The following is a 70225-nucleotide window of genomic DNA, read 5'->3' on the forward strand; positions in this document are numbered from 1 at the left end:
CTACAATCTTTTTCTTGATACAAACATATAGACGATAAGAAAATTATATATCCAAAAATAAATAAGTAAAACTCTAGTAAGATCTAAATTTAAGAAAGAACTGGTATCAAACATGGAATAATTAGAAAGAATCATATAATTTTAATCCACATCTTCGTCTCATCATTTATCATCATTAGTTACTATGGCAATATATAGTGACCTAAGTTGTTTCCTTCTGCTTAACACAATCCACAACAATTTGTTTCCTCTTACTTGCAAAATATTCCATAGGAATGTTCAAGACAAAGTGTTTCATGCATCGAGCCAAGTAGTTTGGTGGGTTCACACCAAAAGCGGCACCATACTGGCTCAAACTCAAAACAGGACAGCTTCTGGCCCCAACCTTATAAATTATCAGGGCAATGAGCTATCTTTTTAAGAAGTAAGATAAGTCTGTTCATAGATTTACTGGGGTTAATACTAGTGGCAACTGATCCTATCCTGCATTTTATTGCCACATCAGCAAGTAAAGTCCTAAGTTAATTGCAAAAGTTCACCTGCAGATGTGGCACTGTTAAGTTACATGTCATGAGCACAAAACAAAGATGCTAGTAAAACTGTGAGCAGATATAACTTTTCTTCAGAAAAATGTCAGTTGAATTTGACCCTTCTCTTTTTTTTTTTTTTTTTGCTGCTGAAAACGGGTTTTCATACAATACATGTACGAATACACCTAATAAAGTCAAAAAACACTAACTCACGGAGAGCCAGTAGTAGCTCCCCCTCCCCCACCCAAAAAGTGTACCCTGAATGATGAGCCGCGAAGGCAGCCACCCAATCAGCTGCCTCATTAGCTTCTCGGAATACATGTTTGACCTGTATGGCCATCCCAACCCTACACATCATCCCTATATCCCGAACCAGGGGGTGGTCTGTGCCCTCACCCCTCAGCCCCTCCTGGATCCAACTGATAACTGCGGCCGAGTCGCCCTCCAAGAAAATCGAGCCAGCCCGCAATACCTGCCTCACATATCGAAGACCCGCCCAGGCAGCTCATAGCTCTGCCCCGAGAACCAACGTACCAAACAACTGACAGCCACCTGCTGCCACCACTCTGGAGTGCGGGTCCCATATCACAAAACCCGCACCACCTTGCGCGCCTCCATCCAAAACCGATCCGTCGAAGTTGACCTTGAGGAAACTCGGGGGTGGGGGTTCCCAGGTGAAGAACACCATCTGAGGAGCTGCCGGAGCAGAGAGGGAACCCTAGGTGTCCCGAGCTATCAGAGGTCCATCTAAAGAAGGTCTGATCTCCAATGCCTGTACTCGCGCGAACTCCGCGACAAACCTCGGTGACACTCTGCGCTCACCGAGGGTGCGGGCGTTCCTTGCCAGCCAGATTTGATGTGCTGTGCAGATCGCTCGAATAGCCTCCTGACATGTCCGAGGGCGGGCCAACCACTGCTGCATCATCTGTAAAAACTGAAGCCTCCCACACCAGACCCCCTGCGGGAACCCTGCCCACAGCCATGCCAACCTCGCCCACGTACACAGGAAGAGCACGTGATCAACCGACTTCTCAACACTGCATGTCCCGCACTCCGCTGGGATCCCCCAGCCTCGCCTGCTCAGCACTGCTCTCGTCGGAAGGCGGTCCCACGCCACCTTCTATAGGAAGAGTGCCGCCCTCGGGTGAAGCCCTGACCTCCAGATCCAAGTGCAGTCCTGTCTCGGCTTATACTTCTGCTGGATAACACTGGCGAGGTCTCCCAGTCTGACACTGGACCGGTAAGAGGAACCTCAAACCCTGATATCAGGCCCTCCACAACCTGGCACCGGAAGGGCCCGGATCCTCTCAGCTAGGTATCCTCCGAACAACTGTCGTAGCCTAGCGTCATCCCATGCTGACTCTCCCGGGGCAAGAAGATCGAAGACCCGCAACCCCTCCACTGCCTCAACATCGATCATGGTCGGCCAACACCTCTGTGGGATGGTATCCACCCATGGGTCCGCAGTCACATAAATACTCCGTCCATCGCCAATCAGCCACCTGGTGTTTGCCAACACCGTCGGCAAGTACCTCCCAATCTCACGCCACATGAAAGAGACTCGCCACCCACTCCATGCCACCTCTGAGCCCTCGTGGCCATATCTGGCAGCCATCACCTGACTCCACAGCCCGTGTGGCTCTAGCAGGAATCGAGCTGCATGCCGAGCAATGAAAACCTCGTGCCGCTCCAGTAGGGACTGCACCCCGAGACCGCCCTCATTGGTAGGCCGACAGACATGCTCCCAGGCCACCAAATGCACCCTGCGGCCTCCGCCGTGTGACCCCCATAGGAAACATCGCAGCAGTCGTTCGACCCTCAGCAGGGTCGTCTTCGGAACCACGGTGTTGGCCATGAGGTATACTGGCATGGACCCCAACACCGATCTGATCAAGGTCAGTCTCCCCATCATAGACAGGGAAGCCACTCTCCATCCCTCCAACCTGCTCTCTACCTGCTGCACCAAGCTAGAGCACTCTGCCACCCGTAGTCTGCGGCCTGTGATGGAAACACCTAGGCAGGTCAATGACCCCTCCTGCTCAGGTATCTGCAGAATCCCTCGAATCTCCTATCTGACCCTGCTCTCCATGCTCGGGCTGAAGTGAACAGCTGACTTTTGGAAGTTAACTCTCTGACCTGACGCCACGCAGTAATCCGTTACCACCCTGTGAAGGACCCGTGCATCAGAAACCCGCGCCCTGGCCAAAAGAAGACAATCGTCAGCGAAAAGCTAATGGGAAAGAGGACTAGCCCCTGGGGCGGGGACATAGGCCTCCAGCTCCCTGCGGGCACACACCCTCTGCAAATCATGAGACAAAATGTCAGCACAAAGAATAAATAAATAAGGTGATAGAGGACATCCCTGACGCAGCCCTATGGTGGCCTCGAAGAAAGGTGAAGGTGTGCCATTGACCAAGATAGAAAACTTTGGCCCCCTGACACACCCCAGGACCCAACCGATCTACCGTCTGTAGAACCCGTACGTCTCGAGTGCCTGCTGAAGAAATCTCCATCTGATCCTGTTGTAAGCTCTCTCCATATCCAGCTTAATAGCCATCAAGCTACGTCGCTTCGATGCTCGCTGCAGATCCCACATCATCTCCTAGGCCAGCAGAACATTATGAAAAATATTTCTGCCAGCTATAAATGCCCCCTGCTCCTGACTGATGATGCCAGCCAGGAGAGGCTTCATCCTTCTGACCATTATTCTGGCCACAACCTTATACAAGGTTGTGCACAAACTAATGGGTCTGAAGTGACAGGGCTCCACCGCCTCCTGACGCTTCGGAATGAGCGTGATAAAGGTAGCCTTCCAATCTTCCGGCATCACCGCCTGAGAGAAGAAACACTGAGTAGCCTCTACCACCGCTATTCGAATGATACCCTAGTACTGTCGAAAAAAGAACGAGGGGAACCCGTCCGGTCCCGAGGCCTTGTCTGGAGCCAAGGCCCAGACTGCCTCCTGTACCTTCTGAGCCGACACCGGTCGGATCAGGGCTGTGTTCTCATCATCCTTGATTCTTGCATCCACGCTCGGGGGTTGGTCTCTGTCGCCGGAATCCTCATCCTTCGTCCATCTGGCGTGGAAGAAATTCAGCAGGATCTGACGAATAGCAGGCTCACCTTCCACCCGATGTCCAGACCTATCTCGCAGCGAGTGGATCGTGCTCCGCTGCCTTCGGATAATCGTAGTCCGGTAGAAGAAACTAGTATTGCGGTCACCCTCACGTACCCACTGAACTCAAGATTTCTGTCGCCAGAAGATCTCGTGCTGCCGCAGTAGTGAGTGGTGAGTCTCTAGAAGCCCCCGAAGGTCATCCATGTCATCCACCGAGAGCACACCTTCTAGATCTTCTTTCCTCTGCAACTCAGTGATCGCAGTCTCTACCCCCTCGACTCTCCGAAAGATATCGCCCACAACCTCACGGTTCCATCGCCGGAGACGCCTCTTGGCCAACTCTAGTTTGCGCGACACCCGGTGCATAGCATCTCCACGCACCGGGATATGCCATGCCTCACGGACAATGTCCCAGGACTGGGGGTACGATAGCCAAACCTTCTCAAAGCGGAAGGGGCTGTAATGACTAGGTCCCAATGATGTGGAAATCAGCAGGAGGCAGTGGTCCGAGGCGATCCGAGGTAAGTGACTAACCCTGCAGGTAGGAAAACGGAGGATCCAGTCCGGGGATGCAAAGGCCTTATCTAGACACTCCCAAACCCTAGCACTGCCGAGCTGATTATTGCACCAAATAAACTGAGGTCTAGAGAACCCTAAGTTCACCAGGCCAGTACGCGACACAAAATCGCGAAACTCTCTCCTGTCCACTCTATCCATGAAGGCTGCCCCTCCCCTCTTGTCACCCAAACTCAAGATGCAATTGAAGTCACCAAATACAATTGTCGGGACACCCTGGGTGGTGAGACTGGTGATCTCTTGCCAAAGGACTCTCATGCTCGCATACACCCCACACAAAACCCACGGAGCAGCATTAGGTGCCGATACAACCATAACTACCTGTTGGGGGCAGTTATGGAAGACATCAAAGGTCGCCACCCGTCGCCTCCACAGGAGCAGGATACCTCCTTACAGCCCCCGGGAGTCGACTGCGTATGTCTCCCAGTCCCTCCCCAGGCACCGTCTCAAACGTACAAGCCCCTCACCAGATAGTCGGGTCTCACTAAGGAAGCAGATCTCCGGACAGTGAACTTGCACTAACCGTTTGAAAGAAGACATAAAGGACGGCTTGGCCGCCCCCCTACAATTTCAGGCTAGGAACCTCATGGATCACAGTCCACGTAGTCGGCCTCTGACCCATCCTCCCCCTAGGACGTGGGGCCCGCCTCAAGCGCGCTACCTGGGCCCTCCCGCAGCTCATCAGATACGACCTGCATGACTGCCGCCCTGATACGCTGCACAGCAGACGTGTGGTCCGTGCCCCCTCCTGGCATCAGCGGCGCGGCCTGACTCCCTGCCGGAAGCGGCACGAGGTGGTCCCTGGCCCCACTCCCACTGGAGGCAGCCTCCCCCTGCTCACCCGCGGCCGGAGGCAGAGAGCCAAACCGGAAAACTCCATCAGGGTCAGTGCCCACCCGCACGTCCCATGGCTGCACCTCACTCGTCACGCCCAAAGTGAGACGGGCATGATCATCGTGTACGCAGGGTACTAGCTCCAAATCAGCTCCCCGATGAGGAGGGCTGAACCGAAATGGCCCAGCTGGTTCTTCGCTCGGCCCTGCAACGCCAGTACAGCAAAACTCCCCAGGCCCAAATCAGACTAGGCCTGTGGGCCTGCTGAAACTTGGCCCAAGAAGACAACCGCAGGCTGGGCCTGAAGGCCCATAGCCTGCAGTTCCTCATCTATCCACGCGGCCCGTCGGTCGCGCGCATCCTCGCACGGGCCCAGCGAAGCCTGGGCTCGCGTGACCCCAGCGCCGGGCGCGATCTCAGCGCCCGGCGCGTCCGCAGGTCTCGACGCACCGATGGCGCGTGGCACGACAATGGCGCAGGGCGCGCCGACGGCTTGAGCCGCACCCCGGGCCGCCCCCACCGGCCCGCGACCTCGGCGCCCGGCCTTGTGGGCCCGGTTGCGCTGGGCCGACCCAGTCAAGATCCCTCGGCCCACAGGCGCGAGGGCCAGCTGGGCCCCCTGCCCGGGATCCCCAAGTGGGCCAAGGCCCGCCGGCGGCCTGGGCCGCTTCTGGGTTTGGGCTCGGGCCGCGGCCGCCTGGCTAGGCTCAGGATCAGCCCGCACCGGGGCCTTGCTGAGTCGCCGACTCGGCCCCGGGTCCCCTAACTTGGCCAGGAGGTCATCGGTCGAGTCCACCTGGAGGGGGCCGAAGGGAGGCTCCCGGTGCCCGTCCCCCTCAATGGCCAGTGGTGACCGGCGGCGTGCCACCTTCGTTGGCTTCTGCCAGCCGTCGGTGTCCGCCAGGGACACCGGCGTAGTTGGGCGAGGCGCCGGAGACGGCGGCCGAGTCGAAGACGACCCGGGCCTCGAGTGCGGCTAGGTCATCTCCCCCGGCCGCGGTGGCCGATTCTCCCGTGGGAGTCGCCGCCATGTCGCCACCATCCAGTGACCGTAGATCGGTCCCTGTACGTCGTCCCCGACGCCTGGAGACGGTTAAGCCGGCCCGCCCCCCGGGTTCACCTCCACTGAAGCCGAAGCCGAAGCCGAACCCCCCTCGGCGCTAGTGGTTGCCGGAAAGCGGCAAGCCGCTGCCTGGTGACCCATCTGCCCACACCGGGAGCACAAAGTCGGGGCATTTTCGAAGACGAAGGGCTGCCATCTCACCTTCGTCTTCCCCTGGATCAACACGCCCGGTAACAAGGGCTTGGTGGTGTCGACCGCCACCTTCACCCGGGCGAACCCCATCGCCTGCCGCTGCTTTGTGACGCCGTCCACAGCGACCGGCTGGCCCGCCTGAGCGGCGATGTGGAGGGTGGTCGACGTTGACCAATATTCCGGCGGCAGACGAGGCAGGCGGAGCCACCCATTGCCGTCTGCACGGCCTCCTCCCCGGGTTCGAAATCGGGAACCCATGGGGTCATGGCTAGGAGTTGCCCGGCCACCACCCACGGGCCCTCACTCAGTGCCCGGTCCTGGTCCTCCGTCGATCGGAACCTCAGGGCAAGGTAGCCGTCCGCGAGCGGGACGGCCACCACCTCCTTCATCTTAGACTGAGCGGCGACATCTTTCGCCACCCACTCAGCTGGGACACGGTGGCTGAAGCTACGGACCACCGCCGCCTGCCCTTCCCACTCGAGCCGAGCCGCCTCAATCGGCTCCTCCGGAAGAACCAACACCTCTGGGAAGCAGCGGCTCAGCCGCTCCACCTCCGCAGCCGTGGGCCATTGAGTCACCCATGGCCCCGGCCTCGTCCAGGCGCCAGAACCCTTACCGTTGCCTCTCACCGCTCCCTCTGTTGCCGTCCCTGCCGGTTGCTTCCCCTTCTAGTCCATCGGGCGCCCTGCAAGGTAGAAGACAGTGAATAGGGGGGTAGCCCTGGAGGACGCCGAGCTGTTTGCTTGAATCCCGTCGCTCATCCCGCCATCCGGATGGACGGTCGGCCTCCCGCGACATCGGAATACCACTTCGACTAGACCGGTGTTGATACCGCCGATCAGTTCTCCAGCAGGAAACTAGCCGTTAGGAGTTTCCCCAGAGTTCACTAATTACTTCTCTTCTCGGTAATTTGACCCTTCTCTTCCTTTTGGGAACATCATGGACTTGGTAATTTTTTCATGATGAGCATTTACAAATTTTCACTGTTTCTAATATTAAAAAAATGCCAGTACTCACGTACTATGTCACCACCCAGTTCACCGGTCCTTTGTGGAAGTCGATGCCGGAAATCCATTAACACCATGTGCCCTTGTGATATGTAGCAGGAATTCCAATATAATCCTTTCCATGCCAATTTACCAGCGTGAAAATGATCAAACGAGTGTGCTAGTTCTTTACTTTAGCTTCTTCAAAAAAAATTCTTTACTTTTGTGGGTTCAATAGCCGAACCTTATTATCGTTCTCAAACAGATAGACGTATTGTGTACAAAAAAAAACAGATGGACGTATTTTCTATAGTCATGTCAAATCGATAAGATAATGACCTGCAAACAATATTAGGTTGAGTCAAAATTTGAGAGCAGAGAACTGTGAAGGTCCATAACACAGAAATTCTCTCTCAAAAATCTCTAGATGTAGAAGATTTTGATATTTAGCTCTTGCTTAGACTGCCACTTAACATCTCCGCCAATTTTTTTTTGATTGAGACATTTCGATCGGCCATATAGATTGGCCATTTTGTTCTTGGCCTTGGATTCAATGGACTTTTTCTATTCGTATCTGTGTGTAAAATATATTATTGTGAGTAGAAGTAGGTGCATCTATGTGTAAAAACAAGTCTAATCGTATCCATGAGATTAAATGGACAATGATAACTGTGTAAGGGAAATGGTCAGACAAAAGATCATATAGTTGCAATCAAGTGCCCAACAAGGGAGCTATTTATGAACAGTGTGTTCTTGATGCTCAATTAAGCTCTATTCAGAGAAGAGAGGGTGCTCATGAGCAGCAGGGTGGGAGGTCTCCCAAAATTGCAGACTGGGGGGGGGGGGGGGGGGGGGGATCAATCCAGAGGGTTGTAATTAGGCTAGGTAAGAGAATTGAGCCAGGGAGGGGATTGTGTTATTGACCAAGATAGCTGACCCTAATTGAATTTGTTGCACTTCAAGATGAAAATTCACAAGTATAGTGCATGTAAACTATTGAAAGATGGCTTTTCAATTTTATGTTTCTTCCTTAGTTATTTATTGCAATTTTATCATTTTATTAAATATTAAATTATGATAGAGTGGATTATGCCTGCTGACCTGGTCATTGATCCTAATTGAATTCGTTACATTTCGAGACAATAAAAGTGATTCTATTTCTTACTATTCTATGTGAATTGGTAGATAAAATACCACTTGTTAATCAGAAAAATAAAAATCTATATATACTGTGCATGCGAACTATTGAATTCTGGAGCTTCATTTTTTGTGGTTCATCACAAATTAAAATTCACTTAAATCATTTTCATCATCTCCATTCTCCATCCTTCATGCTTAATTCCGTTTCTCTTCCTCTTATTGCTAGCGTTTCCAACTGTTGCCTTTTGTTAGAGTTACCATCAATCTCATATCGTTGGCCCATTGAAGTTTATATAAATGTACATATTGACTAAGTAAATTCACTTTATTAAGATTACATGATTAGAAAAATTGAATCTGTTAAATTATTATGGAGCGTCTAATTTTAGCGATGAGGACACTAACCTTAATTGAATATGTTACCCATCAAGATGATGAAGTTATTATATTTTACATTCATAAATACAAATTAATAGCCGGCTAACGCTTGATAAATAAAAATCAAAATAAATAGTGTATACAAACCACTGATATTTCAAATTTACAAGTCATCTTTAATTAACATTTGTTTAAATTTATTAGCATTTTATCTTTATTATTATGGGCCAGAATGCATATTTACTGAGCTTGACCCTATCTAAATCCATTACACTTCAAAATAATAAAGCACTTCTATTTCTTGTTGTCTATGCAGATTTGTAACCGGCTATAATTTATTAATTAGTAAATAAAAATCAACTCTTGTCACTCATGCAGACCTTTGAAAGCTAGCACTTCACTTTTTAAGGCTTGATATTTATTAAAATTCACTTAATTCATTTTCATTATCTTCATTCCTCATCCTTTCATCCTTCTATATTCAACTCCCTCAGTTGCTAGGGTTCCCAACTTAGTTTCCGGTTTTTGTTGAGAGGAAACTAAGATTGTCTTTTAATTGAATGTTACCTTTCAAGATGATAAGGTTGTGGCATTTCACATTCATTGAAACAAACTAATAGTAGGTTGATTCTTGCTAAATGAAAATAGGCATGCATTGTGCATCTAGACTACTAAAATCTGGGATTTCAATTCCACAAATCATCTTTTATTAAAAATTATTCAAATTTATTACCATTTTATTTTAGACTAAATTATTATCGAACAAATCATGTATTTTGAATGACGTTGACCCTAATCGAATCCATTATACTTTGAAACAATAAAAGCAGGCCTATTTCTTATATTTTATATGGATTTGTAACGTATTTCTTCTTCTTTATGCGGATTTGTAATCGGCTAAAATTTATTCACCAGTAAATGAAAAGCAACACACATCATTTCATGTAGACCTCTGTGCTTCACTTTGTAAGATTTGCATGTATTAAAATTGACTTAATTTGTTTTCATTATCTTTACTCCTCATCCTCTCGCCCTTCCATGTTTAATTCTCTCTCTTGCTGGGGTTCCTATCTTAGTTTTCTCTTTTGTCGAGTGTCACTATCTTCATCTTCTTCTAATTGAATCTGCTATCTTTCAAGATAATAAAGTGATGGTATTTCATATCCATCAAAACAAATTAATAGTTGGCTAATACTTGCTGAATACAATTCGGCGTGCATATCATATGCAGACCACTAAGGCCTAGCATTTCAACTTTGCAATTCTGTTGTAATTGAAATTTGTTTTAAATCTATTATCATTTTATTTTAGATGCATAATGACTGAGATTGATCCTACTGAATCTATTATACTTCAGAACAATAAAAGCAGTTTTATTTCTTATTTTCTATGCAGATTCGTAATCAACCATAATTTGTTAATTAATAAATAAAAATCAACATGCATCAATCATGCTAACCTCTAAAATTTTGCACTTTATTTTTTTTAAGATTTGATATTTATTAAAATTTACTTAATCCTTTTTTATTCTCTTCACTCCTCCTCCTCTCACCCTTTCATGTACAATTCCTTCCCTTGGTTTACTTCGCCATCTACTTCATCTTTTCATCGGACCCACCTCCACCTCGATAGACCCCACGTCCAACCCCGCTCCCCACCGTTGCTGTTCAACCGTTTCCCTCCCGCTTTCGGCAAGTAAAACGCTAGCCCTCGTGTTCTGTTCTTTCCACCGTCTCTCCCTTTTAGTCCCACTCGTCGTGACCTCTCTCTCTCTCTCTCGGCTTCCATCTTTCTTCGCGAAATCCCTAATAAGAGAATTTTTAGGGTTTCGTTGCGCCCGATCCGGCCCGGCGTATGAGGAGGGGCTTCCATCCCGATCACCGCCCGGGGCGACCGCCATTCCGGCCGAGAGTTCGCTTTTTCGAAAGAACGGCTGGCCTTCAGTCCCCAACCCCACTGGAGGCGCTGGCAAGAGCCGCCGGAGCCTCGGCCCGGGTTCGTCGTCCTTCTCCGACGCTCCCCTCCCACCGAGAAAGGCCTCTCCTTGTCCTACATCCGCGACTTCATTGTCTCCTGTCCTTTCTCGCCGAGGAAGTCCTCGGTCTACTCCAAAGGCTCCCGCGTCGGAGAGCTCCACTTGCGGTGCTGGGCCGACGCTCTCGAGGCCACCGTCTACCTCTGGGGCCGCCGCCTGGAAGGCTCCCACCTCTTGACCCCAGCATCGAGTCCTCCACCGGACTCCTTCTTTCTCAAAGGGCCGAAGAGAAGAGCCGCCTCAGGGTCCTCTTCGCCGGCCACATCAGGGGCCTTCTCGAGTGCGAGGCGATGCGGCAGTACGAGGGGGAAGATCGAGCAGTTGGAGAATGAGATCAAGAAGGTGTCGAAGATGCTCATGAAGCCGAAACGGCTGGCCACCTTTGGGGAGCTGCAGGACAGGAGGAGGAGTCTGGAGGTGGATAAAGAACAGTTGGAGAGCAGGTTGAAGGCGTTCAGGGATGCGATGGAGGATCTTCTCAATTGCCTCCGCAAGCAGCAGCAGCAGGAGGTCTGTGAGGAGGAGGACGAGGAGGGGGAAGTTAAGATTTTTAATCTTCTGGGCGAGTTGGATTGGAGCACGATCCACAATGTGATGAAAAGGGAATGCCGGCGACTTAAGGACGGGTTGCCCATCTATGGTTGCAGAAGGAAAATTCTTAGTCACATATTTTCCAATCAGGTATTAGCTTTTGTCAATAGAGTAAGTGGAGATATATATCTTCGTTATGCTTGTTTGTTTCACTTAATAAATTGCTCTCTCCCACTCGTTCTGTGCACGGAAGGGTGATCTCTGATGGTTCTTTGCAATATTGTACTGTTTCTCTTCCCACCACTTGATGGTTGTATCAGAGTGAAATTTGTAAGGAACTACCTATGCAAGTTATGGTAGCTATGGTGATCTTGATAGAATGTTGACATTAGGTTGAGAGTCCTGGTATAAAACATTGTCAATTTAAGTGGGTTTCTTTTGATCCATGTAGCAGTCCCATATAGAATGGATAAGGCCTGTTGGTTAAGGTGTATAAACAAGATCCTAAAATAGGAGGTAATTTGGGTTGTTTTTTGATTATCTTTGCATATGCTTTATATCTATGTAGTATGCTATTTTCAGTGGATTCTGTTGAATTAATTAGCTAAGCATTGAGAAAATATTTTTGTTTGCTAAGCATGCTCATTTTATTAAGCTCACATGATTATTTGAAAATCATCATTTTGAATGGTCAGTTTCGTGGGACTTGGTAAGACAGAGATCCTGATATGTGTCTTCAGAATGTTGCAAAGATTCTGATATGTGTATTAATGATATTGTTTTTATCTGAATTTAATATGGGATGCAGTGTTGGTGCTTGGTATGTCCCAGGGCACATGTCTTATGTCGAAAACACATTCTAAATGAAATTTATTGTTCTTTAGCGATAATCAGTTCCAAGGCTTATGATGAAAACCTAATGTCAAGTATTAAATAAACATGTTTACACAAACTTTAGGTTGCATTTTGCAACACTTGTGCATGCATGGTTTGTGATGTAGCCTTGGAGAAAGGGTCATACTTTGGTATGAGGAGAGAGAAAGAAGAAAAAAATTAGGAGACATAAACACAGATCAAAGGAAAGAGACGGATGATTGGGAGGTGAAACCACTATCAATTCTTTTTTTCTTCAAAAATCAATTATCATATTACAAGTTTGAATTTCCCTCTCGCTTCTCAGAGAAGGATAAATAAATGACCAAAATACAATCCTAATATATGCAAAACCTTTCTAATCCAACCTATTAAATCAGAAATTGTGACAATAATTAACATAGGACTCCAAATGAACCAAGATGCTGATTTTCTGATCAAAAAGGGTTTCCTAAGCAGACATATGAACTCCCAAATTTGAGGAGTTCTCAAGAACTAAGATTCTTTCTAAGAGATATTTTGATATGCTTAGTAACTTTATTATATGGTTAGTAATAATATTTGTTTAGCTTCTTTTCTCTTAACTGATATGGATGTATTTTTTGTACTCAAACAAATCATTTTGATTACATACTGAACAAAATACATGCATGTAGGTGTTAATAGATAAATTGGCTGCAAAATAATTCTTGTAGCATCTAGATTAGAGAACCGTGCCAGACACCCTGTATGAATTTCAACCTCATCATGGAAGACAAATTTGATATCATATTTAAGCTTGAAGTTATATGGCATTTGATTTTCATATTGGATTTGATCGGATCATATGCCTATCTACCTAGTTTTTCTATTTAGTAACTAAAAATGTTGTTCTCGTGACAAAGTATTGCTTGATTTAGTTTGTATCTGCAACTGATCTGGGGCATTCAGGTTGTCTCTCATGGCAGAAGATACAGTGTGAACATGTGTCTCGCAGTCATTAATTATCTTGTCCTGCTTGTGTCTACTTTGTTATTAGGAAACAACTGAATACTTGAAAGCTTCCAGTGAAAGAAGGGCATGTGTGCATTTCCTTTTAACTAAATAATTTGACTCATTGTCCTTTTATTTTCAAATATCTGTTTCCTTCTGCATATCTTGTTCCTGTTCCTATTGTGAAAATAATGGCAATATTTTCCATTTTTGCTTTCTACTGCTCTAACCATGCTTAGTACTCTATGGTGCTGAATGATGAGTACTGCGTATGATTCATTTCTCACTCAGAGTGTCTGAATTTGTTCCTGCTAAGTTAATTATTATTTCTGATAGCCATATTAATTTAAATATTGAAGTCAAAGAGCCTAGTCTTTGAAAAACTTTAAAGGGTAATATCTTGGTATCAATATGTCACATTACATCTCTTTGGAATAACAGATACTAATTGTTTATTTAACATCAATGATAGGGACTATTTTCTTTAAGATATGATTTAGTCCAGCAAGGTCCGAGTTTGAAAACAAAGTTGACTGCTAGAATGTTGAACAAAATCAGAATTCTTAGTATGCAAGTGAGAAACTTTGGAAAAGAAGGGACTCATAGAAGGTGTGTGGAAAATGAAGAGAGCAAAGTTTGGAAAGGTTTACACAATTGTTTGCTGGTACTCAAGAATCATGCGGAAATGTACATAAATTGCTGAATAGGCTTTCTTTGTGGTACAGAAACTACTAAAATTTAGTTAACCTAAAAGACGACTTTGTTTTGTTTTTAGTACCTGAAATAATTGTTTTCCTTATTTTCATGGGATGTGCAGGTGCTAATCTATGAAAAAAATTTGTAGTTACATGCCTTAGTTAACAGATTAAATTTGAATTTTCAATAGATTAGTATTGAAATTGCAAGCAACATCCAAGATGATGATGGCGCAGATGGCAAAATGCATCAATTAAGCGGCTAGATGTGAAATTTCAAGGAGAAATTTGATGGTGAAATATGTAAGTCGAAAGACACATCAAGGAGAAAAAAAATTGCTTCAACTCTTTGCAGGGAACTTGAATTGCATATATTCTGAGAGAAAAAAAAAGGAGTTTAAAAAGGGAGGCAAGCAAACTGATGAGGCAATCATGCGACTTCAGTGGTTAAATTCTGTATATGTCATTTCCAATGCAAGTAAATCTTCTCCATAGGAAAGGGAGAAATTTTGTGAGAAATTTTATCTTTCAACTGGGGAATCGTAAGTCGTTTAGTTTTATACTCTTGTTGTAGTTACTTTCTTATGTGGTACCATGTGGTAGGACTGCAGACCTTTTAATTCATCATAGACAATATCGTTAAGAAATTGCATTATATTTGATATCTGTTAAGTTCTCTCGGTGCAGAACATGACTAAGGCTCCATTTGGTAGAGCTTTTGGAGGGCCAGAAAGCTCTAAAAACACTTTTAAATGGAATAGAAGTGTTTGGTAAAAAAATTAAGATGTAGTTTTAGCTTTACCAGAAAGCTAAAATAGCTTTTTGGAATGAAGCTTCTCCAGAAAAGCACTTTTAGGCTCCGTGAGGAAGTTGTTTTGAGTTATAATTTTTTTTGGACCAAAATACCCATGATAAAATATAATACTTACAGAAAATAATAATATTAATATATAATGATAATAATTATAATATTTTATACTTTTATTATTGTATTATACTATAAATATAATATTATATTATTATATCATCATACATTAATATATTATATTATATAATATCAAATTATGTTATATTATTATGCTATAATATACAATATTATATTACTATATTATAATAATAGTATATTACATTACTGTAATATTATACTATATTATATATTTATGTATTAATATATATTATATTTTATTATGCTCTAATGTATAATACTATGCAATATTCTTTATGGTTATTTTGTCATACCAAAAATACTTTCTGAGTTCGTTTACTAAATACATATTAAAATCTTACAGCACTTTAGAAATATAGTTAATAAACAATTAATAGCTTTTTTATAAAAATTCTACTTAAAAAAGATCTACTCCGCCAAAGGAGGCCTAATTCTCATGTGGTATCATACCGTGCAGGTGTATTTTATAGTCCGGAAAAGAACAATAATGGTTCTTATCGAGCGAAGATATCTGCCAAAGCCACAAGAACTGTTGCAGACTTGCGGAGGGCTGTGGAGCAGTTGATGAAAGGCAAGACCGTAAGCCATCCAAGCCTCACTCCAGCAGTGCTTCAGCTACTCCTGTCCCGGGATTGCGGGAAACTCTTGAAAGCTATGGAGCAGAAGTCTGGAACCTGCATTCTGTATGACAGGCAGAATCTAAATGTCAAAGTGTTTGGACCCCCGAAGGAGGTTGCTGCAGCTGAGGAGAATTTGGTGCAATCACTGCTATCTCCCCATGAGGACAAGAAACTTGAGATCTATCTCCGGGGTCGCAACCTCCCACCGGGCTTGATGAAAGAAGTGGTTCAGAGATTTGGAACAGATCTTCAGGGGCTGAAGGAAATGGTGCCTGGGGTAAAGCTGACTCTCGACACCCGATGCCATATCATCAATGTTCGAGGAAACAAGGAGCCGAAGCAAAAGATGGAAGAGGTGATATCTGAGGTGGCACTATCTGGGATGGCCGAGCCGCCGTCAGAAACCTCATGCCCAATTTGCCTGTGCGAGCTGCAGGAGCCTTACAGGCTCGAAGCCTGCGGGCATGATTTCTGTCGGAGATGCTTGGTTGATCAATGCGAGTCCACCATCAGGTCCAGAGATGGCTTCCCTCTCCTGTCGACTGACAAGATGGAAGAGTCCTCTCATATCTTGCGAGAGATACAAGGAGTACAAGGAGGACACATTAGTGGAGCGGGTCAGGGGGAGGGAGGACATAAAGGAATGCCGGCGTGCCGTCACACGGTTGAGAAGATCGATGGTTGCAATCACGTTGAGTGCAAGTGTGGGACGCACATTTGTTGGGTTTGCTTGGAGTCTTTCGGAAGCAGTGATGAGTGTTATACGCACCGTAGGTCTGCGCACCAGTCATACTGATTTAATGAATAAATATAGTTGACAGAAATATTTCTGAGTATGTAAAATATGACTGGGCATGGTATGGAAAGAAATACTTCATCTTGCCAAAGCCATCATCGGCCCTTCCGATCTCATACTATTAGCAATCTTCCCTCTCTTCATGCATATGAGTAATCTTGACTTGATAAATGATCCTGAGATGAAATTGATCTGCTCTGTTTTTTGAGTTTGTACATGGTTAAGTCCTTTGTAATGAGAGATCTACTGATTTTTGCAAATCAATGGACACACCAATGGAGATATCAAAACATGCAGCGGCTGAGCACAAACCCCATACTGGCAATGCCCAAGCACAAGGCCAAAGCCAAAAACCATGAGTCGGCAGGCTCTGCATCATCCTCATCCATCACTTCCTCCTTCAGGTTCATCGAGCTCCTCTTCTTTAGCATTGAGACCTCGATCTCGAGCAGCTTCACCCACTGCCGGTGGGCATACAGTCTCGACGACTCCTCCAAGATCAGCACGGCCAACTCTTTGTTTTGTTTGTTCGCAAGTAAGGCCGCCTTCTCGGCTTCCCGTGCTCGTGTCTGTGAGAGCTGCAGGGCTCTTAGCACGCTTGAGTTCTCGCTGCCTCCATGCTTCGATCCCAGTTCATTGTCCATTTGATCATCCTTGCTGCCAAATCAGAGAAAATAAGCCTTTCAGTCGACAAAAGAAAAACCAACTTATGTTCACGGTGTGGAGCTTACATTGGTGCTGGAGTTGGGGCTGCTTGTTTTTGTACTGGGATGGCAGGGCTGATGCCTCCAATCCCCCTCTTGGCATCATATCCCTTAACTGAGAAGACCTTGAGGGGAGGTGGAAGGTCACAATTCTGGAGGAGGCCACCAGTTGAGGTCTCCCTTTCACAATGCTCCAACTGCCAATCCAAATACCATTTTGAGCTGCGGGGCTGTGAGCTTATTTTCACTTGAGATCTCCGGCCAGGAGAAGGCGGTGGAGTTGTTAAATCCATAAATGGATTTAATAAGGAGTAGAGGAATGAAATGCTCTTCCCTTTTGGCAGGGAAGAGGAAGGGAAGAAGGGGGTAATAGAATGGTGTGGAGAGGGAATTTGGTGAAGAAGGGCGGAGAAAGCGTGACGCAAGGAAGGTGTTTTTCCGAGGGGCCTGTGCCTAGATTTATACAGGAATCATGTAAAGTATGTTGTGTCGTTTGCACCGCTCTATTGTCATGCAGTCGAAGACAAACCCCTTTTCGCAAGTTCGCCCACCAGTTCACGTTTAGAGCGAGGGCCCATAGACCGATCTTGATGTTAAGTGCGCGTCGCTTGTTTTGGGGCTTCCGGATACGACCATTGGAATCATTACCCCTGTTTTAGTGCCCATTGTTTAGGTTTATTTTCGAAGAAGTTATATCCTACACCATACACATCATGCAGCAGTACACTATGCCGATCACCGCATCTCATTCCTATAGGCTCTATTTATCATGCGCTTGTCTCAGTGATTGGCCTAGAGCACTGATGAGCATGAAGCACTGCTATATAGTGTATATTTGTTCATGGTACATCGGTGGCTCATATACGACGGAAGTGAATGCAGCCAATAAAATTTAAAAACAAAATATTACATAAAGGCATTGGCACAGTCTCGTGGTTTATTCAGATGAAATATCCAGAGTGGTAAACCGCGAAGGAAGCAACCCAAGCTGCAGCATCGTTCACTTTCCGATATACATGCATGGCCTGGTGGGAGTCACACTCCCCCAGAACTCTGCGAATGTTGTGGAGCAGTGACCGATCCTCGACTGAGCAACTCCAACCCCGGATCCACTCAATTACTGTGGTCAAATCCTCCTCGAGGAGAAAGCAAATAGCGCCTGGTATCCGCCGCGTGTAAGAGACACTACTCACCCAGACAGTTCTAAGCTCGGCGCACACTACTGACGAGTCAAAAATCTGTCGCCCCCGCCGTCGTTAGTCTATCATCATGTCCCTAATGGCGAATTCCACATCTCTGTTGTTTCCATCCTCAGCTACGCTACCATTGAAGTTCACTTTGAGGAAGCCAAGGGGTGGGGGCACTCAGGAGACGAACATAGTCCTGGACGCTGCAAGAGCAGAATAGGGGCTCTAAATGTCCCCGTCCAATCCAGTAAGTGAAGCCTCGATAATGCCGATGATCTCCGCCATATGCTGTAGTCCTTGGGCCGCCACCACCCTCGAGTAAGAGATGTCGCTTTCGAAGACTCGGGCATTTTTCTCCAGCTGCATAGTGCATATGGTGTAAATATAACCTCTCATATTTGCTTCCCAATAGAAAAGAATCTTTTCTTCATACTTTAAATATACCATAATACTAGGCAAATAAGCCTTAGCTAGTTGGAGTATCTCTCTATTCATAAAATATCTAGGTTGTTGGCATGCCGACTGTGCTTTTTAGAAAAAGAAACAGCAGTGTTACTTTTCAAAAATAAATACTACTAATTCGAATCTTGATTTGCTCTTTTAACCTTCCACCATTAATAATTTCATCAGAGTTCTGTTGGTACAATCACTCACGGTTCAAGTTAGGTTGACCCAACCGTTAAAAGAAAGCAGGAAACTTTTGCTCAGAGTGTTGCACCAGATATGCCTCCCTTAAATTAAAAAAAAAAAAAAGAGGAAGAGAGAGAGAGAATCTTACCAGCTTTGCAAACTGAATTCTCTACCTATTTCTTAAGCATTCTCTTTGTTAGATTTTTTCAAAATAATAAAAGACATAACGTTTTGTTTTAAATCAAAAGTAGCCAACTGCAGTGGTCGGTTGGTTGGTGGGTTTTGAAACCGGAGTCTCCTTCCCAAACGGCTTTTGAAACGGATTTTTTTTATAAAAAGAAGTGTCCATCCGCCATATTGGAGAAGGACAGTGTCCGTCGGGATATACCCGACGGAGAGACGTGTCGGGATATATGGGAATGGATTGTGTTTTATGCAGCAGTACAGACGAGTCCTAGTGTGTGGCCACGTGGAATTCCTGAGGACAGGCCTTCATCTGGCACTCATTGGCACATCAAGATTAGTTCATGGGATGACTGTAATGCAAACTGTGTGCTCAGATATCTCAGCGTATCAGTGAACGGTCGATGGTTTGATTACTGTGTGCAGCCACACACCAAAGACCTGTCTGAACTCTCTAACTTTGCTAATGGAACCGATAACCGTATGAGAACTTCCCTAGCCTACGACGGCAGGGCAGTTCCTGGCTTTATGCAAATGAAGCCTGGTTATGTGTCCATCGATCAATCATTATATTACCAAACAAAGGAAAAGGAAATTCAATCACTTGTAATGGCACTATTTTAGGCCAGAATTATTGGTAATTTCTTCTAAAGATGATTCATCAATTGTTTGGCAGGTCAAGATACCCAGAATCATTGGTGGGGTTCAATGTTACATCCACGAGATTTTTTTTTTTAACGAAGTGCTTGTGCTTTCACTCAATCAAGAAGTTCCGAATCATTTTCCAGGTGCTCGAAGAGGATCAACTGAATTAAAATCAATTGCCACATGTGGCGAAGTACGTCATTGTCTCATTCACGAAAGAAAGGGGTAGCCCGAACTGTCAGCAGGAAGAAGTGTCATCTCGGTTCAAAGGAAAAAAAGCTTTGTTCTCTCCGTTCGTCTTCTTTGTTCTGTCCCGGCAAACAAGGGTAGGTAATCTCATTCTAAGAAATATGCCCTATACCAAGTCACAGCAAGTTGTGACATTGGATACCTAGTATGATAGAATGGATGCTTTGTTTTCGCATCCAACTTTAGCCTTGTAGATTTAAAAAGGAAGAAGTAGAATAAGAGAAAAAGACACAGACCCTAGAGAGCAGAAGGTGAAAGAATCAATAAGACTCCTTTTATGGTGATCACAAGTATTGGTCATGCTTTTTGCAAGCCTTGGCCGAGTATTGGGTCAATCTGGTCAAGTCAGCTATCTACTTCAGTCCAAAGATCAAGCCATAGAAGGCTTCCATTAAGAAAATTCTAAGAGCGGGTGAGCACGAGGGCTTGGGAGTTCTTATCACTGGACGTCACCTTCGCAGCAGGGATTGCTTCTCTATCGAGCTGAGTATCAGACACAGGCTTCAAGACTGGCAGATGGATGCTCTCTCATGATGGATAGAGTCACTTTGGTGTGGTCAGTACTTAGTTCGATACCGTATACTTGCTATTGAATACCATCATATCGTTGGCTCTATTGAGGACTCTGGAGTAGTTGTTCAGGAACTTCATATAGGGTAGGCGGGAGGGTAGAGGTGGCATTCACATGGTGGCACGGGAGGTGGTTTGTTAGCCGATCAGATCTGGCAGGTTGGGCATGCACTCTATGGCGGCGAAGCGGGAGATTCTTGCGGCAAGACATACAGCCAAGTATATCCTAGAGCCTAATAGCTTGTGGTGTACCCTTTTAAGGGCCAAGTATGGGGCTTACGCTATGGTGGCTGACTTACAAGCCAGGCGTCATTGCTCTTTTATTTGGAGGAAGATCTGCGCCCACGCCCCGACAGTGCTCCCTGCGATCAGATGGGCTATTGGTGATGGTCAAACCATTGATGTATTGAAGGACAACGCCCGTTCTGTCGGCTGCTGATGATGGCTGATTCTGTGAGGCTGGTTGAGTGCAGAGTCAGCGATTTGATCACCTCTATGGAGGGTAGGGAGGGTAGGTGGAATTAGGTACTGATTCGGAAAGCATTCAGGGAGCAGCTTGATGAGAGGATCCTGGTATTACCTATTCCTACTAGGAAGGTGACAGACAGACTAGTCTGAGCTTCGATAGAGAGGTCGAAGGTATGTGCCTGCGACTTGCATGTTTTGATCAGAGGGGAGATGACCCGGCAGATCAACATAGGCTGGATCTAGAGGATACGTGTCCACCCTCGAGTGGCCTTGTTCATCTGAAAAGTGCCATGAGACTGTCTACCAATCAAGAGTGTGCTGGCCAGAAGAGGTGTTCGAACTACTCCGATATGCAAGGTTTGCCCTAACACGAAGGAGTCCATCAGCCATAATTTTCTCAAATGCCCTCAGGCAATACAGATTTGGAGAAGGACTTCGTTTCCTTTGCCTCGGTCCACAGTGTCAGTATAGGTCCTTCTTCGCCACCTGAAGGACTCTCTGCGCAGATCGAGCACCACCGAGTAGGGTATTACTTGCGCCTATTTGGCTTATCACATCTGGTTTGACAAAAATGCCCGTCTCTTTGAAGACAGGATGGCACCCTTGAGGACTGCTGTGGATAGAGCTCCTCTTCATGTTGCTGAGATTACCATGGCGACCTTATCTGGGATGGTTAGGAACACCTAGAACCCCCACTCTGCTGTTGCAATACCTAGGTTTGCCCTTGTCTCTTAGGAGTCCCCACTCTCCAACCATCTCAAGATGAACTTCGACGGTATTGTATTCGTAGGTGGAGATAAACGAGGCGTGGGCTTTATGATCAGAGGTCATGACTCCAGGCTGATTGCAGCTGGAGGGCGACACACCTTTGATATGACAGCCATAGAGGCGGAGCCCAGGGCAGCATGAGAGGGTATCACCTAAGCGATGCGTGTTCTAAGTGCTGATAGCATTTGCCTTGAAGGAGATTTAGCTACGGTGATTAAGTGGATACGGGATGAGGATCGATGTAAAGATGGACACTTGTTGCTCAGTGACATCCATAGAGTGGTGAAAGATTGTGGCTCCTTTTAAGCCATTCATGTATACCGGAAGGCGAACATACTCGCGGATTGAGTCGCCTCCTTTGCTGTTCAGCATTTGGGTGAGCTTCTTTGGGCGTGTTATGTAGCTGTCCCTCTATCTCTACGCTATCTCCTTTTTCTTGACACTGTTGGCTGCACTCACACGGGAGCTGTAAGCAGTCATTATGCCAAAAAAAAAATGAAAATAAGTTCAAAATATTAGATCACTGAACAACGTAGAGAGTGGTCCCTATTATTAGAAGATCATTATACTGTGTTTGCTGTGTAGACATGGAGATCAGTTAATCACTAACCTTATTAGTGCAACTCTTTTGAGGGAAAAAAGTACTAAACTAATGCTAACGCATTAAAGTACATGAAGAGACACGGCGGAGCGGATGAAAAAAATATTCTTTAGAGCAGTTAGTGTTGCAGACTTGATCAAAGGGCTCCCTTATGATAAATTTCGTGCTTAAGCTGGAAATTGATTGATAGTTATGTTTGCTTTATAAATGGTTGTTGAACGCCTTCCAACCGTAACAACCGAGCCCAGTGATTTCAACATCTTCAGTTTCGTTGCTTCTTATAATCTTTTAAGCTAATATGCATCGTGCTCCATCTATTGTGGTGTTAAACTATAGGTTTTGGACCCACCAGATATTATGAATTATCAATACTAAGAACGCTTTTTTTGCAAATAAATAAATAAATAAATAAAATCATTGTAAAGAATTATTTTGGGGTTGGCTATGTTCTTTTTTTATACCTTGCATTGGATTCTTCATATTTTTTTTTTCCAATTAGTCATTGCTAGTAGTTTTCAATTCCATCCTTGTATTCTTTTTATGGACCCGACCCGACCCGATCCGATTTTCAACTAGGTTGGGTCCGGGTCAAAAATTAGGATCCGACTAAGAAACCGGATCGGATCGAGATCACTCAGAACCCGACCCCACCCGACCCGACCTTATCCATTTGCAGCCTTAGGAATCGGGAAGGAAGAGGACACCCAGCTGGGGTCTTCTTCCCCGTTTCCTCCATGGGCCGAGCACAGGTCGGGCTGGGCCTGGCCTCTTCGAGCCGGCCCACGAGTCCCAATTTTTTTGTTTTTTGGGTTGTTACAATTTCCTTCACAAATAAAACTTTATTACATTAGTACGAGTAGTTCTCGAAATAAAAATGCAATTAATAGCTAATCTTATCCAAATTCTGGTGGTATGTTAACCAAATATCAACAGATAGCTCCTTTTTCTCTGTCCAAATATTTCTGCAACGAACTTATTTCTCCCCCATATTTATCTCTCTCGCTCTAACAACCATAGCTTATCTAACTTAATTCTATTTTAATTTTTAATTTTGATTTTAGTTTATTTAATATTATTAAATATTATTAAATATTTTACTACTAAATGGGTATTGATCGTGCTTGTGTGCTAGTCTCAACTAGATCTGTTCATGGGCCGAATGGCTCGCCTGGGTCACTCAAGCCTAAACCATTTTGAATAGGTTTGGACTTGAATTTTAAGCCCCGTGGGATGAGCCAGACTTGGGTTTAAGTCAGCCTGGCCCAAGTTTACCCAGAACTCGATCTTGCATAATATGAAATATATATATTATATTTGTATGTTCTAGCCTACCTATAGGCCCAGTCGTCGACATGCAAAGATTTCTTACCTCCTTCCTCGTCTTCTTCACCCATGGACGCCCTCTCCACCCCCATTGCCTCCTCCATCTCGGCACCTTCCTATCATCCTCCAACCCTAGAGACCTCTCCAATCTTTTAAAGCCCCACTCCTGCCTAACCTCTCCACCGAGCCCAAACCACCCTGTCAAGCCCTCTCCTGCGTCCATCGTTCTGTCGCCATCGGCTACACCGCCGTCCGCAAAGGAGGCTCCTTCATGCGGTTGTCGATAAGGAGAAAGAAGAAGGGGGAGGCGGTGATGTTGGAGGTGGAAGGCGGCAAGTTTTATAAGCATGCGGTGGTGTTGGTGAGGATGCTGGTGAGGAAAGGGAAGTAGGGGATTGTTGGGGAGGTTGACTGAGGCGGAGAGGATCTACAATAAGCTAAGCGAGATGCGGGTGGTGGTGGTATCATCGAAAAGGAGGATGGAGAAGGTTGAGCTGCGGGGAATCAGCAGATGGGTGGCGAGAGTGAGCAGAGCGGCCCAAGTGCATGAGGATTCGATGATTATCGACACCAAGTTGTGCAAGGGTTCGAAGGCTCATCGTCTTTCTCCATGGTGCTTTTGTCGATGATTAGATCGGATCCGATTTGGGGAGGAGTGGGGGCACTTAGACCATCAGGAATCTCGAGTAAGCACCAGGCTCGGGCATGTGAAGTCGGGCTGAAGGCTAGGGTGGGTAAGCCCAAGTCTGACTAATTATAGTTATACCTTGGGCCGAGCCCAGCTCGGTCCACCTTTTGGGCTCGGTCCACCTTTTGAACAGGCTCACTTAATTTTCCAATTTTTTAGTTTCCAAAATAATTCTTTACTAAATTTCTTCTTTAGAAATTTAAACCGAACTAAATTTCTATAAAATAAATTCTTAACGATGGCCTTCGGCAGTCCCCAAGAAACCCTTCTTAGCTAGGGCATTTCTGGGAGTGCATTTGACTGTGAACGTTTACGAAAAGCTGGCCCGCTTCCATTCCCCGCCCGGGGTTGTATCTTTTGTGTTCGCAGGAGTCCGCCGTTGGATCGGCCAATGCACAGATCTCAAACCGATCCATACTGCATGATTCAACCATCAGCACAGCTCTCAAAGCAATCAGTTGATGATCTAACGGTGCATTTGCGCGTAGAAAGGAGAATCCTTCTTTGGCACGAAGCCATGTATGTTGAAAGTTTTTTTTTTTTTTTTGCTTTGGCGGGCTTCTCATGCTATATACAAATACATATGGTTAAATCAAAAAACAAAAGATCACGAAGTGCCTTAGGCAGCTTCTTTTTACTAGTCTACAAGGTGCTTTCAGAATAACGAGCTACATAAACGACTATCTAATCTACAGTATTGTTGGTCTCTCTAAAAACATATTTAGTTTGGAAGGTCCCACCATCTCTCACCATCATTCAAATATCTCACCTCGGGCTCCCTGACCCAATTGATCACTGTGGCCTTCCCATATGCGCGAGGTTATCTATTTTCTGAAAATGCCAAAAGAGCTGCTTGGAATCCCTTCCTTCCTCGATCTCCCCGATCTTCCCCTAAAAACCCCCGACGCATCCCAAATAGGGTCGAATTATGCCTCCCCTGTCTCTGTAGTTCTTCTCCAAATCCGTCGAGTGGATCGGGAAGCAGGGCAGGCTTTAAAATCCTCAACTATGTCCATTGTTGGGGAGAAATTTATTTGATTTTTTTTCTTCTATTCTTGGATCCAGTGATCGAGTTTCTTTGGCAACTTCCTTTGCTGCAGAGGCTCCCAGTCTCGCCAAAAGATCGCATGGGTCGTTCAAGTGAAGCATCAGGTGAGATTCTCGGTTTCTTTAGAGCTAGAGAATTTCTTCTTTCACGTTATTTGGTCGTGTAGCCTATTCAATTCTTTAAAGAGATTTCTTAATTTGGATTTTTGTTTGGATCTGTGAATGGTCTGAGCGATTCTTCAGTGTCATGGTTAAAGGAATAGAGCTGGAATAGACCGGGATTCGAAATAATGATAGTCTGATGGGTTGTGAACTACTGGAGTTGAATGATGTTTTTTTGTTCTTTTTTTGTCATTTTGGGTCAAAAGATGAGTTTTTTGTGTCTAAGATTTCAGATAAAGATTCTTGCACTAGAATTTGTAGAACTCTGCTTTGGGTTACTTTTTCTATAATTTGTGGGTTTATCTGTGACATATGATGGTCTACATGAGAACCTAAGCACTCGATGAGTAGTTAAAATCATAGGATGTATTATTAAACTCTATTTATATCATGGTACTCATTTTACCTTACAGCCAAACAATTCCAGAATCCAAAAGTAATTCTGAAACTATGAATTTGTTTTTGTTTATCATTTTGTTACTCAAAATACTTTTGGATTTGTCACCCAAACACACAGCAAATCACTTCTACAGTTTCAGAATTACTTTTGGACCTTGACAACCAAATGGTTTTAGAGCAAAAACTGCTTTGCCCAAAATCAGCTTTTAATTTTATAGTCCTATGTTCTCCAAAGCTCGAATTCATAGTGATCTGTTCATCATAGACTTAAAGTTATATTGGATTAAATTCCATAATGTCCCCTCATTAGATTTCTTCTCAGAGGTTTAAATCATAGTGAAATCTATTTAAAAAGATCTTAACATTGCTGGACTTTGAGTTTGAGAAAACTCACCTTGAGCTGGGATTTTTGTGATTATGCATGTAACAACTTAATAAGAGCTCCGTGTTCTTTGAAATTCAAATTTGACTTAGATCCAAACTCATGAATCAAGGTTCGTCAAAACCTAGACTTGTATACATCAAGCCGATTGCTAACATTACGAAACATAAAACTATATCCATTTTGCACAACTATGTATGAGGATCCAATGGAGATGGAGATGGATGCACCGAAGTATCATATCATCAATAGTTTGAGAGTACCCTAGTTGCTTGCAGTTCCAGAAGTATCCCTTGTCCTCACTTTGGTGGTCAAAACTAAAAACACCCCTAAAACCTGAAAAAAGATTTTATCGTATGATTAATCTACTGATTATCTACCCACAAATCCGCCCACTTTCTTTTTCTCTGAATTCCTTCCTCCTAAATGAACTCTTCTAAGGCACTCCAATACTTATCATTATCTTTGTTACTTTTTTTTGATGACAGATTTTTCTCCTTTTAGTGTTTATGGAAGCATATGGATTGAAACTATCTCATCAAGTTCTCTATGTCCTATGAGCTTTTGACTTCTTTTTATACAGATCAATATTATCATAGTTGTAGCCTTTGGTGTTGCTCCTTGGGGCAATTGGATTTAACCGGGTTTGTATCTTTAGACTTGTCGAGAATCTTCCCCAAGTGATTAATTTTTACAAGTAGTAAATAATTTGTAGTTGTAGGGAATATATATATATATATATATATATATATATATATATATATATAGAGAGAGAGAGAGAGAGAGAGAGAGAGAGAGAGAGAGATAGAGATAGAGATAGAGAGAGAGAGAGAGTGATGGGGACATCAGAGCCGTTCGTCCAGACGATCGTGCCATCAGAGTCACTCACTCGCATTTGCACCAGGGATTGACATTATTTTGGCTGGGAAATGATCTTGAGCGACCGGTTTGATTCAGGCCCAGATTGGATCCATTTGAGTCTGATTCATTTTTATTTTCTGCATTTTACTTTTGTTTGATCGAGTCAATTTGGTCATTTGCTTTTATTCAAGTCAATTTGGTCAGTTGTTTTGTTATTAGACAAGTCAATTGGCTTAGCTGTTAAGTTATGTAATTGGGTCGAGTGATTGGATCGATTTTGGTATGTAATCAATTAATTGACTTAGTCAATTGATTGAGTTGATGTAAGGGTCCAAGCTTGGTATATAGTCAATTGATTGACCTGATGTAGGGCCTATATAAAGACCATCCCTTTCATGAATTAGGGCATTGAAGAATTGAATAAAATTAGCCTCTCTTTCTCCTCCTTCCTTCTCCTCTTCTTCTTCTTCCTCCTCTTTTCGTCTTCCTCTTCCTTCCCTATTCTCCCTACAATGGTCCTCCATTAGAGAGAGGGGGAGAGTTGGACTTGGCTACATGAGTAGATCTCCACCTAGATCTTGTCAGGTCTACATTAGACAAGAAGAGTCCCACATCGATAATCTGAGCCGTTGGATATGATCTACTATCTCTAAACTACTTACACCCCCAAAATCATGTAATTTAGACACTTTGAACCTATGCATCAAGTTTTCAAAGAAACATATATAATTTCATGTTATATTTAGATTGTCTTATTTTTTGACTAATTGTTGCATAGGCTAAGGATCTTCAAATCATATGATTTTTGGTATATAAGCAGTTTAGAAGTGGTAGATCATATTCGATGGCTCAGATTATCGATGTGGGACTACTATTGTCCAATCCAGACCTGACTAGATCTGAATGAAGACTATAGAGTGTAGCCAAGTCTAGCTCTCTCTATATACTGTATATAGGTCATGCAAGAAACATAATATCATAAGTGAACTATGTTATTAGCATGTTCTGATATCCATGGATCCTTTTTTACTAACAATTGTTAGCTCAATTGTTTAGCACCTCACCCCTAAGAGCTTACCCTTTAGCAGATTCCAGTCCAAGGTTCAAATCATGGGTGTTGTTTTAAAGAAAAAGGAAAGACATCCATGGATACTTCAATATTGTTGAATATGAAAAGGTGAAGTAGAAAATGTCTTGGAGGAAGCCATATTATTTTTTTATTGAATCATCTCTCTTTACTACAACCTATATTATGCCCCTATCGTAGGGGCTAAGCAATCTCTACCACTACCATGAATCCTTTTTTCCTTAATTAAGTAGAAAATCCAACAAAGGCACCAGCAGAAATCTCCACTTCCAATTCCACCTGACACCAATGAATCAGTGGAAAATAGAGTTATTAAACTTTGAGACCGTTCTGGACTCACTAACTTTCCAGGTTTGGTTTTACTAGCTAGATTTATGATTCACGACAAGATAGGCTGTACATTGTAGGGTGAATTTATGGTCTGCAGTGTCCTTCAACTGTATAAGTTTTCATGACTTCCTAGTACTTGAGCATTGAGTAGCTGGTGAATATATAAAGGGTCCCTTTGCTACATAAATATTTTTTCCAGATGTGATGCAGATCATGTTTCACATTAAACAATATTATTATTTTTCCTCTTTTCATCATATTTTTGATTTGATTAATTTCTCAATTAATTACTATGGCTTGTTTTAATCCATGAATGAATCTTATGTTACTCATGAAGGTTTGTTATCATCAATGTACGTTCTAAGCCTCTGTGCAGGTTTAAGTGTTTTTAGTCCTCCTAATTTTCTTCCTTCCAATTCTCTTTTGGATGTACGCTTTATCTTTGTTATGAAACTTTAGTAAAAGATAAAAGTCTTTCGTCATTCTCCTAAGATTAACGTTATACGCCATCTACATAGAGAATTCAGCTGATCTAGTGACTGATGTTTCAATTCCTCGATAAGCAAAACCAGTTTTGCTGATTATAGTTTTCATTTATGTCCATTGTTTGAAAATATTTTTGCTGTTTCATCGATGGTTTGCCATACTAAAACCTCTTTAGTATTTCTATCTTTTAGCTTCTTCAATTCTTTGATCATATTCTCAATAATGATGAGCACCAATCTCAAAAATGCACAGGAAGAGAGTCATTAGGCTTCTATCTTGTGCTGTTTGGTTTAATCAAGATGGTCTACTTAGGTTTAATGCTCTTTTCTTCTAAGTAATTTTTTTTTGAATGAAATATTAATGCTCTTGTTATGTCCATTTTCTTCACCTGTTCATGTAAGTTCTATGCCGTAATCTTCAATGAAAATTTTCTTCTCTATTTTCTTAGAAAATCCTACAATTTTCTTGCCATGAATACCATATATAACCTTTGACCACTAGTCTGAACAGGGTAGTTTTGCAATCTTTGCTTATTTTTTTCAGTAATGAAATCATTTTTTGTTTCTATGATTTTTTTTGCAATGCATATGGTGCTGCATTTGGGTTAAAGTAAGATTCAATTCAAGCTTAAAAAAAATAAGGAATAGTCATGAGCACTGTGCCTACAATAACTTATCCATATTGCGATCCATGAGCAACAAGATTATTTTGGACTTTGTCCCATGGGCAAAGAAAGCATTCCATATTGCAGTCTAACTTCCATGCTGATTTCAAGTTCATCAGCTCTTCCTTCAAATTCTCTCAAGTGCCATGCCTTCGTGTTCTCATGTTCTCATCTATCACATGATTATGAGAAGATTCGTCATCACAACAGATTAAACTCTAAACCATCATGCACTCTACTGCTAGTTGCAAGCTGTATGCTCTACAATGGTTTCATTTATTTTCTCAAAAGTTATAAAATGGTCTCATTCCTTGAGTCCTCGAAAGGATTCACTATTAAATTCACTGTGTGGACACATCTGTCTCAAGGTAATATCTTAAATTGCTAAGCTAATATCTTAAATTGTTTCAACCTAACCTCTCCCAAGGTGCTCAAAGGAGAAGTTTAATGTCGTAAGCAATAGTTTCTTAAATTTTCTTTATTTCTGTGTGATTTAGCTGTGTTGTGATCAGATGATATGTAGTGAAAATAGCACCCGAAGAAGAAGAAGAAATTCTTCTTCTTCTCCTTCTCCTTCTTCTTCTTCTTCTTCCCTCTCTTCCTTTTTAGTGCATCATGCTCCCAGGAAATAGATGCAGTTGGAAGGTTAATATCCTATGGGTCACTAATTGGATGACTTTTTATTATGCAGGTCTTGCTCTATCAACTTTTTGTTCTTCAAGAAATAGTGTCTTCGAAATTCAGTAAGAGTTCAGAGCTTGCTAGAGGTTTGCACTTTCAACTCACCTTTGAAACCTCGAAAAGGTAAGAGAACTAATCTAAGCATGGCTGGAGAGAATAGCAGAATTAAAATGAGGCTTCCTCGTGACATCCTGTTCAGCATCCTTAGAAGACTGCCCCTAAAATCTGTGCTTCGGTTTTGCTGTGTATCAAAGTATTGGTTCAATGTGATAATGGACCCAGATTTCAGGAACCTCCACTTCTTCCAATCACCAACCGAGCCCACAGCACTAATCTTGTCGCAACGTAAGTTGTTGAGGGAGAATGTAATCAGCATGAATCTCCTCAACCTAAAGGATCATAAAGTCCATGTAAGTGACAATGCCATTAGTCATATGGTTGGCTCCCATTCATTCAACCTAGTAGGGACATGCAATGGCTTGCTCTGTTTCACTTCCTTCGATCAAGGGGAGTCTATATGTGTCGGCAATCCTATCACCAGGGAACTTGTCACTCTACCAAAACCATCTAGAACTGCATCTCCTGAACCATGCACACTGGTATATGGGTTTGGGTTTGATTGTTTGACAAAAAAATATAAGGTTGTTCGCATTTTCCATCCGACACTTTCCATTCCAGAAAGTTTCAGATTCGGGAATTTGGAAACTCGCATGACAGCCGAGGTGTACACCTTGGGTGCAACTGGTTCTTGGAAAGCAGTGCAAGGCTTCGATCGTCCTCCCTTTGGCCAGCCAGTATTTGCTAATGGAGCTGTACATTGGGTGGTTCATCCTCGCTTTGCGCTAGGACGTGAGAATGACAAAATCATATCTTTTGATATCAGCAAAGATGAATTTACGGCCACACGACACCCCAAATTTGTGTCAACATTCAGCATCGCTGAGCTGAGAGGATGTCTATCTGTGGTAGCAGATATCATGTCGATTCTTATAAAGGTATGGATGCTAAAGGACCATGTAACAAATCATTGGGAACAGGAGTACATATTCCCTATAAATAATCCCAGTTCTCTTGATCGGAGATTTCCTAGGCTGATATCCATTTATGAACAAAATGAAGTGCTGCTAATTTGGCTTCAGGATGGTCTTTACTCATATGAGCGTAGGACTTTGCGTCGGAAGATGTTGAAGATATCAGGGTTCCCTACATGGTTGGATTGGGAGGTTTGCAGTGGTTTTAGGGGAAGCTTGGTGCCTCCTGGGGCTTATTGTGATAATGGAGGTGGCGAGAATGATGCAGCTTATTTTGTCAGCAACATGGAACTTTACTCGAGGCCTGTTAGTGCTCTAGTTTGTGAGCAGGAGAATGTTGGTAGGTCTCAAGCCCTTGTTACATGTTTTACTAAGAATCGCATGTTGGTGGATTAAGTTAGCTCTACTTCTTCATAATTTATACTGCAAAACCTTGTTAAGTGCTGGGAAAACAAGTTCCCCCGTGGGCTTCCTTTTTCAGTGATAACATCCTCTACATGTTTGAAATATCTCCTCTTGAGGATATACATGTTCAAAATATTAAATCGTGCATATATATTTGCCACCGTTTTGCTAGAAAAGAAGTATTGAATCTTGCAGGTTACCATACCTTGATATATTAATTTCAAGTCAGTTTTAGATTAATCATTTTCTCTGGCAAACTTTTTCATCATATGGTGTTCACATCAACAATGGGTTTATGATTGATGCTGGCCAGTTTCAGATTGCATGTATGCATGTGTATTTCTCGCTAATGACTGAATTTCAGAAGGTGGGCACTTGAAGCTCTGGTACTAAAGCTGTCCACAAGTTTGAGCTCTAATTTTCTACTAGAATACAACTTTGAATTCCACTTCTTATGGAGGGACGGTGCGTGGAAGCATGTACGTGTGAGTACGGAATGGTGTGTTACGCCTCGAGATCATGTAATTTATTTAGATCTATTTGATAAATTACTTGTACAATTGCACATACGAATACACGTAGAGTCCAAATATTGACTATCACATAGTTTAAATCTTAAAAACAAGATTTATAATAAAATAATTTTTCTATTTTTAAGTAGTCTGAGTTCATTTCGAGCAACTAATTTAATCTAGATCAAACCATTATACTTTACCATATATTAGATGTCAGCACATCAGTGCAAAAGTTAATTTCATCTGGCAGCCCTTTTATCTTTCGAGCGAGGGAGGGAGATCCATCCATATCCTAATTATGCAAGTACTAATTATTCTCATAATATAGTTACTATGAGAGCTTCATAGTGTATGATTTTCTTGTTATAAATACTTATTTTCGTTTACCCGATTGGCCTTTTTGGTTTATGGGGTGACTAGCAAGAATTATATTTGCTTATGATTCCATCCTGGAGGAAGGGATGTTACCATTGCGTTTCTTAAAAGAAATTATTGCATTTGCTTTTTACAAGGCAACTCGCATAACAGTTAGTATGGAATTACAACGAAATTGTTATCAAAATTTGCTTTCCCTTATTGAGGGTTATACCAAGATTTCCAAAATTAGGACGGTAAATCTAATTGTCATTTCAAAAAAACACAAATACAAAAAGTATAATAAAAAGCCCTACAATAATACATTGAAGTGGCAAAACATTGATGAGGTATTCAAAGAAGCAATACTTCTAAGTGGGTGATGACTCTAAAACCATTAAAGTTTCTTTGGACTTTCGACATGGGTTTCTCATATGAGGATTCAGAACAATCCACAACTACTGAAAACCATCCTTTCCTTCTTATCTTTTGCATTTTTATCTCTGCAAATTCTAAACTTGAGCTCCGTGGACTCGGACTCTCTTATAGCTGAAAGGTAAAGATAACCATCCATTACTTTACATGGTCGCCCCTATTGAACAGAGATGTTCATTTTCTCATGTATGTTTAATAAGTCACTAATCAAATAATGATATTCTGTCATGTGCATGTTAGGCTTGTGTTTGGGGGTTTTATACCCTACTCAAACCCACATAAATTACTTGATTCATTTTTTTTTTTTGCTAAGGAAATTACTTGTTTCATTGCATGCATAAATATATATACAAACATGCATGCAAACAAACAAACAAACATACATACATACATACATAGATATATATACTCAAAAATAATATATATACACATACGCACACATGCATACTTACATATGTACATATTATAATATTAATTTTATTTATATAATTTTTTCATTGAAAAATAAAAGTTAATTGCATGTTAGAATATGTTTGTGTATTTGTACTTGTCATTATGTTATCTTTTCAAATTTTAGTCCACCATTGTTATATATAATTAACCATCAAATGCTCGTTGTTTGTGATTTAAATTTTGGAGCATATATTGAATTTCTTAAAAACTTTTAAAGCATGGATAATTTTGCTTGATAACGTTGTGGGATATAATATTTGATACACGATGAGCACCTGGACCCGGACCGAGATCTGATCGGATCCTTCAACGGAACAAAAGCCAGGGGCTAAATCTAAGCAGGGACCGCGCTGGATTTAGTAAATCCCGGACCTGACGAGACCCAAGCCATGCCATCCCTATGTATGGCCCGTGTCTCCGGGATCTCTCGCTTTGTCTGGAGCTCATCCCCTTCGCAACTCTTTCCCTCCTTCCTCCGGGTTTATGCCGATGTCGTCTTCACTTGTTCGACTCCGGTTATGGGAGCTCCGCCAACCCCCACCCCTCCGCCGGATTCTTCCGCGGCGGCATCGCCAACTCGGGGCTCGAAGATTGTGAGTTTTGGGTTTGAAGAGGAATCGATCAGCGACATGCGCCGTAGTTTCAAACTTTCTATTTATGCGCACCTTATGAACGAGGATCCGGCGGAGATTGAGATGGATGGACGGAGAGTTGTACTCCACCTGGGATACCATGTCATCAAGAGTTCGAGACAATCTCAACTACTTACTTTCAGATCCTAAAACTGGAAAGGTATGTAGAAGGAAAAACTCCTAAAACACGATTTCGTCATACGATTACGACGCAGAAGCCCAGTCTCTTTCTTTCTCTCCGAATTCCTCCATCTAGTGGAAAAATTAATTCTAAAGGTGCTTCAATACTTTATTCATCGGTTTCTTCGTTACATTTTCTTAAATAGATTTCTCTGTTTAGTGTTCTTTGGAGCATTAGGATTGGGCTTTGTATTTACATGTAGATTAATGCTATCATAGTTGTAGATTTTGGTGTTGCTTCCAGGGTTAGTTGGATTTAACTGCGTTCTCTTTGACTCGTAAGAATCTTCATCAAATAGATGAGAAAAAAAAAATCGTGGTTGTGGAGAATATTGAGTTATGATTTCTCCTCCTGATGTTGCCACTAAAAGAGGAAAGAAATTACTTTAAATGAATTAAATTACTAGCATGACCCAACATCCATGGATCCATCCGTATTATTGAAATTGAAAAAGTGAAGTAGAAAAAGTCTCGCAGGAAGCCATGGTACTTCTATTCAGTCATCTCTATGTTGCATCCTATATTATGTCCTTAACATAGGGGCTAAGCAATCTATACCATGAATCTCATTTTCTCATAAGAAGCACGAAATCCAACAATGGCACCTACAGAAATCTCGACTTCTGATTCCATGTGACATTGATGAGCCAGAAATATATGTACCACAAGCTCCAACTTTACAGACAGGACTTCTAATAAAATGGAAAAGATGAAAGCTTTTTAACCTTGGTATTGTTCATGGACATGTTAACTTTCCAAGTTTAGTTTACAAGTTATATGATCCGTAAACAGGATAGGTTACCTTGTAGCATGAATTTGTGGTCTTTGTTGTTCTTTAACAGTATAAGTTTTCAAGAGCTTCTAGTACTTTAGTATTGGGTAGTCAGTGAATGTACGAAGGCTTCCTTTACTACATAGAATCTTGTTAGATGTGATGCAGATCACACTTCCCATCAAAGTATATTATTTTTTTCCCTTCTCATCATAGCTTTGATTGGATTCAATTCTTTAATTATTGTGACTTGTTTTGATCCATGAGTGAATCTTATGATATCCTAGAAGGTCTTTTAGCATTTTCAAATTTTTTAGTTATATGCTCAGTAATGATGAGCACTGTTCTCTTTGCATAGGAAGAGAGTCATTACACTTCTTTATGCTCTGTTTTGGGTAATCAAGATCCTCTACTTATGTGTAGTGCTCTTTAAGCCCCTCTTTTGGTTGCTTTTTTAGACTCCAACTGTGAGGAGCCGTACGGGCGTGTGTTTAGTCCCATGTTGGTTATTCGCTGAAAAGATCTTGAATACTTATACAGGACTAAAGAACTCAAAAAATACCTTTCGGCTAGTCTTTTTAGGTAAAGTCCTAGGTTGTTATAAATAACATCAGAGCAGACTTGGCCCATAGCCCATGTAAATTAGAGGACACTGTAGCATGGGCTCATTGAGGCAACCATGGGCCGATCTGGTGCTTGTGTTTAGATTTGGATGGATTTGGACTCTTAGCATGACGAGGACATCAGGGCTTAAACGAAGAGAGTATGTGAGGACTCGTACAGGCGTATATTTAGTTCCACATTAATTATTCGCCGGAAAGATGTTAGGTACTTTTATAGGATTAAGAAATCCAAAAATACCTTCCGACTAGTTTTTTTGGGTGAGGTCCTCGGTTGTTACACCAACATGGGGCTCATGGTCATGCTATTATGTTCTTGTTTGAGCTTATAATCTAATGTTTGTTCAATAGGGTTGCAGTTGGTTTGGCCTTTGGTTAGGACATCTTGAGGGGTTTTCTTAGTCAACTGGCTATTCCTGTTGACAGTATTGAGCAAGGATGGCGGAATCGGTAACGGGCATCGTACCGGTTGTCCGGCTAGACGAGTCAGTATGGACCCGTGCCATGTTGTGCCGGGCCTGTGCCAACACCGTAGAAGAGACGGGCGAGAGGAAGAACAAGAGAGGAAAAGAGAAAGAGAACGGGGGCCTCTCTTCTTTTCTCTCCCTCTCCCTCCCTTCTCTGCTTTCTCTCTCTCTCTCTCTCTCTCTCTCTCTCTTTTCCTTTTTTTTCTTCTCCTCCTCCCTCTTCGGCGATGGTGAGAGGCATCTCGGTTTCAATGGCGGAACCATCCTGATCTGCCGTCGATACGGCTCGGGACACCCGGAACCAGACGGTTCCATAGACCTTGGCTATTGAGAGTTTTTTTCTCGCCTTCTCCCTCTAGTCCCTCCCCCACTCTTATTGCTTCTATGTTCTTTCTACCATTTCACTAATCCAATGAAATCTGTGGTGGGTTTACCACCTTTTTGCTTGGAGAAAAACCTCTTCACTGGTTCATAAAAGTCTTCTTGCTGTAATCTTCAATAAAAATTTTCTTCTCTATTTTCTTAGAAAATCTTCTAATATTTTTCACGAATACCACACATGGCCTTTGACTACTATCTCAGCATGGAAAAAGCTTGGCAATCTTTGTTAAATAATATCAGCGATATCATTAGGTATGGTAAAGCTACCATTCAAGCTTTAAGAACAAGAGGAATGATCATAACCATTGTGGTTTTAGTAACTTACCTATATTGCCGTCCATGGGCAACATGGTTTTCTGGACCTTGTCCTTGGGTGAATGTGACTATTCCTATCTCAATGGAACATCCAAGTTGATTTTTAGGAATTACCTGATGACCTTTCAATCACCTCTTCTCGACATTCTCTCAAGTGTCATGGCTTCATATTCTCAGCTGTGAAATTATTATTGGAAGATTAGTCATCACCAAAGATGAGACTCTAGACTATCATACACACACTTTACCCACAGTTATAAGCTGTATGTTGTACATTGATCATTTATTTCTCACAAAAATAAAATGATTTCATTTATGGTGTCCTCGAGGTCCCATAATTTAAGGGAGATCTGTCTCCTATAGCATATGACCATATAGCTTTCCAACCCTATGGATGGGGTTTAATTACTGTTACATTCACTACATGCATGTGTCTGTCAGACTGGAAATCTTTATTGTTGAATTTAATATCTCAAATTGTCTCCTCCCTTTTTGCTCTTCTTCTGTTTTTCTTCTTTCTTCTTTTAGGTTTTTCTTCACTTTTGTATTCTCATTTCATTCCCCCACTATTTGCTAAAACCTAACCTTTCTAAAGTTGCATAAAGAAGTTTAATGCCAAAATCAGGAAGTAGATAAGATTTTCTTTATCTGTGCAATATTGTTGTGCTCTGGTCAGATGACATCTAGTTGAATCATGAATAAGGCACTTTCATCAAACTATATACAAAGGGTGACCCCACCCACACCCCCTCCAAAGTAAATGAATGAATAAATAGAGAACTAGATAAAGAAAAAAGTAGAATGAAGTGATGTAGGAAGCATGGATACTTTAAAATCACATTTCATATTGAATACTGATACTCCTGAGAAACTTTTGGGGTATTTATGTTAAGTATTCTATTTTCAGAATTGTAAAGCATTTCGGATACTACTTGGATACGCTCAAATTACTTCCATGACGGTAAGAACGAATGGGAGGGTTTTTCTTTCTTTCTTTCTTTCTTTCTTTCTTCTTTAATGAATATTAACCTTTTAATGATGAATAATTAATTTTAGAGTTTGTTATGTAGATATTGAAGTATAGAGTAGGGGTTGCGGTTTGTGAATTTGAATGATGACTATATAATTAGTTTTTAGAGGTTGATCTAATATATAAATTGTGGACTATGCTATTTTGATGGTCTATTATTCTTGCTCTTTTAGACACACATATGCACATATCTATGTATATGTATATGTGCACGTATTTATTCGAAAATTGCTTACAAATTTATTGTTGTTTCGTATCCTATGTTTTCGAGTTTTGTTGTATCAGCCTACCTATATCATGTGGTATCCATATTTCACATCGTTGTTCATGCTTCCTAGGAAGTGATTTTGCAGCTAACCTCAAGTTCTTTAATCATCTATTCATCATCATCTTCTTCTTCTTCCCTCCCTTCCTTTTAAACTCTTCATGCTTTTTGATTCATAAGAAACAGATGCAGATTGGAAGGTTAACATCCTGTTGATCACTAATTGGATAGCCTATTATTTTGCAGCTAGTGCTCTATCAACTTTTTGTCCTGCGAGAAATAGCCCTCTTCAAAATTCAATTAGAGTTACAAAGCTCTCCAGATGTGAACACCTGCAATTCACCTTTGAAAACCCTAAGGGTAAGAAAGCGAGTCTAAGCATGGCTAGAGAGAAGCGCAGAATTACAGTGAGATTGCAAATTGAATATGCCCCCCGTGACATCCTGTTCAGCATCCTTTCAACATTGCCCCTGAAATCTGTACTTCGGTTTTGCTGTGTATCGAAGTACTGGTTCTATGTGATAACAGATCCAGATTTCAGGAGACTCCAATTCTTACAGTCAGCAACTGACCCAACAATATTAATCCCGTTGCACCATAAGCCGATGGAGAATGTAATCAGCTTGAGTCCCCTCAACATAAAGCAACACAGAGTCCATGTGACAGTGCCATTAGTCATATGGTTATTTCCGGTTCATGTAAGCTAGTAGGGACATGCAATGGCTTGCTCTGTTTCACTTCCTCTGACCAAGAGGAGTCTATATACGTATGCAATCCTATCACCAGAGAACTTATCGCTCTACCAAAACCGACTAGAATTGCACCTCCTGAATCGAGCATGTTGATATACGGGTTTGGGTTTGATTATTTGACAAAGAAATATAAGGTTGTTTGGGTATTCTATCCAACAAATTCCAGATTCAGGAATTCCAGATTTTGTGTGACAGCCGAGGTGTACACCCTGGCTGCAACCAGTTCTTGGAAAGCAGTCCAGGGTTTCAATCACCCTCCCTACGGCCATCCAGTATTCGCTAATGGATCTGTACATTGGCTGGTTCATCCTTTGCTTTCACATAAGTATGAGAGAATTATATCATTTGAAATAGGCAAGGATGAGTTTAATGTTACACCACACCCCAAATATTCTTCAAATATCAGCATAGGTGAGCTGGGTGGCTGTTTATCTGTAGTACCAGATATTGAGTACAACCATGTAAAGGTGTGGATGCTGAAGGATGACTCTTGAGAACCGCTGGGAAAAGGAGTACATCTTCCCTGTATATAGGCCCTATCCCAGTACGAGATTTATAAGGCTGATATCCATCTATGAGCTCAATGGGGTGCTGTTTGTTTGGCTTCAGGATGGTTTTAACTCATATGATTGTACGACAAAGTGTCAAAATACACTGAACATATCAGGGTTTTCCTACATGGTTGGATTGGGAGGTTTGCAGTAGTTACAGGGGAAGTTTGGTGCCTCTGGGGGCTTATTGTGACAACAAAGATGGTGAGAAGGATGCTGCTTATTTTGTTAGCGACAAAAAATTTACTCCAGACCAGTGTGCTCTGGTTTGTGAGCAGGAGGTTGTTGTTAGGTTTAATGACCTACCGTTTCACAAAGAATAGCATGTTGTTGGTTTAAGTTAGCTCTTCTTCTTCTTCTTCTTCTTCGTGTTATGTGACTGCAAGACCTGGTTATTGGTTTCTGAAAGTACATCATTGAATGCTCGAGAAATTAGTTCCCCTATGTGCTTTCTTTTTTAGTTATAACATTCTCCATATGTTTCAAATATTCAATCATGCATAGTTTACCATATTTGGTATATTGTTTAAGTTATTCTTAGACTCGACAATTTTTTTTTTTTGATAAACTTTTCATCATATGATCTCTCCATTATTTGCTTTATCTTTGATGCTGTCGAGTTTTTTACATTACATAAATTTAAAGTTTTAGCTATTGACTCATTTTGAGGAGGCGATCAGCTGATGCTCTGGTCCTAGAGCTGTAAACAGTTATTATTTTGAGAAAGAACAATTCAACTTATTATTATCTAACAGGGTACGACCTCGATAAAATTAGTGATTCAAAAGACATTTGCGACAAAGCTGGAGATCAATCTAAGGTGGTGGACAAATAATATGAGAATATCGACAAATTATGAGGATTCTTGCTGTTGTTGTTCCAGAGTTCGTCATTAACTTATTTGCAAGGAAGTACTAGGGTTGTGAAGCAACAGATCCTGGCAATTATCATAAGAGAGTTGGAAGTAAAATATGAGGGAACATTAAGCTTATTCTTATATCACATTTCAACAGTTTGGTCGGAAACCAACTACTGAAGAATATGTCCAATGGTAACAAATCCTGCCAACGTTTTAATCAACAAAGCTCCATCCTCTGTCAGTTTTCTTATAGTTGAATGCTATAATAAATCTTGTCAATCATATTACTAGGTGCAAAATGCACACCAAAAAAAAAGTATTTGTTTCTTCAAGAATAATGGATTGTAAATGGGCTTCTAATTGTAGTATTCTTCATCGTATTGTATTTGTTTCTAAATAAAAGAAAGAAGGTTTTGCTGGTGCCTTTAAACCAAGGACATAGAAGGCATTCTCCATTGTACTGTATTCTATATAATATATGTATTGCATTCTCCATTGGATTTTATTCATTCATGCAAATCCATGACTAGGGCAAGAATTAACAAGTGCAAGATAGGTCAGATCGCTATATACATCAGAAATTGCAGAATCCAATAAACAATCCAATAACAAGTAACAAATCTTGCAGTCAGGTAGTTTTCATGCTCATCCATCTCTACTTCAGGCGGTACTTGGAGATATACAGGTATGCTTATAAAAGTAATGCTTATTGATATTTACTTTCCATGGCTTTCTCTATCAGCAAGCTTTTCTGTCTCCGTAATGGGCTCCAGTAGCATTTCTACCTCGTGCTTCAGTTCATCCACCTGCATGATGCCATAAATTTAAGCATTTATCCTCATCACTTTGTCCAAACTAACCATGCGAAAGACCACTTTTTAATCTTTCTCATGGTGTTTACTAACTTTTATGAATTCATATACAGGACATTTTTTTTGAGGGAAATTACGGGCAAATCTTGATTAAATTTCTTTCAAACACTGCATCAAGTAAGAAGAATAACTTGGTAATTTTGCACCCCATCACAATATCGATTATCAAAAGCCTATGTGCCATGACATAATTTGGAAATATGGAATGATGAAATATCCACAGATTGGAGGACAAGAGAAGCAGAAACGGATGAGTATCAACTTTTCTTTTTTTTCTTTTTTGAAGGGAGATGGAGTATCGACTTAGAGGTCGCTTTAACTAATAAACTAGTTGCGGTTTGTTACTTCTCCATTACTACAACTAGTTGCTTGAGCTTGCACCTCAAGCAAATTTACCAAGGGCAGAAGATGCTTTAGCAGAAAAACCTCCATCCTGGTTTATTTAAGTTATGAAGGCTTGAAAGAACGCTGAGAAGTCTCAATTTAATTAGCTGCGAAAGCAACTAATCTTTGAGCAAAAGCAGATTCATCTCATATGTTGTCCATTTTAATTAAATATTGTTTCTCCTCCTCAACTAAATGATCTCCATTAGGTACTTAACAAAATGCCTCGTCTTAGTAGAGCAGTGGAAGGGAAGGATTAATTAGAGGCTCATAGGAGAATAAACCTTGTGGATGATGTCCTTTGCAAGATGAGCCTCCTCTGCTGCCTCTTTCGCCGCATGCTCGACTTGAAGAGCTGCATTTTTAAGCTTTCCATCGTAAGGTAATCGATCTGCTACTTCTGATGATACCTTTTCAGTGACTGTTGCCACCTTTTCCACAATCTCCGCTGCATTTTCTACTACATCTGCTACCATCTCCACCTCCCCTGATAGAGAACCAGATCCTCATGTGAGCTATATGATTGCTCTGTGACACATAAACAAACTGAAATCAATTGGATTTTATACGATCACCTTCTAATCTTAATAGAGTCATCCATTTGTTCTGCCAAAAGGGTAGTATCAGAGCTAGTAGAGACCCCAAAGCCCATCTTGCCCTGCAACAACAAGAGAGCTACCTCAGGCTTAGCAGAAGAACTTAGCAGCACTGAGAATAATTAATGTATACGAGAAGTTGGAGTTTAGTTGATTATTGCCAAGAGAAAGGTGATCGAGGTGCAGTTGAGGCCCGAAATGTTTTCTGAGCAACGTTCTCGATGCTAATCTCCCTGCACGGCAACAAAGAACGAAAGGAAAAAAGATCGGTAGCATTCAAAATTTTGGACTGGTAAAAATCTCAGGTCAAGTGATTGACCTTGAACTAGATTGGTGCCATCCACTCAACTGAATCGAGTTGGGCCGGACTCAGTTTTGTTCAATTGGGAGTATATTTGGTTTCGTGATGCAGTCCAATGATTGGACCCATAGATGTTCATCATGCAGATCTAAATATGAAACTGATAATGGCATTATTGCTTTGTTATATGTAGGGGATCAGCAATCAGCATGAGCTGAACCATTTGTTGAATAATTCAATATTAGAGAAATTATTTCTGGACCTCAAACATACTCTAATTCCACATTGATGCATAGTTATCGACTTGCGATCATAAGAATTGTAGGAAAAAAAAGGACAATGCCCAAGCTCACTTGGAATTTAGGAGAGTTGAATCAGAAAAAATATAATAAATAGCAGTAGTAAAATACTTATGATGAGAATTTTACGTCTTAGACTTGGGTCTGGCATGTTGATCTCCGGAGCAATTGCGCCTTTGATCCACTATACCCATCCGTCGAAGGCGAGACAAGTGCGTAGGATCATGCGAGTAAGATCTATGGTGATGAAGAAGATGAGCATTATGGCGGCAGTAGGAAGCCAAAGACCTAACTAGGAACATCTTTGGTGAGATGATTTGTCAATGATCCCTATGTATGAAGATTTGCAATCTTCAGAGATTCTTAAATGGGTCATTCACAAGAAGAGAGTAGTTGTTCTTTAAAATGTTTTAATGGGACTTGGTTCATTAGAGATGTCTTCACTATGTTTTGCGTGCTTGGAGACGCAAAAAAGTTAGAATGTCCCTACCACGCTACTCTTGGGGCGTTTGGCGTGATGGCAAGAGTGAGGTGGTGAGTTAAGCTAAGTCACTGGAAGGGAAAGGAGTACGGGTTGGTTATTTTAGAGCCTTGCAAGGAATAAGACTTGTGATGGATGAGACATGCTCTCCGGGGGCGGTTTTCATGCTTGGAGCCTTGGACGCTGACATTCAATTACACCCAAACCCGGACTTTCTCACTTGCAGGTCGGACCAACATGGATTTGTATAATTGTATTGAACGGGGTGTGAGAATTATGTGCCGTGTCCACCTAGGAGATTGAACGCAGGCCACAAATGGACACCTTCAATGAGGAGCGGAACCCTCATGGATTCTTCTAATTAGGGTAAAACCCTCGACATATATAAGATAAGATATATAAAAACGTAAGTAATGCTGAAGATCTGCTGCTGCAGGGAAACATCCTCAAGTAGACCTTTTAACCATATATAGTTTTTGTTTTTGACCACACGCTAGAACTATAAGAGTCAAACCTTGTCTAAAAGGATTTGGATCACAACATGGATACCATTGCGCGTTTCCTCCTAACAAGAACCGTTTCTTCAATGAGCAAGAATGTTGTTCAAAGCACTATTAGTGATTTTTTTTTGGTTTGCTTAGACGGGTGAGTTAGACTATATGAGTACAGATACACCCAATAAAATTAGAAAACAATACATCACGAAATGCCCTAGACAACTCAACTTTCCGAGTCCACAATATCCCGCCAGAGTGATTGGCCATGTGCGTGGCCACCTAGTCTGCAGCGCCATTGGCTTCCCTAAAAATGTGCTTGTCCTGTAACGCTACCCCATCCCGGACCATCGACCAGATATCCCAAAGTAGGGGGACTATCCGTATTTTTCCCTTGACCCAAAGAAAAGGAAAATTTTTTTTCCTTTATTAGTTGTGTAATTTTTTCTTTCTTATAGATTTCGTCACACCCAAATTCTTAGCTTTCATTTTTGTTTTTTAGAGGTTAAGTTTAATGTCCAAAACTTGATTATCTACCTTTTCACAACTAATAAACGGGACTATCCATATTTTTCAGAAAATATCACTTAGGGTTGGAAATGGGCTTGAGCTGACCTGAGATCTGTTGGGTCATGTCAGCTTCATGTGGGGCTTTGAGCATGGACAAAATGTTTGGGCTCGGATTATAGTGCCCCTCCCGAGCAAAACTTAAAGCCCAACTTAGAGTCGTGCTTGGCCAAGCTTGCCCATAAACCTAGCCCTAATCTACTATACTTTTCACCTGCCCCCCAACCCCTCCGCACTGTCATATTGTCTCTCGATCCTACTCTGACGCTCTCGATATCTAAGCCTGACTTTTTTTTTTGGTACAACGACGCCTCACACCCAACGGATATGAATGCAGCCAACAAAGTAAGAAAACAAAAGACTACAAAGTGGCTCTGGCGCAGACACGTAGGTCCACCCAGATAAAACCCCCCGAGTGATGACCAGAAAAGGAGGCAACCCAGTCAGTACACAGTTTGCCTCCCGATAAACATATGTGGCCAGGTAGGAGCCACACTCCCCCAGCAGCGGCGAATGTGTGAAGTAAAGGCCTCTCCTTAGCCGCGCACCCCCGTCCCTAGACCCACTCGATCATTGTAGTCGAGTCGTCCTCCAGGAGGATGCAATCCGCGCCCATCACCCGTCTCGCATAGGTGATGCCCTTCTATGCTGCTCAGAGCTCGCCGCTATGCTTGATTTTTGCTATGCCCTCTCTAAGGTTGAAAACGAGCTCGAGCACTGATGGTTTTGGGTCGAGTTCTAGGACTTGGTGCCTGAGAGAAGGATCTGGTTGAGTTCAAGTTCACGTGAGAGCCCAAATAAGAAATAGGGCCGACACGACCCCGGCCCGAAGCTTACCTAATGGCCTGACTTGGCCGGCCCACCTCCTCATCTCCTAACCCTTCCACTCTGTGCACATTCTCTTCCTCTCTGCCTCTCTCTCTCTCTCTCTTTCATAAAACTCCCTCTCTCTCTCTCTCTTTCTCTTGCTCGATCTCCTCTCTCTTCCCTCTTTCCCTCGCAGCACCCCCTCCTCTCTCTCTCTCCAAGTGCCCACTCCTCTCTCCTCTCCCTCTCTCTGGATCTTTCTTCTTCTCCTCTCCCACTCCCACTCCCTCTCTCCATCTCTCTTGATCTTTGTATCTCCCTCTCTCGGATCTTCATCTTTCTCTTCTCTCTCCTCTCTTTATCTCTCTCTCTCTCTCTCTCTCTCTCTCCCCCCCCCCCCCCTCCCCTCCCCTCTCTACTTGTCTCTTGTTTAGTCGTTATGCACGACGGGCAGAGGGCGTAGCAACGAGCGTCGAGCGATGGCAACTTTTATTTAATAAACGAGGTTAGAGTTGGCACAGGCGTAGCCAAACCTTTCGGCTAAATCGAGCTCATTTGAGCTTGTAGTCACGTTCGTGGCGGGCTTGGATTGAGTTCATGCTGGGGCCTGGTAAAAAATTTTCGGGCCCATTCTAGCCCAAAAACCAAATATGTTTATGGCTCATTTGGGCTTTCGACAAGAGACTGGCCAAGGCCCGAAATTTTCGGTCTAAAGCTTGGCCAAGCCTTCCTTATTTTTTTTCGGCGGTGCGGGAACAAAGTTTGGAGCCAAACAAAAGCTAGGGCAAAAGCAGCGGCGATCACCATGCGATTAATAGCTGAAAGAAACTCATTTATTTTGATTGTCCGCCTCTGAGTTGTAGTAGCCTTTTTGGCTAAATAATCTGCCAGTTGATTAGCCTTTCTAAAAAATGTGGTTGCAAGAGAAGCTCTAAAGATAACTGCTTTGATGTTCCGAACAGTTGGCTGCAATGAGATAGTCTCCCCATTAATCCAAGCAAAAGCTGTAGGAGAATCACATTCCAAAACAATCCTTTCTGTTTGAAAATGTTGAATAGCTGCTTTCAATCCGAGCCATGCTGCCATTATCTCCGCAACAGGAATAGAACTAGCTTGAAGTTGGCAAGAACCAGCTAGAAGAATTCTTCCTAAATTGTCATGATTAACAAATCCTGCACCCGCACGGTTTTGATTGAAAGAACTAGCAAAGTTAATTTTAATGAAACTTGATTATGGAGGTTGCCAATGAACAAGGATTTGTTAACAAGATTCCGCAAAGTTAATTCTGGTTCCTTCCAACTTTCTATTACCCATAGAGCTGTACCATGGACTACCCCTTCGGTATGCAGTAGTAAGAATCTCCATAGGCCCGCTATCCTGGTCTCGAAACAAGAACTCATTCCTACTCTTTCACACAATCTACAAGAGATAGGCTAAATAAGACTGCCACCATTAATTCTCTTCAAAGTCCGCTTTGGATAGAATGAAGCGAAGAACTTGGTCAACAGAGAAAGCGAGGTCTTCCAAGCTACTAAAAGGTCATTCAAACACGTATAATTTTAGTGCATTGGTTGGAAGAAGATGTGAGCTTCGGGCCATGTTCATGTTCATGTTCGGGCGTGGATTGGGTGATGCCAAAGAGAGATTCAGACCCAAGCCCAGTCCATTGTCGGCAATTTTTCAGGGCCAAGTCTGGGCAGCGGAATAACTTTTATCATATGACGTGTGACATATGAAAAAATGCTGAGAACTTATAATCAATTAATATTAAAGAGAGATTTCAATAGGCATGAAATTATGGAAGAAAAATATTTTACATGCACCAGCGAGTATACCCAGCACAGACCTATTGTGGGTTTTTGATGGACCATGGAGAGCAAAATAAATATTAGAACTCCAAATAAATATCCAGGGCTGCAAACAACTTGAGCTGCTCATGAGGAGCTTGAGGTTGGCTCTACTCTAGCCCAAGCCTGCACTTAGCTAATAAGCGAGTTTAGCTTGAATAGTTTGAAGAGCTAAACAAGCCGAGTGCACCATCTAAGTGCATACAAAGCCGAGCTCAAGCAATCTAAGTGCATACGAAGCCGAGCTCAAGCAGCCTAATACCCTGGCTTGCTGGGAAATGTCTCACTATGGGAGCGAGCTCTGGCTTGTCTCAACCCTAAAGTTTTTGCTTTTTCCCTTAAAAAAGTTCCTTTTTTCTTTTTTTTTTCCCCTCTTGTTGCCATGTCAACCCTTCGGTTACTTCTCATCTAATCGAAGTTGAAGATAAAAACCAGATGCAGCCAGCCAGTTTCTTCAGCAGATTGGAATTTGTTCAATGATTGCGAACATTTTATTCAACACGGAAAAATTTACCAGGTCCAAACATAGCTAAGATTGACTGACTAAGCCGTAGATTTGGTGCCAAACTTTGGTGGGACAACATGGCCAGTTAATCGAGTCCACAAGTTCGGCAAGATATCAGGATATCTGAAAAGTGATGACCCCGGGCATGCCTCAAATCGACATAGTTCTAACGCAAGGCCATCCTTAGGAGCAGATTTTCTTCTTTTTTTTTAATATTAGGAGAGGCTAGCCCCTATTTATCTGTCCTTATCTCCATCCCATCTCTTGAGAGTGACTCCAGCTAAAATTAGCTCCACAACAAGCAAGAGGTGGTGCCGAACCAAAAGTACCAATTTCATGACTGCACTGTGGGCGCATGTTTTAGTTTTAGTTAAGAGGGGGCATGTGTTAAGTTGAAAGAAATTGCTTTCCAAGCATTATCTAATATCATTTCATAAGTTAGAATATGCAAGTACTTTGTTTTGAGCCAGGCCTTGTATGAGGGAAAACTCCTCTCTAGTTATTTATGTTTGAATCTTGAATATGTATAGACTTTTTACTATCTATAATGAAAGAAATTAGCAAGGGATATTTTATGCTTGCACTCTTTATTTTTGGAGTCACTTTATATTTTAAAATACTTAAGCATCTGCCAAAATATAATAGAAGATTAGTGACAAGAGAAGATTAGTGCATCTTGCCAAATATAATAGCTAATTATAGAACCACCAACTTAGCAAATGTGAGCTGGATGTACTTTTCATGTGTGCTTATCAACACCGAAATATTTTTTTAGAACACTTTTTAATGAACAAGAGCACATATGTCTCCTTTTGATCCTTTTAAAAACAAATGGAATAGTGTGGGTGGTAACCTTAATTAAGAGACAAAAAATAATCCAATTATTGACTACTCATGTTCCAAGATTTTTATTGCCTTTTCGTATTACATCTGTCCCTTTGTTGCTTAGAGAAAACCAATCAAGTGATGAAGAACCGAACTTTGGGTAGCTGAAGGCATCGACAGCTAGGGTTCAGAGAATTGATTGGAGAGACCGTTGTTAGAAGAGAATGCAATATTAAAAAAACATAAACTCTATTTTGAAGCCGTAGTTGATTGCTAACCAGAGGATAGTGACAGCCAATATCAAAATCTAGATGCTAATTGGTAAAATATGCATTGTTTCAGACTATAAGTCAACTAATAATATCAAGGTATATTGAAAATTGGAAAACACAAAAAAAAAAGAAAAAAAAAATAAGACATTAAATTTAATCTCACCCTCGACCTCCACTTATTCCATTTCTTAAAAACATAATTCAAGTCAACATATAGACATTCTTTTTCTTGGGAAAAAAAAACAAATATATATAGAATGAACAAAGTTCTTATTCTACTAGGTGTTCTTCTCTCCATGCTTATCTTGATCCACTTGCTCATCTCCCATCTTTAGCTTCTCTGTCCATTCATCTACCTGCTCTTCCAAATTGTCGGATCAAACATAAGAATTTTAAAAAGAAAATTTGAGAGATGTTAGAGGTTCCTCATAAGAAATAATTTCAATATATTACATAAGTAAGAGATTGATCACCACCTTATCAACGAACTGATCTATCACTTCAACTTTCTTTAGAACTTCTTCAGATGCATTCTCCAAACCTTCTGCTGCCTTTCTCATCATTCCATCCTCCGGGAGCTCCTCGGCCACATGTGAAGCTATCTTCTCAGTTACCTCTGCCACGTTTTCAATGATCTCCACTGCATTATCCACCTTCGTCACCACATCTGTTAACAATAGCCCGGCAACCCAATAAATTCATACATACATTAAGGCAACAATTAAATTGAAAATAAAGGATGCAAAATTGAAATCAAGCCATTGAAATGACTGACATGTAAATAGGGGTATAAGTGAGCTAAGCTTGATCGAGCTTGGGCTCGGTCAAACTTGGTTTGAAATTAATTTCAAGCTTGAACTTCAAAATCAATCTTGATTTCTTTACCATTATTTCGAGCTCAATTGGAGCTTAATGTCAAGCCAAGTCAAAGACGAGTCTGAACAATCAGCTTAATAATCCTAACTTGGTCAGAAATCAAACCAAGCATGAATCAAGCTCAATTCAAGCTTAAATTAACAATTAACTGATTAAGGAACAGAAAGATATACTAATTAATTATTCAAAGGATAATTCATTATCCGTATATATAAATATGTTTGAGTCTTATAGAGCCAAGTTTGATCAAGCTGGGTGGATTTTTGGCTCAGCTTGAAATTAATTTTAAGCTTGCTTTGTTTAGCTTCAAATCGAGCATGATTCCAGCTTTTCTCAAACTGCGCTCAACCTGCACCGCTCATGCAACACCCCTACATATACTTTCAACAACTTTTGTGGCTCCGCTGTACAACCAAAATCCACAAGAAGTGATCCAATGTTTTTGACAGGGTGAGATACAATTTCACTGAAAACTGATGAAAGCTTCAGAGGAGCATATGTAGCTTTTGAACATAATTCCTGATAATTTATATTTTCTTTTCTCAGATTACCATCAATTCTTTGTATTTTCTGCCAACTGGGGAGAGCTAGCCACATTACAGATCCCACAGTCCACTTTAGCCTGCACAAGCGATAACCAATTCTCAGGAACCCATTTTTTCGAAGGATAAATCAGGAAACATAAATATTATTCCATACTCATTACAAGAGATGGAAGGAAAAGAAAAGCAAGGAAGAAAGAAATATGTACGCTAGCGCTAGGAAACGGGAAATTCCCAATCCAACAGAAATTACCAACTAGGGGCAGTAGGTAAGGGCGGAGACGAAGCAGGTGCTTGACTTGGAGGTTGGCTGCTTGTTTCCCTGCACCAAATAATTCCACCATAAGCCATAATCTTTTGACTTGGAAGTATTTTTTGAGCTACAGACCCAGTCCATAATTAAGCAATCATATTAAACAATTAATGATGAGATTCTTTTATTATTTTAAAAAAAGAAAAACAACATATAAATTGTGGCAAAAGTTTGGAATGCATAGATGCGAGTGCAGAGGGAAGAACCTGTTCTCGTCGGCTTTCTTGCATGGATCTCCACCCGTGAGACCCGGAGACTGCATCGATAGCTTCACCCGCTGCTTTCTGCGGCTTGATCTGCGAATCCATAGGAGAGAAGACTTGGAGACATAGCAGAATGATTTGCATGGAACAACCGTACAGAGATTCGAAAATCCTGAGGAGTTCAAGGATGGTGCCATTGCCATGGTCGCCAAGCTTCTGGCAGTCCTCTCTCTCTCTCTCTCGCTCTCTCTCTCTCTCTCTCTCAGAATCGCACGTAAAAATGCCACTCGACTTGTTTGTCTTAAATGCTACTCAGCTTGTTTGTCTTTTTTTTTCCGTAACTTCCACTTGTTTGTCTTTGCACGACGTGGCTGTAAACTTCGCCAATCACAGCCGTTCGTATTTTAGGACCTTATCCATCCGGCACTCATTGAGGTGCATCGCTGCAGGAACAAGCATGTGGTTGGTGTGGCTTGCGCGGCCACGTGATGCATGCCATGAAAAATATAATTTGGCCATCAGTGGAGCTAGGTCAACCCTATTATCCTTTGTGCCGGAGTTTCTCTCCATGTGACTCTTACGTACTGCCCGACTCCGCGTTAGCCAATCATGCTTGAGATGAAAGCACACATGATTCATAAATATATTTGATTAAGAGAGCTAAACCACGCTTTGATTTCCTTTCTAACAATTTTTTTTGCCTTGCGCGTGCGCACATGATTCATACATACGTACACATATGAAGTTTTTTTTTTTTTTACGTACATACCCTCCTAAATATTAGAATTTACGTAAATACCTTACCAAAATTGATATTTGCATGCCTACCCTCATCAAATACTTATTTTATATGTATATCCGTACCATCTAACTCCCTTAAAAAGTTAGCGGTTTAAAATTTAAATGACGAAAATAACATGAATGGGTAAACATGCAAAAAAAAATATTTATAAGGGTATACATGAAAATAATAATTTTGGAGGGTATTCATGCAATTTCATATATTTAGGAGGGTATACACGCAAAAAAATTCTTAAATTTTTGCATAAATACCCTCCAAATTGATATTTACTTGCCTGCCCTCACAAAACACTATTTTTGTATGAATACTTTTGACATAACAATTCAGCTAACGTAATTAGCCAAAATTATATTTATTTAAATTAAAAATTAATTAAAATTATGAAAGTATTTTTAATTTCTAAAGTTGGTAACAGGTTAACAGATCTCACTAAAAACTAAAATAGGTTGAAATAAGAAAAAATAAAATTAGATTTTGTTTCATATAAACCCTCATAAATATGTGAAATTGCATGAATATCATCATAAAGTATTATTTGCATATACCCTTGTCAAATATTTCTTTTTGCACATCTACCTGTTAAGGATATTTTGGTCAATTTTAATTTTAAACCGCTAATTTCTTAATAGCGTTAGATGGGATAGGCATATATGCAAGAAAAAGGAAAAATAGAGAATATACATGCAAAACAAGTATTTTATAAGGGCATACTTGCAAATATTAATTTTGGAAAGATATTTATGCAAATTTCAATATTTAGAAAGATATGTATGCAAAAAACCCATACATACATACATATATATATATATATATACACGCGCGCGCGCGCGCACACACACACACACATATATATATATATATATATATATATATATATATATATATATATATATATATATATATATATATATATATATATATATATTTGTTAGTGTTGGGCACATCGAAGATATATGTTTCAAAAAAGGGAGTCACCAAGGGAGGAGTATGACTGTGGGCATTAGCATTATATAGAAATAATTTGGCTATCCTATTTAGTTGGAAAAAAAATGATTTCCCTCAAGTCTTCCATTGATGAGGTGCCCCAGTGAAATTTGCTACCTCAAGTATATAGTAATTGTCCTGAACAATAAGTAAATGTTAATTAGAATTCAAAGCACAAACCACTAATGCAATATCATGTTGGTCTACTGAAAATAATTATTGAGTTATAATTTGAGCATATAGTCTTACCAATTATCTAAGTCATGTATATCTAGTCATACGTACAGTAAATTTGCTTGAAACAGTCTAAATTAAACATCAACCCGAGTAAACATTTTTGCAAGAACAAGAAGGCAACCCCAAAGAAAGAAGGTTCCCAAATGAAGAAGCAAAGTAAAAGAAGAAGCTGCATGCATCTCTCCACTTTTCAATCTAGGTCTGCTGCCACTTTATGTGACTTCTAGGTTAGATTGCTAATTTAGCTTATTTTATGTGGCTGAGAAATAAAGAACCAATTCAACATGCTTTCGATTGACATGCTTTTCATATTGAGAATGCACAATGACATATCAACAAAAGTTGAGGTTTATCAATCTCTGTTTCTCTGTGGGCCTAGTCCAGCCTGTCGGGCTTGTGGAAAAGCAAAGTAGTCGTGACATCAAAATTATTCGGAGTGACAAAGGAGGCGAATATACCTCAGAAAAGTATGAAGAATATTGTAAAAATGAAGGCATTCGGAAGCAATTGACAGCAGAATCGATACAGCCCACGACAAAATGAAGTCACGAGGTGCAAGAACCGGACCATTGTGGAGGTGGCAATATCGGCGCTCAATAGGAAGGCTTGCCCAAAATGGACCATTTGGAGAAAACACCGGTGATATTTTTATTTATCGGTGCTCAATGAGAGGGTTTGCCCAAAATGGGCCATTTGGAAGAGTCTGATTGCAGGGGAGAAAACACCAGTGAAATTTTTACTTACAGTTATTGAAGATGGGACTGTTGTGTTCCTTCCAAATCACCCACACGGTGCAGAAGAAGAGAGAAAATAAGGAGCCCTTTGAGCCTCACAGATTTTGTGCTGTGTATCTGAGGTCTGGATTCTGCATGGGCTTGCAATGCTTCTGGCACTCTAAGCCCAGTGTTGGGCCGTATATCACTCATTGATCACTTTGAGATTTGTGCAAGATTTGTGCAATTGTGGAGTTCAAAACATTTTGAGATCTGTAAGGTGGGTAATCCAATGGTCGATTCATGGAAAGAGTGAGGAATCCTTCTTTCATGCAAAAGATACAACCCCTTCCCCCTAAACCAATTCCATGATCGGATCATGGAGATGCATCCTTACACTGGTTGCGCCGTGGATCTCTCTTTCTCATACAAGAATCATGGATGGCTGTAATATTTCAATTTGATCTGAAAAATCATATTTTAATTCATATAATAATTATATTTTTGTTTTTAGCTAGTGCATTATTTTTCTAAAAATTGAAAAGCCTATCTACCAATTTCCTAAAAGAGGGAAATAATATCTCAAAATAAAAACTGGATTGGATCAAGGATCCCAGAAAAGCTGTTAGTGTGGGCTCAACACTTCCATAACCAAAGTTCCTCCTCAGGCAAGGGGTTCTTTTTCTTTTCCCATCTTCCGCCCTCCAACTAAGCTTTTCTTTTAGGCAGACTTAGTCCACAATGTTTGCTATGGATTAGCCCAATAAAAACTCGCCACATGACCCTCTTCACTTGATCTTAAAGCTGATCATAGACTGGATTTGGGCACAGAAGATATCAAATTTTGTATAGGCCTGGCCTGAAGCCTAGTTAAAAATGAATAGAATTTAGGCTTAGTCTATAATCAGTTCCGCTTAGCCTCGTATCCTACTTTTAGCCTTGGTTATAAAAATAAAAAATTAATTTTAATGATCCTAACATTCTCTTTCGTGCGATCCTTGTAAAAGTATTTTGTCTTTTGACTCCGAACAAACTGCTCATGTAAGACTATCTGCAGGCTGCCGATGTAGAAAAAAAGGAAAAAAAATCCCGGGCTGGCATGAAGAACGCCCCCGCCTCGAGTACTGCTTTGACCCCCGGAAGCTCGACGTCCCCGCGGCCTCCGCCCTCACCACCACCCTCTCTACCAAACCACCAGCAACGCCCCAAGCAACTTTGTCTCTGTCAAAGCTCGACTCCTCGTATGCCAAATTCGTCTGCCTCCAGGTCCTCTACAACCTCACCGCCTGTCCTCGAGACCTCTGCCCCATCGTCGTTCCTGGCCTCCTCGATGCCCCCTCAGCAGCGTCCTCCAAAACCCTCCTCGGGATGGTCGGCCGCAAGACCTTTGCCTCCCTCGTCTCCACCAGCAGCCTCGAGTTATCTTCTGTTCCGCCATGGACAAAGGCTTTCCCTTTTTCGGCCCTGACGTCAAGGTCTTCAAGGTCCCTGGCATCCTCGATCTCTACTCCCTCTCTAGAGCCTAGCTTGTCACTTTCCTCCACTTAATTACCATGCCCTCCCTTCTTATATATGCCCCCAGATCCTCACTTAAAACCGCCAAGGGCCAGATCGCCACCATGGCCCCAGGCGACGACGACCGTGTGGGCGGCTGGGAGGAATAAATAAGGCACCGACAACTCCCACGTCGCAATCATCCCCCTTATCCTCTATCTCAAAGCTAAAGACTTATCTCACTCTGCCTTTTTGTTGCCAGTTACGATGTCAAGCAGAGGCATGGGAGCTTGATGGTGGGGATGAGCTCAAGGTCAAGCTCCTTCCGCGGACCTCTCACAAACGCAGTGTTCGGGCTTCTGAATGGGAAGAAGAAGAAGGGAACCCGATGAGAGATGGTATTGGACCGTTTTCACCTTTTACGTAAGCCACTCACCTGAACTGAACAACCAACTTGAGAAAAAAAATGAAGATTTATGATGTTTCGAGCCTGCACTGCTCCCGAAGGAAAAGAGTCTCTGGTCTAGGAGACCGCTGGTGTTAGAATTCCTGCGGCGCGTGCCGTTTGGCACGCCAACACAGTGAAATGGGACATGTTGGGGGATCCACCTCTGGTTTGGTTCCGGTGGGATGCAAGCCTGGGGCTTCTAGCAAAGATGATAGGGTACACCTTGGTGATGGCCATGAGGAAGGACCAGTGGCCTTGGGTGTTATATCAGTGGAGCGTGAGTGCCAACTGCCAAATGGCACAGATGAACAGTGGGACACGCCTTCAAGTCTTGCATCAGCTGATAGCCTCTGTTAAGGGTGTGAATCACAGTGAGTCGGCTAATGGCAGTGACTTGGTGAGTGGTGGTGAATTGGATTTGGAGACAAAATGTGGCAGCGGCCCGAGGGGTGTGGGTTGTGCCGACGCCCCACGTGCATCATGAGAGCCCTTCTTTGAAATTACTATGGTGCAGGGAACCCTTCCTTTCTCCCGGCTTTTCGTAGGTTGGTGCACCAGCATAAACCAGAGATTTGTGTTTTGTTTGAGATCTGGCTATCCGAGATGAGCCTTCAGAGGGCTAGAAAGGCAGTTCCGAGGTCATGGAGGGGTCTATGCAGTGGAATCTCAAGGATTGTCGGAAGGTATTATTGTGACTTGGGCACAGGACGGATGTAAACTTGATGTCTTCCATGTAGGTAACTAAGAGGTCATCATAGTGATCTCGGAGGATAATCGAAGCCCGTGGGTTTTTGCAGCTGTGTATGCCAGTACCAATTTTAGAAAACAGAGGTTGTTGTGGGCGAAGGCGTCTCAGCTTATCAGTCAGGGCTCTCCTATGTTGTTGGCAGGTGATTCAATTATATTGTTGATCCCCAGGAGAAGATGAGGGAGGAAGGCCTTTACTTATAAGAGGGAGATCAAGGAGTTGTAAGAATTCATTATGTTGAATGGATTGTTAGACTTGGGCTTCTTGGGCCCAAGATTCACATGGTGCAATAATCAGCAGGGGTAGGCACGGGTTTGGGAGAGACTGGACATAGCCTATGCCACAGCCGGGTGGGTTCAGTATTTCTCTGACCATCATGTTCGTCACCTGCCGAGGATTGCGTCTGACCACAACCCCTTACTGGTTAGTACTGATGCACTTGTTTCAGTTTATTCCTCCTTTAGATTTGAGAAGTTCTGGCTACGTTATCCACGATCCTGGGAGATTGTGAGGGAAGCATGGGGTGTACCGGTCAGAGGGGATGCTATGTACCGAGTGTTCGCGGGTTGGAGTTGACGAAGAGAAGGTTGAGGAGGTGGACCGTGAGGAGGTAGGAAACATCTTCAAGAGGATTGAGGAGTCTGAGGAGGCCATTGCCAGGTTACAGTCCCAGGAGGCTGTGAGGAGGGGCTTGGCAGATGAGAAGATGGGTGTCACACCCTTGAAAAGGTCGGAATGGAGTAACTAATTTTTTTCCCTTGAGTTCTCCCTCTTTTCGGTGTGCGGCACCAAGTCTTGGCCTTGCCCAAGCCCTTGGTCAGCCTCCTTGTGCAAACCGGGGTAGGATCGACTCCCTGAGCACCCTTGGTTTGGCTCTAAAACAGCCACCAAGTCCCCCACTTCTCAAGGTCTTGCCTAAGTCCCTTTTACCTTAGACAACTCCCCCAAGACTAGGTAGATAACTAGGTTAGAAGGCCCCTCGCTGATTTTGCTCACCTCAGCCCTTCTAAACCCTGTGGACAACTCCTCTTGCCCCGGCCAAGAACCCTTTGGCCGTGGGAAACCTTCACCTTGCTTCCTTCTTTGGACCCCCACACAAGACCTCTTATCTCACCTCTTTTCGGCCTCTTTTGGCTACACTTAGGACCTTCCCAAATGTCCCAAACCCCTCAGCCCGAGATGCTCCCAACAAGGCTCCTGGTGGACTCCAAACGCATGGCTAGGCTACCTTTGTTTCCCATGAATACACAACATATTGCACACGAGGATAAGGGAAAAGGGTCATGTATTTCTCACACAAATATATCCAAATTGCCCTCACAAGCCGAGGGACATAGCCAACATACTTCCCAAGTATATGACTCCTCTAAGACCCTAAAAACCCCTCCCGTCCAAGAGCCGCTCTTGGCCGGCGGGATACATTTGCCTTCTTTCCAAGAACCAAATGCCCTCCCTAAGAAAGCAACCCGAGCCCTTCACCTAAGCCTTTCACAAGGATGGCACAACCTCTTGTGCCTTCTTCCCCATCCCGAAAACCTCCCCCATATGAGGTCTTTTTACAAGGAAAGACTCACCTCAGCACCAATCTCATTCGGCCCCTCCAATGGCCTTCACTTGTTGGCGATGACCCGGCGAAATCCTCCTCCAAGGCTTGGCTACATGGATGGCTCCTTGGACGGACTAGCCCACCCCAAATGATCCTCAAGATCCCTTCGGCTCCATGGGCTAGCCCTCCTTTGCCTTCTCTTCCAAAGTGAGCCTCTTACTTTGCTTTGTGTGGGTATCCAATAATTATCTGTGTGTTCCCTTACTGCATGCCCAAAAATCAGCCTTATATAGGCCTCCAAGGGGAAGGCTCAACTCCTCCCATTGGTCCATTTGGGAAGCACATGGATTGTGTGCTTCCTTGGCGGTTTCCCCCTCTAACAGCCTTGGGCAGCAAACCCCCTGCCCAAGTGTGTTTCTTGCTGCTCCAAAGTGTCCAGGTTCAGCCCCCCTTCAGCTGTGATCTTCCCTTGGCCGCCATGGGGAGGTGCCCACTGCTAGCTGCCCTGTGATCCAGGTGCAGAGGCATCAGCCAATGGCAGCGCCTGGGCAGAAACCGCCTTCTGCCCAGCTTCCAGCCCGCTGCCCGCCTGAAGCCTGCTGGGGGAACAGCCCATGTGCGGCTGTCTGCCCAGCCGCCCAGGGCCGCCCAGCGCCCTGATCCGCCCGCGCAAGCACCCGGCGCGCGCGCCCAGACCCGACCGCGCGCGCGCCTGCGCGCGGCCAGCGCCCTGCGCCTGACTGGGCGGGCGCGCACCTGCGCCCGCAGCCTCTTGCGCGCGCGCGCGCCTGCCTGCGCGCAGCAGTGGCCCGCCCAGCCACTGCTCTGACCCAAGGCTCACCTGGCCGCGCGCGCACCCGTGCGCGGTCCAGCTCTTCTGCGCGCGCTCCGCGCGCGTCAATGCCGCTCTGCCGTGCGCACGCCCGCGCACGGCCCGTCAGCTGTGTGCGCGCGCCGCGCCCGCACATCTCCGCTCGGCCTGGCCGCGCGCGCTCCTGCGCCCAGCCTGCTCACGGCCAAGTCTGGGCACGCGTCTCTTGCGCATGCCGTCCCGAGGCCTGGTGCGTGCGCCTCCTTCGCACGCCGCAGCATCCGCCCTTCCGTGCCCCATGCACGGCCTGCAGGTGGGCCGACGCCTACGCGCCCCGCGCGCTCTCTTGGCCTCCACGCTTGGCCCATCCACGCGCGCCTTTGCGCATGGGCCAGCGTCCGCGCACGACTCCGCTGCGTGCGCCCCTGTGCACAGGCTGGATCCGACCTGTCTCCGCTGCACAGGGCCACTGCCGATTGTGCTGCAACCTGCGCACTGTGCAGTGCGCACAAGGCCTGGCCACGACCAAGTGCCCGGCACGCCTCCTGCGCGCCCATGGCCATCATGCGTACGTACACCCGCGCACGCCCCGGCGCCTGGCCCGGCTGTGCTCCTCCTTCGCACAGCCCGTGCACAGGCCAGCGCCAGCCTTTGGCCACTCGCGTGTGCTCCGCTGCACACCTCCCCGCTCTGCCCGGCCGTGCGCCCAGTGCCATGGCCTGCGCATGGCAGAGCCTGCGCACGCCCCGCTCGGGGGAGCTTAGGTTACTTTTAGCACTGCATGACTCTCTCCTGAGACAGCAGAAGATTTTTTGGAGACAAAAATTGAGGGTACAGTGGATCCAGGAGGGCAATCGGAACACTAGATTTTTCCACCAGGCCGCAGTGATCATTAGGCATCGGAACAGGATCAAAGCTATCAGGGATGAGGGTGGGCAGTTAGTGGAGGACCCATATATGATTCAGAGGGTGTTGGAGGGTTTTTTCAGGGTCAGATGATTTGGGCAAACAGGTAGTGGGATCTCAGAGGACATTGTGCCGCCATCGATACGGGTAGCGGAGGAGGATACTGCAGCACTGATCAGGCCGGTATCGGAGAGGGAGATTTGGAAGGTGATGTGGTTTCTCGAGGGGGACAAGGTGCCGGGGTCGGATGGTTTTTCGGAGGTACTAGATGATTGTTGGATAGGAAGTAACGGCAGCCATACAACAGTATTTCTGCATAGCCGTAATATCTACAAATTGGGAGAGGACCTTAGTCACCCTAATACCGAAGCGGCAAGATGCTTCCGAGCCTAGTCACTTTTGTCCGATCAGTCTGTGCACTACCATGTACAAAGCGACAATGAAGATACTAGCAGTTAGACTGAGGGGCATTCTCTCGAGGCTTATCGGCCCGGAACATGAAGCTTTTGTGGGAGGGCGGAGTATTACAGATAATGTTCTTATTGCTCAGAAGGTCATGTTTGATCTTGGCAGGGCTTCGAGTAAGAGTTTGATGGAGATCAAACTTGATATGGAGAGAGCCTATGACAGGATGAGATGGGATTTTGTGCAGCAGTCTCTGTAGGGGTTTGGTTTTCACGAGACATTGATTAGATGGGTTATATATCAGAGCCCCTTCCTTCGCCATCTTGGTGAATGGGACACCATCCCGGTACTTCGTGTCCTCTGGTGGATTGCGTTAGGGCTGCCCCCTTTCTCCATTATTGTTTATTATCTATGCAGACACACTCTTTAGAGCCCTTCGGCATGCAGTGATCACCCAAGATTTGGAGGTTTATAGGCCTGTGCCGGATGCTACACCGATCTCTCATTTGCTCTTCGTCGATGACTGTCTATTATTAGCCCGAGCGACTAGGCAAGCTGCATAGGTTATATGGAGGACTCTTCGGGATTACTGTTCTATGTCTGGTCAACGGGTCAATTTATCTAAGTCAGCTATTTGTTTTAGCCAGAAGACCAGACCGGCTGTGAAGACTTCCATATTGAAGATCCTGGGGGTGGGAGAGTAGGAGGGCATGCTGAGGTACTTGGGAGTGGCGCTCTCTAGTCAGCGTCTACGTAGTAGGGACTGCTCTTTTCTTGAGCTCAATATCAGGCACAGGTTGGAGGGCTGGCAGATACATTCACTCTCCATGATGGGTAGAATTATTCTGGTACGGTCAATTCTCTCTTCGATCCCTATCTACTTACTATCCAACTCCCTCATCCCAGTAGTGACAGTGAGGAATCATGAGCAGATCTTCAGCAACTTTATTTAGGGGAGGAACGGAGGTAGAGGTGGCATCCATCTGATGGCGTGGAAAGTTGTATGTCAGCTGACTAGGTATGGAGATTTGGGGGTATAGTCTTTGGTGGCGAGACGGGAGGTCTTAGCGGTACGGTATGCCGTTAGATTCATGTTAGAGCCTGATGGCATGTGGTCCTCCCTAATGAGGGCCAAGTATGGTGCTCTAGTGCCCGGGGTCCGAGCTGGTCGTCGCCACTCACCGGTTTGGAGAGAGATCTGTGCTAGAGCAGTGTTGGTGCTATCCACGATCAGATGGACCATTGGTGATGGTCGGTCCATTGATGTGCTGGAGGATTGCTAGGTGACGGAGCAGCCGATTGGTAGGCTACCCGTTACGGTGGATACGTCGAGGTTAGCCGGTCTTAGGGTCAGAGATTTGATGGAGCCTGGGGGGGCTGCTGAAGGGAGGAGTTGATTAGGGAGGCTTTTAGGGAGCAGTTGGCAGAGATGGTCCTGGCCCTACCAATTCTTGCCCGGGAGGGGCCATACAGACTAGTTTGGGTGCCGACAGGGCGATCGCAGGTGCGAGCCAGAGATATTCATATGTTGATGAGCTGAGAGCCAGTCCGACAAATAGAAGGAGGATGGATTTGGAGAATGCGGATTCATCCGCGTATTGCGCTCTTCATCTGGAAGGTGGCAGGGGTTTGCTTAACGACCAAGAGCCAGTCCGACAAATAGAAGGAGGATGACCACTCAGTATTGTGAGGAGTGCACGGAGACCGAGGAGACTATTGATCATGTTCTTTTGCGGTGTCCCAGAGCTAGGGGGATTTGGAGCAGATCATCTTTTCTTGCTGCCTCACTCAGTCGAGTGGGCACAGGATTTGATTCATTGGCTGAGAGTCTCCATGCGGAGGCCTAGTATTATTGAGGCGGGGATCTGTTGGGCATATTTGGCTTATTATATTTAGTTGGACAGAAATGCTGGCATGCTTGAGGGCAGGAGGTTACCCCCGCTGATGGTGGTGGACAAAGCCATGCTCCATGTGAGGGAGGTCACTACAGTTGCCGCTAGGTTCTCTTCTGGGATGGCCAGGAACACCTGGCAGGATACTCTTTCCGCTGTCACAGCGCCCAGATTTGCTCTTGTTTTTTGGGTATCCCCACTCCTTGATCATCTCAAAGTAAACTTCGATGGCAGTATGTCAATGGACGGGGTGTCAAGAGGAGTTGGCTTTGTGATCAGAGATCATCTTGGTAAGATGATAGTAGCTAGTAGCCGCCACACGCCTGGACTTACTGTAGTTGGGGCGGAGCTGCGAGCAGCTTGGAAGAGGATATCCTATGCGAGGTGGGTACTTGGTGCTGAGGATATATGCCTTGAGAAAGACTCCTCTGTGGTGATCGACTGTATTCGGTGAGTGGACAGATATGGTAATGGTTATCCTTTTATCTGTGATACCTGTAGATTGGCTCAGGAGCTGAGCAACTTTCGAGCCTTACATGTTTTTTGGGAGGCGAACAACATAGCAGACTGGGTTGCCTCATTTGTTGTCCGGCACTCCGGAGAGATTATATGGACATCTGTAGGAGATATTCCTTATACCTTATACTCTTTACTTTCTTTTGATATGGCTGGATGTACTCAACTTAGAGTTATAGGAAATACCGTTTTCACCAAAAAAAAAAAAAAGAAGCTAAACCGAAGTCATCTTCTTGCAAATAAAATTAACTTTATCTTTCCATCAAAAAAAAAAAACTTTACCTAGATTGATTTTGTAAATACGGACGAGGAGAGGTGTGATAGATCATATTATTAATGTCTTGGGTGTGAGATATATATATATATATATATAATATATATACACACAGCTTTTTTTTTAAAAAAAAAACTTAGTAGAGGAAACCATATAAAGGTGGCGACATTGGGCTGATGCAATTCTGTTACAGGAATTTGGCATATGGGGTGCATGTGATACCAGCAAGATAAGAGGCACATCCTATGAACTTTGCAGCCGGCACCAAAAGAGATCAAGAAAGGAGGCCGGCCGGTTCCATGGTAGCGTCCAACCCGAATGAGAAAAATCATGCATAAAAACGGAGGTTAGAGTCGAATTTCCTTGTAATTCATCTTATAATCTGATAGATAGTTGATTATGGGAAAAGAAATACTGGATTTAGCTTGCTCCAACTCTAGTAACAACACGTAATAATAACCCAATTTAGCTATAGGCTATTTGCTTTTCTCGTTGCGCTCATTGGAAATGGCTACATGGAGAGGTTTGCAAGTGGAAGTAGCCACCAATAAATTTGCTCGACAGTGGATTGTATTTGATGGGCCTGCCCATCTTTCTTTCTCAAAACATTTACGTCGGCCGACCAAATTAAAGGAATCAAAATGTTTTGAGGCCCAAACTTAGTCTGAAAAACGAAAAGTTTCCGTTCAAAAATGGATTGGCAACTATACACCAAAGTTTCCCGTGTGTTGCGCTAACCCTGTGAATGGCACTGATTCGTTCCTCTCTAGTAGGATGTCGACGGCGAAGAGAAATTTCTTTGCACCAGGTTTCATACTCTCATATAAGAATTTCATAAAGTTTTGTTATATTATGAAAAAGTTGATGTAGTCAATTCTCGATTAATCTCTATCAGTTGGCATCCCTCTTTATGTGGGACAGCTCCTAGAATTAAATTCTAATAGTAGCATCCCCATCATAATTCTCAAAAAAAGAAAAAGAAAAATTACAATAAATATAGAAGAGCTTCAATAGAGCGGCCAAAGTTAAGATACAAAATGACAAGTGGTTAGCGGCCAAATTAATGGTAGTAAATGACAAGTGGTTGGATGTTTTGGAAGGTTCCTGATCTAGCACTATAGAAAAATGGAAGAATGCCGACATATATATTCTGACACTAGGTAGAAGTGTCGGTAATTTTAGCTCCAACGCTAAAATTTGCCGACACTACTTATAAGTGTCGGTAATTTTAGCTCCAACGCTAAAATTTGCCGACACTTCTAAGTAGTGTCGGCAAAAATTAAACTAAGACGACGCTAATTAGCGTCATCGAAAGCAAATAGTATAACGATACTTATAAGTGTCGTCGGACGTTAGACTAGTTTAAGACGACGCTTATAAGCGTCGTCAGAAGAAAGCCAGACGATGCTTAAAAACATCGTCAGAATCCTATGCACTAACTCAATTTTAACCCTAACTTCTACTAAACTCCGCCTAAACACTAACCTAAGACGACACTTATAAGCGTCGTCAGAAGCCTGGGACCTAAGACGACGCTTATAAGCGTCGTCAGAGGCCATGTCCCACCACATTGCTATTAGCTGACGCATAAAAGCGTCGGCAGAGGGCAATGCTAATAAACATTGCCAATTAACGACGCTTATAAGCATCGGCAGTTAGCAGCACTTTCTTCATGTGTCGGCAATTTTTTTTTTAACACTTATATTGCCGATGCTTTTGCGATCTTTATAAAGCATCGCTAATAAAACTAATGATGCTTATAAGCATTGGTATAGACAATAAAAAGCATCAGCAATTTCCAATTTTTTTGTAGTGTACGTAGTAAGGCTACCATGTATCTAAGCTTCAAAAAATTTCTACATATCATAACTTGCTGTATTAATTACAAGCACAAGTGACTTTGGATGATGCGCAAAATGAAGGTACAAATTGGAACTCGGAGTTTGCATCAAAAAAAAAAAAAAAGGAACTCTGAGATTTTGGCAATACATGCAAATGAACACAATTTAAAGGGCATGAGATTTTGATACATGGTTTGCTAACTAATCAGTTGACAAAAAAAAATTAAATTAATAGAGAATTAATGGATGGGATAATGTATATCATGCATAACCCACACTTCCCCTTTCTATGCAGCCACTTAGGAAGCAGAATAGGGACAAGATGATAGCCAAATAAATTAAATGAATAACCAAGCTACATCACAATGATTATTTGAGCTAATCGAAACAGCGTATACAAAGCTTAATCCATTCCTTGTTACTCTCAGGGGCGGCCCAAGCCTTAGGCGACCTAGGCGGTCGCCCAAGGCCCCGGCTCGGGAGAAGGCCCCGCGACGGCATCCTACGCTCTACGCCTCTACCCTCCCAGCTCACGAAATATAGGTTCTACTAGCTAGCTAGCCACAGCCCGCAGGATGGCAGGAGCCAACGGCTACCTCGACAAGACGCGGGTCGCCTCATCCTGCAGCTCTACTTCCTCCTCATCCGCATCCTCTGGCTACTTCTGCAGCTCTGCTTCCTCCTCCTCTGCTCCTCATTCCTATTTCCTCAAACCTCTTCTACTCTGTAACTCTGTTCGACTGTTCCGTGAAGGTGTGACCGTGTGACTGCCTGCCGGCTGCCGCCTGGGTCGTCTACTCGTCTCCTCCTCGCCTCCCCCCGCGTGGCCGCGCCTCCGCCAGTCCGCCTCCCCGCCTCCTCGGGCCCCGGCATCCCGCGAGGCCGCGACCGTCCCTGCCTCCCCGGCATCCAGCCATCCAGGCTCCTCGGCTCCTCGGCTCCTTGCCTCCCTCCCGCCTCTCGGGCCCCCGGCTCTCGTGAGGCCGTGACCCCGTCGCCCGTCGGCCCGTCCGGCTCAATCCAGCGAGCCGGCGAGGTCGTCTCCTCCGCCTGAGCGCCTCCCAGTCCCCGGACCCCGCCTGTGACACCGTCAGCCGTCAGGCCGTCAGTCCGTGAGCCGTGACCTCCTCCGCTCCTCGCCCGCCCCCGGCCCCGGCTCCTGTGAGGCGTGAGGCCGTGAGCCCGTGATCCCGTGACGGCACGGCAGACGGCGTGACCTCCTCGCCTCCCTCGCCGGCCCCGGCTCTCGTTGTCCCGTGAAGCAGTAGAGGCCCGGCCGTCCCCTCACCCTCAGCCCTCCCTCCCGTCCGTATCACTGAGAGACTGTCAGTCTGTGACACTGACAGTGACTCAGTGAGTCAGTGGGTTACTGCCTTACTGGGTAGTGGGCCTAGTCACTGTAGCACAAGTGCACAACATATGGTGTGATCCTTCTAACCCCCTTTTGTTGTTTGATTATATTTTCAACATCCAGTGTTTAATTTTTCTAATTTTATTGCAATTTTTATAATTTTGTTACAATTTTTCTCTTCTATTTTTTCTCTTTTATATTTTAATTTGTTTGTAGTAATTATCTTAATTGTTTTGTTTACTAATATAATTTTTATATTCAAATGTCTAATAGAAAATATGAATGTGGATATGAAAAACTTAAAAAAAAAAGAAAAATCGAAAAACTCATTCAATCTCAAAAAGGAGCAGCTATATTATCGATTGAAAATAATATTTTAATGAATCTTGAGTACAAAAGTTTGATTAGTAATTTTGCATCTCAAAAAGCTAGACGGATTATTTTTAAATAATTTTTTAAAGTATTTTATACTTATTAAAAATTTATTATTATTATTATTATTTTAAAAAAGGCCTCATTTAGTGAGTTCGCCCGAGGCCCCCAAATGCATTAGGCCGCCCCTGGTTACTCTGCTCCTTGTCGCAATCTCAAATCTTCCAACTATAATTTATGCATGATACTTTGACAAGTACCGTGGCTGCTTCTGGTTGCAGCAACTGAAAAAAGAACACTACACTTGCTCATCTACCAACCCGAAATTAAGTTTAAAAGTGTAACTACGGAAGACTCGAGTTTTGAAAGCTTCCATATTATACATATAATATTTTTTTTCCAGGATACTTAGGTCCTATTTGGTTGCAAAGCAATAGATGGGATAGGAATTCCTATTTCTCAATATTCCACCAATATACAAGCAATAAATCAAAATTTCATATAATTGCAATGATTGCTATCATGTTGGAATGGTGAGAAATGCAAGCAAAAGAAATAAAAAAAATAAAGAGAGAGGGGCATAAGAAGCAAAGTAAATTAATTAGAAAGAAGGAAATAACTTTTGCAAACCCATGAGTTAAACTTACTTCAACCCTATCCATGAAAATAAGGTTAATCTCTGGGACAGTGAATATCTTGCCTTGACCATAATAAAATTATTTGCAAGATAGCAACATTATGTGTCTAAATAACATTTTGTTATGTTACATTCATATCTATTCCATGGCCAAATGAGATTGTATAATCCATAAATTTCATATAGAAAAGTTACATAGCTTATACATAACCTTTCGATTAGACAATTGACTCGTAGTCTAAGTTGATACTGGTCTAAGTAGAAAGCCCAATATGAAAGCTAAACAACTAATTCATCCAAAAAAAAAGAGAAGAAAAATATTCAACAAAAGCGTAATTATTTTGCTGTATTTTTTCTTTGCCTTTTGTGCTTCGTTCTTATCCGTGACTGATGACTACCACCTACCCTGGCTTCTAATTTCCAGCGGCAGCCTGCTTGCTTACATGAGGGTCATACCGGAGACCTGGTCCATTCTAGCGGCAACGGGTTCTATCTTTCGCACGAAAAGATGATTCCCCTCCTTTCGCTCGAATCCACCGCTGGATCATCCACTGGTCGCACTGAGATCTGTGCAGGAGGATGAATGATGGACTGCGGACAGTTTTGAGATTTGCGCGGATGGAGACCAACGGCGGATACTCTCGAAGGAAGGAAAATCCTTCTTTCTCGCGAAAGATACAACCCTCTCCCATTCTGAAAATGCCTGCTGCGACAAAACAGCTGATCCACCTGAGCCTTTCCCCCACCTATCGCCCGAAGAAACCTCACTCTTTTCTAATTGCCGTCACCTTCCGCTCCCCCGTCAACCTCACTCTCCTAACTCATTGACTCCTCTCTCCCAGAGAATTAATGAAAGCAAACCCAAAGAGAGGTGGAGGGGAAAGAGTGAAGTTTTCCCTTCTTCTCCTCCTCCTCCTCCTCCTTGTTCTTCTTCTCCCATGGCTCTCCACCACCCTCGGATCCTCTTTCCGGTGCCCAACGCCACGCTTTGCATCACCAATTGCGACGAACCATGTCAATTCTACAGCATGTGCTCTCCTCCTCCTACTTACTCTTCTCTCCCCTTCAACTCCACCCCCGACGCCACCACCATCCAGTTCCACCACGGCTCCACCCTCCTCCCAAACCTCCTCATCGCCGCCGCCGCCCTCGTCGCCGCCTCCTTCATCCTCCTCGCCGTCTTCTACGCCCTCCTTCGCTTCCGCGGCCGCCGCCGCCGCCTCGCCGCCGCCGCAGCCGCCGCCGGCGGTGGCGGCGAGGATGACCTCTTCGTGATGGGAGAGCCGGCCGACGTCCACCACGTGTGGTACGTCCGCACCGTCGGCCTTGACGAGCCCACCATCCAGTCCATCGCCGCCTGGGCCTACAAGCCCGGCGACGGCCTCCTCGGCGCCGCCGACGACGGCTGCCCCGTCTGCCTCGCTGACTTTCGCGAGGGCGAGCTCCTCCGCCTCCTCCCCAAGTGCGGCCACGCCTTTCACCTCCCTTGCATCGATACCTGGCTCCGATCCCACCTCAACTGCCCCCTCTGCCGCGCCCCTATCGTCGCCCTGCCCCACGCCGCCGCCAGCGATCCGGTGGAACCCAATACAGGCTCCTCTGCTCTCGAGGAGGATTCCCAGATGGCCGTCCGGCCACAGGAGGCTGATCGTGGGGGACCCGAAGTGGAAACAGAGCGTGGAATCGCGGAAACTGGAGGTGCAATCGACCCAATAGCAGCACCTTCTTCTCCGCCACCAAGTTCTCAGCTTCGGGCGCCGAGTGATCTGGGGGAAGACGGGTTGCAGCAGGTTTGCCGGTCGGTCTCCATGGGCTCATCCTCCCTTGGTGTTCTCCTTCTCAAGAGAGATCCACAGGAAGGACCCGGCGAGGAGAGGAAAGATCCTGACTTGGAAGAAGAAAGCACTCCTAAGAACAGGGGAAAGCAGGGGCATGCTTCAAAGGGAGCTGCTCAGCAGAAGGATCCTCAGGAAATGGAAGGGTCTCTATCTAGCAGCAGTGGGAGGTTCTTGTTGACGAGACATGGACGAGGCCAGAGTGCAGTACTTCCATTGTGACATGGAACACAGTTTTCTCTTCTGCTAGTTTATGCTACAACGATATCCTCTCAAGTTCCTGCGATATAGAATTTTGATAATATGGTGTGTTCTCGGCAAGATGGGAGCTGCCTGTCTCTGTTGATACAATTATGTACAGACTGGAAAGGTAAAAGAGAAATATTGCCTGTGTCGGATGCTGTATAAAGTATTCTCTTGGTTGAAACCCGAACTTCTCAATTTCTTATAGCAGTTTGTTGAATGAATGAGTGGTGTTTTCATATGAACCAGCTTATAGACATACCTTTTGTGCTTATATGATATGAATGGATGAAAGAGTACCTGACGGCCTTCCCTGTATGCTAATCTTCTTGATTATAGTTAATTACTTGATGGACATAATTTTGGAGGCTTAGATGTTCTTTTAGCATGTATGCCACATTTTATTTCTATACAGATGACCAAACAAGAACAGTTCCAATCTAGGCCACAAAAATAAATCAATTTACCTGCTTCAGTTCACTTGCAAACAAATAAAATGTTTTCCCCTTCAAAATTATCCTAGCCTTGAATACTGAAGTTTTGAATTATTTTTTGTTTTCATTGTGAATGTTTTCTAAATCTGTACACAAGCAACTGAATTCTGTGCATAAGAATGTGAAATGGAGGGAAAGTTTGTATGTTTTGAATGGCAAAACCTTGTTGTTTGATTCCACAAATTAAGTTATAATTCTTTCTCTTTTTTTTTTTGTTTTAGTTGTGGCATTTTTGTTGTTGGATAATTCTCTTATAGCAGTTATCTCTGCACCTCATAATGGCGATTCTTCCAATTCAGAACCTTCGTAACAAGCTGTAAATGTCTGTGAAATTGTATTCATGGTATGCCACTTGCTGGATCTTAGTCTTAACTTTTGGATTTAGTTGGTTCATATGGTCTCCAGTTATATTAGTTGTTTCTGCATTTAATATAGTTCAGTAGGATATATAGGCTAATGACAACTGTTTTTGTTGTAAAATATTTTTTTTTTTTGGATGAAGTGGGAGGCAAAGCGACTCGGCCTTTATTAGAAAAATGAAGTTTACAGAAACTATTTATCAAGAATTTGCAAGAAAAAAATATAAAAAAGTAATAAATTTTTTTTATAAAAGGTCGTGGTCTGTAAGTAGACCTGTTAAACTATTCAACAAGTTGAACAATCTCATATGTGATTTGAAGGATCTCTGTATCTTCAATGTGCAACTATATAAGCTAGACATTCTGATATGAGTCAGCCTTTTTTTAATAAAAAAATAAATTAATGTCTCTCAACATGCGGCGCCAATGCTGCAAGGTTATTTTCAAGTTTGAAATGAGAATCAAGCAGCTTCTCTGAACATAAATGCTTTCAGCTGAAAAAAGTTGATAAGATTTTCTGCAAAACACAATAGATAGAACTTGATTTCTTTAAGAAAATCCGAGCATTTTGCTTCTTTCATATTTTCTAACAGACAACAACCATCAACTGATCTGTAGCTTTTCTTATTGATTGTTGGAATTTTCTATTTTTCCATTTAGTCCACAGATCACCAATGCTAGTAAGCTATTCTCTCAGATTTAGCTGCACTTTAATC

General features: G+C 43.2%; 7 protein-coding genes, 1 long non-coding RNA gene and 1 pseudogene across 9 annotated transcripts; 5 read left to right on the forward strand and 4 right to left on the reverse strand.

Moving 5' to 3' along the window:
* Positions 1-3771: 3771 nt before the first annotated feature.
* LOC148703474 (uncharacterized) lies at positions 3772-4539 on the reverse strand. The gene has a single exon (XM_088722989.2). It carries the CDS (start codon positions 4537-4539, stop codon positions 3772-3774), a length of 768 nt encoding a protein of 255 aa, XP_088579115.1.
* Positions 4540-6569: 2030 nt separating this feature from the next.
* On the forward strand, positions 6570-16357 carry LOC103717971 (uncharacterized; annotated as a pseudogene).
* A 212-nt stretch (positions 16358-16569) lies between these two features.
* Positions 16570-17479, reverse strand: LOC103717970 (uncharacterized). The gene is made up of 2 exons (XM_008806565.6): positions 17017-17479; positions 16570-16942 (listed from the first exon to the last, which is right to left on the reverse strand). Exons 1-2 carry the CDS (start codon positions 17280-17282, stop codon positions 16570-16572), a joined length of 639 nt encoding a protein of 212 aa, XP_008804787.4. The 5' UTR covers positions 17283-17479.
* A 7577-nt stretch (positions 17480-25056) lies between these two features.
* On the forward strand, positions 25057-32012 carry LOC103717972 (F-box/kelch-repeat protein At3g23880-like). The gene is made up of 2 exons (XM_008806566.6): positions 25057-25453; positions 30411-32012. Exon 2 carries the CDS (start codon positions 30544-30546, stop codon positions 31825-31827), a length of 1284 nt encoding a protein of 427 aa, XP_008804788.2. The 5' UTR covers positions 25057-25453; positions 30411-30543; the 3' UTR covers positions 31828-32012.
* A 1568-nt stretch (positions 32013-33580) lies between these two features.
* LOC149753493 (uncharacterized) lies at positions 33581-42332 on the forward strand. Its single transcript, XR_016413228.1, has 2 exons — positions 33581-34385; positions 40314-42332. It is a non-coding gene; the product is annotated as an uncharacterized LOC149753493 (long non-coding RNA).
* On the forward strand, positions 38802-40069 carry LOC103717973 (F-box protein At3g07870-like). The gene has a single exon (XM_008806568.6). It carries the CDS (start codon positions 38935-38937, stop codon positions 39499-39501), a length of 567 nt encoding a protein of 188 aa, XP_008804790.1. The 5' UTR covers positions 38802-38934; the 3' UTR covers positions 39502-40069.
* Positions 40956-43696, reverse strand: LOC103717974 (uncharacterized). 2 transcript variants are annotated; one of them, XM_008806569.4, is made up of 5 exons: positions 42999-43696; positions 42431-42502; positions 42249-42331; positions 41958-42160; positions 40956-41223 (listed from the first exon to the last, which is right to left on the reverse strand). In XM_008806569.4, exons 1-5 carry the CDS (start codon positions 43169-43171, stop codon positions 41134-41136), a joined length of 621 nt encoding a protein of 206 aa, XP_008804791.4. In that variant the 5' UTR covers positions 43172-43696; the 3' UTR covers positions 40956-41133. The 2 variants fall into 2 exon arrangements, with proteins under 2 accessions (XP_008804791.4, XP_008804792.4); XM_008806570.6 differs by lacking the exon at positions 42431-42502 and having other exon boundaries at positions 42999-43246.
* Positions 43697-48814: 5118 nt separating this feature from the next.
* Positions 48815-50888, reverse strand: LOC103717975 (uncharacterized). The gene is made up of 5 exons (XM_008806571.6): positions 50605-50888; positions 50339-50407; positions 50095-50165; positions 49144-49334; positions 48815-49023 (listed from the first exon to the last, which is right to left on the reverse strand). Exons 1-5 carry the CDS (start codon positions 50802-50804, stop codon positions 48946-48948), a joined length of 609 nt encoding a protein of 202 aa, XP_008804793.2. The 5' UTR covers positions 50805-50888; the 3' UTR covers positions 48815-48945.
* A 16470-nt stretch (positions 50889-67358) lies between these two features.
* On the forward strand, positions 67359-68974 carry LOC103717976 (uncharacterized). Its single transcript, XM_008806572.6, has one exon. The coding sequence runs from the start codon at positions 67517-67519 to the stop codon at positions 68633-68635; it is 1119 nt and encodes a 372-aa protein (XP_008804794.4). The 5' UTR covers positions 67359-67516; the 3' UTR covers positions 68636-68974.
* Positions 68975-70225: the final 1251 nt, after the last annotated feature.

The sequence above is a fragment of the Phoenix dactylifera genome, chromosome 5 (genome assembly GCF_051530095.1).
Source record: "Phoenix dactylifera cultivar Ajwa chromosome 5, Ajwa_hap1_PhDact_Kaust_v1.1, whole genome shotgun sequence".
Taxonomy (NCBI): domain Eukaryota; kingdom Viridiplantae; phylum Streptophyta; class Magnoliopsida; order Arecales; family Arecaceae; genus Phoenix; species Phoenix dactylifera.

What these genes read in the sequence shown, in the direction of transcription:
- LOC103717973 (XM_008806568.6), top strand. Translation starts at nt 38,935, where the DNA reads ATGGTTATTTCCGGTTCATGTAAGCTAGTAGGGACATGCAATGGCTTG.
- LOC103717974 (XM_008806569.4), bottom strand. Translation starts at nt 43,171, where the DNA reads ATGTTCCTAGTTAGGTCTTTGGCTTCCTACTGCCGCCATAATGCTCAT. An exon ending in GACTCTATTAAGATTAGAAG is followed by an intron (nt 42,161 to 42,248) that starts GTGATCGTATAA and finishes GTTCTCTATCAG; the next exon opens with GGGAGGTGGAGATGGTAGCA. An exon ending in CAAAGGACATCATCCACAAG is followed by an intron (nt 41,224 to 41,957) that starts GTTTATTCTCCT and finishes GGCATCATGCAG; the next exon opens with GTGGATGAACTGAAGCACGA.
- LOC103717970 (XM_008806565.6), bottom strand. Translation starts at nt 17,282, where the DNA reads ATGGATTTAACAACTCCACCGCCTTCTCCTGGCCGGAGATCTCAAGTG. An exon ending in GCCCCAACTCCAGCACCAAT is followed by an intron (nt 16,943 to 17,016) that starts GTAAGCTCCACA and finishes CTGATTTGGCAG; the next exon opens with CAAGGATGATCAAATGGACA.
- LOC103717975 (XM_008806571.6), bottom strand. Translation starts at nt 50,804, where the DNA reads ATGGCAATGGCACCATCCTTGAACTCCTCAGGATTTTCGAATCTCTGT. An exon ending in AAGAAAGCCGACGAGAACAG is followed by an intron (nt 50,408 to 50,604) that starts GTTCTTCCCTCT and finishes TATTTGGTGCAG; the next exon opens with GGAAACAAGCAGCCAACCTC. An exon ending in TTACCTACTGCCCCTAGTTG is followed by an intron (nt 50,166 to 50,338) that starts GTAATTTCTGTT and finishes TCGCTTGTGCAG; the next exon opens with GCTAAAGTGGACTGTGGGAT.
- LOC148703474 (XM_088722989.2), bottom strand. Translation starts at nt 4,539, where the DNA reads ATGGTTGTATCGGCACCTAATGCTGCTCCGTGGGTTTTGTGTGGGGTG.
- LOC103717976 (XM_008806572.6), top strand. Translation starts at nt 67,517, where the DNA reads ATGGCTCTCCACCACCCTCGGATCCTCTTTCCGGTGCCCAACGCCACG.
- LOC103717972 (XM_008806566.6), top strand. Translation starts at nt 30,544, where the DNA reads ATGGCTGGAGAGAATAGCAGAATTAAAATGAGGCTTCCTCGTGACATC.